The sequence below is a fragment of the Procambarus clarkii genome, chromosome 6 (assembly GCF_040958095.1).
Source record: "Procambarus clarkii isolate CNS0578487 chromosome 6, FALCON_Pclarkii_2.0, whole genome shotgun sequence".
Classification (NCBI taxonomy): Eukaryota; Metazoa; Arthropoda; class Malacostraca; order Decapoda; family Cambaridae; genus Procambarus; species Procambarus clarkii.
Genome location: NC_091155.1, coordinates 32,970,737 through 33,042,101, shown reverse-complemented (window position 1 = coordinate 33,042,101; position 71,365 = coordinate 32,970,737). Strand labels below are relative to the sequence as shown.

The 71,365-nt window shown below is 44.2% G+C and overlaps 1 protein-coding gene across 4 annotated transcripts; it reads right to left on the bottom strand.

The window, feature by feature from the left end:
- Window positions 1–10,659: 10,659 nt before the first annotated feature.
- Window positions 10,660–53,388, bottom strand: Taf13 (TATA-box binding protein associated factor 13). 4 transcript variants are annotated; one of them, XM_045735949.2, is made up of 4 exons: window positions 53,089–53,380; window positions 48,278–48,526; window positions 30,573–30,782; window positions 10,660–11,033 (listed from the first exon to the last, which is right to left on the bottom strand). In XM_045735949.2, the coding sequence occupies exons 2-4, from the start codon at window positions 48,305–48,307 to the stop codon at window positions 10,860–10,862; spliced, it is 414 nt and encodes a 137-aa protein (XP_045591905.1). In that variant the 5' UTR covers window positions 48,308–48,526; window positions 53,089–53,380; the 3' UTR covers window positions 10,660–10,859. The 4 variants fall into 4 exon arrangements, with proteins under 4 accessions (XP_045591905.1, XP_045591908.1, XP_045591903.2 ...); XM_045735952.2 differs by having other exon boundaries at window positions 30,573–30,758; window positions 53,089–53,377; XM_045735947.2 differs by lacking the exon at window positions 48,278–48,526 and having other exon boundaries at window positions 53,089–53,388.
- Window positions 53,389–71,365: the final 17,977 nt, after the last annotated feature.

The window sequence follows — 71,365 nt, the reverse complement described above, 5'->3', positions numbered from 1 at the left end:
TTGTGTGAAGAACGAAGTTTTTTCTTTTTTGACTTGCGAAGCGGAGCGTGTCAGGAGCAGGAGAGAACGCATGACCTGTTGTTGTTGTTAAAGATTTAGCTACTCAGGACGAAGTGTCTATGTAGCACGGGCTATGGTGAGCCCGTAATTGAGTTTGGTTATACATGATAACCATTTTCCTGTGATATTTGGGTCCAAGTTTAAAATGGAGGAGAGGACTTCTCCTTTTTCCCTGCTTATTTATCGCTTCTGTTTTAGTGCACTGGTTTTAATCTTGTTTTATTAACATTATCTTGGTGGCGGATGTAGATGCAGAATGCTCACTAATGAGTCCCATTCCTCAACAGCTTTCCTAATCATTGTAGTCGCAGTGGAATGTGCATCTAATGCAGCTGCTGTCGTTGGATTAATGTTGAGTTTGATGCGCAGGGGTTCAGTAGCTTCACATTCCAGTAAGTAGTGCAATAGTAGCGCCTCTGCTTCAGTTTCACAGATGTGACACTCTTTAACTATTGGGTTCATTACCTCCCAGCAGCACTTGTAACCAAGTCTGAGTCTGTGGATCTTCCTTCCGCTACTTTGGCTCTGTGGCGACTTTTGATAGTTGAGAATATTTTCTTCTTGATTTACTCCTTTATCTGTGAGAAACTTGGAGGTATTTGAACCTGTACAACAGGTAGAGCAGTGGCACGCATGACCTCTCCTCTGCCCTTTATATAGGCCCCCATTGCCACTCGCTTGGCCGCCTTATCCTGCCTTGGCGAAACCCCTGTTTGGGGTCTCGAAGAACGCTCGGTTGAATGCCAGTGTTGGTACTGTTCTCCTCCCGCACCATGTTGCGACCGGTGTTAGGGATCTCAAGGACTGCCACGAGGATATCAAGCATATCCTCGAGGCCCAGGGTCATTCTGTCCTCCAGGTGGATACATTTACTCGTCCTTCTCGTGGTCGTCGCCGTCTGCCCCTTCGGGTTGTGAAGGTTACCTTTGATGGTAGGACCCTTCCGCCCTCTGTCATTCTTGCTGGTGCCAGGTGCTCCGTCCAGGAGTATATTCCATCTCCTCGGCTCTGCAGTTAGTGCTGGAAGTTTGGGTATGGTACCCTCAAATGCTCTAGTCCTGTTTCTCTCTGTCCCCTGTGTGGAAGTGAGGGTCACTCTAAGTTGGAGTGCACTTCTCCCCAGGCCCGCTGCCTCAATTGCGGTGAGGCCCACCCTACCTTCTCCCGTGCGTGTATTCGTTACAAACTTGAGGCGGCTGTCCTCAACTTGAAGCACCGGGACCGTTATCTTTTCCTGAGGCTCGGCGCCAAGTTCATCGTCCCCCCTCTTTCGCTGGTGTCTCCTATGCTCGCGTGGTGCGCTCTTCCTCTCCTTGTCCTTCCCGCCTTCCTCAGTCTCACAAGCGTTTCCGAGCTTTAAACCCGGACACGCCCACCACCACCTCCCCTGTTTCCCTCCGTTCTGTCCCGAAGGATCTCCCTCCTGGGTCTCTGTCTAGGGCTCCCCTTCTTTCTACTCAGTCTGTCGCGTCTCCTGTGTCTTCTATTTCCTCTCCCTCTAGTCCTCCTTCCCGTCCTTCTCCGCCGTCTCTTGGCTCTCCACGCCTCCTGACTGTGCGGGTCGATGTCCATCGCTCTCCTGATGGTTGTGTTGTTCGCTCTCGCTCTTCTTCTCCTATCGAGACACTGGAGTCTGTTGCCCAGTACATTGCTGCTGGGACGCCTGTATCTTTGAGTCAGAAGCGGAAACCTGGCTCCTCTTCTTCCTCCTCCCCTGTCGGTAAGAAAGCTTCGCTTTCTTCTTCACCCCCTATCTCTGATTCTATCGTTCCTTCCCCTCCCGCTTCGGTGGTGGAGCCCCCTGTTCCTACTGTGGGGGTTTCTTTAGCCCCCGGTTCCATCTCGGTTACTGCCCTTGCTGAGGTGCACTCCCCTCTTTCTGCCCCCCCCTCCTCCCCTTCCTTAATTCTCCTCCAGACCCTGCTTGTCCACCTCTGGTCCGTCCTCCCGCTTCTTTCCCTCCTTCTTTACTCAGTTTACCCATGCCCCCTAACCCTGACTTCGCTGACCCTGATCCTGACTCTGTGCTTTTTTAGCGTGCTGTGTTCCTTCTTCACCTTTGTTTCTTCTTTGCTCTCTGTTGCTCTCCTCTCTCTCTTTGCTGATGTCTTTTCTTCAATGGAACATCCGTGGATTTTACGCCAATTTCCTTGACCTCCAACTTCTCATTTCACAGTTTTCGCCCCTTTGTGTCTGTCTCCAGGAGCCGATGCTTGGTGCTCGTCCTGGTCGCTTCCGTGGCTATTCTTTTCTCTCCCCTCCCCCACCAACAGCTGGGGTCCATAATTCTTCTGCTCTCTTGATTCGCTCCGATGTTCCCTTTGTCCCCTTACTTTTTTCCTCGCCTCTCCACTGTTCTGTAGCCTGTGTCTTTGTGCGTAGATGGTACACGGTTTGTTCCATTTATCCCCCCCCCCACTGTCCCACTTTCTCTTCCCGATCTTAAACACCTCCTAGACTTCTTGCCGGAGCCTGTGCTCCTGCTGGGTGATTTCAATTGTCGTCATGCCCTTTGGGGTGATGTGCTGACGAACACCCGGGGTCGCCTCCTTGAACCTTTCATCCTCTCTTCTTCCCTGTCCCTTCTTAATTCTGGTGAGCCCACTCATTTGGACTCTCGGACTCGCTCCCTTTCTTGTCTCGATCTTTCTCTGTGCTCGTCATCCCTTTCCTTAGATTTCGGGTGGCGGGTCCTTGATGACCTCCATGGCAGTGACCATTTTCCTATCCTTGTCACTTTTTTCGCTTTTCGCCCTCCTCTCTCCTTCCCTAGGTGGCAGTTTGCCGAGGCTGACTGGCGCCTCTTTACTCTCCGTGCTACTATTTCCGACCTCTCAGTTATGCCTTTCCCTCGCGCCCTTCTTTTTCATGACACTGTCTTTGACGCTGCCCTCCACTCTATTCCTCGCTCTTCCTCTCGGGGAACGTGGAAGTGCGTTCCCTGGTGGAGTATGGACTGCGCTCGGGCTGTCCGCTGTAAGCGTGCAGCCTGGAAGAGACATCGCCGCCAGCAGACGGTTGAGTCTTTTCTTTTGTTTCGGAAGGCGAGTGCGGTGGCCCATAGGACCATCCGTGCGGCTAAACGTGCTTGCTGGGCGTCTTATGTCTCCACCGTTACGTCCGAAACTCCTCTCCCACTGGTCTGGAAGCATATCTGCAAGATTGCAAGTAAGTTCGTTCCCGATGTCTCACTGGTCCTTCGCCTCCATGGTCCTCTTGTGGCGGACCCGTTACAGGTTGCGACCGAACTGGGTTCCCATTTCTCCTCTGTTAGTTCTGGTTCTCATCTCCACCAATCCTTCCTTCTTTGTAAGCCTCTCCTTGAATCTCGTCCTTTAAATTTCTGTACTTATCTTCACCTTCCCTATAATGATCCCTTCTCTCTCTCTGAGCTTCAATCTGCCCTGGCCCTTTGTGGTTCTACGGCAGCGGGCTCCGATGGCATTCATTATGAAATGCTTTGCCATCTCCCTCCGTGCACGTCTCAGTATTTACTGAGTCTGTGCAATCGGGTCTGGGAGTCGTCGTCAGTACCTGAAGACTGGCTCGATGCTGTTGTCCTCCCTGTTCGGAAACCAGGGTCTCTCGGGTCATCCCCCAAGGACTTCCGCCCTATTGCCCTCACGAGTTGTGTCTGCAAGCTCTTTGAACGTATGGTTAACGTTCGTTTAATGTGGTTCTTAGAACACTATCACCACCTCTCCCCTTCTCAATTTGGTTTTCGCAAGTGCCGCAGCACAACGGATGTCCAGGTGGACTTGGAGGTCTATATTCGTACTGCTTTTGCTGCGAAGACTTCCGTTGTTGCCGTCCTTTTTGACCTGGAAAAGGCTTACAACACTACCTGGCGGTATCATATTCTGTCTCAACTTCATTCTTTTGGCCTTCGTGGGAACCTCCCTCTCTTCCTCCAGAGCTTCCTCTCTCGCCGTTCCTTTCGTGTGCGGCTTGGTACCACTCTCTCTGCCCCTTTTCAGCAGTATGAGGGTGTACTCCAGGGTAGTGTTCTGAGCACTACTCTTTTTCTAGTTGCCCTCAATGGTCTTCTTTCCTCTCTTCCTTCTGGCGTCTTCTCTGCTCTCTATGTTGATGATCTTACCCTTTGCTGTCGGGGTGATGATTCAGCTCTCCTTCAACGGCGGCTTCAACTTGTGATTGATGCAGTGTCGTCTTGGGCCACCGATCATGGCTTCAAGTTCTCTGCGTCTAAAATTTGTGCTATGAGTCTTTAGTCTCCGTGGTGTAGTGGTAAGACACTCGCCTGGCGTTCCGCGAGCGCTGTCATGGGTTCGTATCCTGGCCGGGGAGGATTTACTGGGCGCAATTCCTTAACTGTAGCCTCTGTTTAACGCAACAGTAAAATGTGTACTTGGATGAAAAAACGATTCTTTGCGGCAGGGGATCGTATTCCAGGGACCTGCCCGAAACGCTACGCGTACTAGTGGCTGTACAAGAATTTAACAACTCTTGTATATATCTCAAAAAAAAAAATGACTTTTACTCGGAAGCATGTCGTTCTTCGTCCCTCTTTGTCGCTTTATGGTCATCCCATTGTGTACAGGGATTCCGCAAAGCTTTTGGGGTTAGTCTTTGACACTCGTTTGTCTTGGTCAGCCCATATCTCTTACCTCCGAGTTGAATGCTCTAAGGCCCTTAACCTCCTTAAGGTTTTGTCCCATACTTCTTGGGGAGCGGATAGGCGCATGCTCCTCTAATTGCACTCCTCTCTTGACGTTCTGTCTAAACTCGATTATGGTTGCCCTGCATACTCTTCTGCTTCTCCTCCTACTCTTCTGCTTCTCCTCCTACTCTTCGCCGTCATGATGCTTGGCACCATACTGGGTTGCGTCTCAGCTCTGGTGCCTTTCGTTCGACTCCCGCCCTCAGTTTGTATGTTGACACTGGCTTTCTCTCTCTTCAGGACCGCTGTGATCGCTGGAATGACCTTCCCAACCATGTTAAAGACTGTACCTCTCTCAACCAGTTTAAGTTAAAAGCGAAGCTATACCTAATAAATTCCCTGTAACTTACCTTACCCTTCTATTGTCAACCAATGTCTGTTTTTTTCTTTAAAGAGCGCTGTTTGTCGACATAATTGTATTTGTGCTGCTTTTTCATCTATGTTTTCATTTCTTGTTTTCATTCTACTCATTATGCTCAATTAGTATTAAGCTTGTCATTTAAGTTTATCATGCCCGAAACGCTTTGCGTAATAGTGGCTTTAGGCATTGTATGTACTAGCTCTACCTATAAGTCAAACAATCCTTGTAAATATTTATTGTATGTATGTACCTTACCTAAATAAAATTGTATTGTATTGTATTGTATTGTACTGTCTTCGCTATCTTGCGCGGTCCTTCCAACATCCTTCCTCTCGCCTGTGTCGTGCATTGACTTTTCCTCCTCCTGTAGTTCCTGTTCCTCTTCATCGTCTCCCACTTTCTGTCCAGTTATCTCACTTACAGGATTCTCTTTCTGTTCATATTTCTAATGTTTCTCCTCGTATTGTTCCTTCCTTACCTCCGTGGAGAGGCCCCCTTCCCAAGTTTTGTACGTCCTTGACTTGTATTACTAAAGCCTTTACCCCTCCTACAATTCTGAAAAGCCTCTTCCTTGAGCACTTTTCTTTGCACTCCCACTCTATTTCCATCTTCATCAATGGGTCTAAGTCTGCGGACGGTGTGGGCTACTCTGTTGTTTTTCCTTATCGTACTTATATGTGTCGCCTCCCTTCAGAGGCTAGCGTCTTTACGGCAGAACTTTATGCTATTCTCTATGCTCTTCGTCTCTTGCTTTCTCATTCTCATTCCTCCTTTGTGGTTGTAGTTGACTCTCGTAGTGCCCTCATGGCTCTAGGATCTTTTCATCCTGTCCATCCGGTGGTCATCGAGATGGACATGATGCTGCCCTGTGGCACTCCAACGGTAATTGATAGAGTGGAAGAAGTTGTATCATTGATGGTTACACATTGGTGTGTCACTAAGATAGGATCGGATGTAGTCAAGGGCAAGGCTTCGGATTCCATAATGCTGGAGTTTAAGTAAGAGGTAGTTGAGATTAACAGTATCAAAGGCTTTTCTTAGGTCAATGAAGAGTCCAATCGGAAACTCATTTTTGTCAAGGGCTGAGTAGATTATGTCAAGGAGACTAATGATTGCATCATTGGTGCTCTTTTGGGACTGGAAGCCAAACTGGCAGGGGCTGAGTATGTCGAATTTTACGAGGTAGGAATAGAGCTGTTTGTAAATAATTTTGTCAAATATTTTTGATAGAATGGGTAGATTTGATATTGGTCTATAATTGTTTATGTCCGCCGGATTGCCTCCTTTATGGACTGGTGTTACGCTTGCTTTTTTGAGGATATCAGAGAAGGTGTGACACTCTATGGATTTGTTGAACAGTAGAGCTATGGGTGGGGCAAGGGCATGGGAGGCGCTCTTGTATACAATGGACGGAATTTCACTGGTGTTCCTTGCCTTGGTTTTTAGAGAGTGTATGATGGACACAACATCTGCCGGGCTGATTGGTGAAAGGAGAAGAGAGTTTGGATACCTGCCTGAGAGATGTGTTAATATGTGTCTGAATCTGTGGGATTTTACTGGCAAGATTAGCACCAACCGATGAAAAGAAACTAATAAATTCATTTGCCATTTCTAAATCAGTTGATGGTGTATTCCCATCCTTGTAATGTTTTATTTAGTTGTGAGTGTTGTTTAGTTCCTAGGAGACTAGAGATTGTTTTCCAAGTGCTTTTCATTTTGCCTTTTGCTTCATTGAATCTATTCACATTATATGCAAATTTTGCCTTTCTTATGATACTGGTAAGCATTGATGAGTACCTTTTAGCTGCTTCCTCTGAAACTAGGACAATCCTAAGTTTTTTTTCATATTCATGTTTCTTGACATACCTCGGTTATGAAGTGGGCCAAGGAAAAGTGTTACCTCGGCAAGATAAAATGAGTGCCATTCCGGAGTATCCAGTGCTCCGGTCTAAAAAGGACGTTCAAAGGTTTATCAGTATGTGCGTGTACTACCGACGCTTTTGTCAGAACTTTTCTAGTGTCGCCACTCCTCTCACAGACTTGTTGCGGAAGGCCGTTAAATTTAAGTGGTCAACAGACTGTGCAGAGGTTTAAAAATTTGAAATTGATCTTAGCTTCCGCCCCAGTGCTCGCTAGTCCAAGGTTCGACCGACCGTTTAAAATTCATGTTGACGTGTCTGACTCGGGTGCTGGTGCAGTGTTGTTGCAAACTGGGGATGATCAAGTGGACTACCCAGTATACTATTACTCTGTGAAATTTGACAAGGCACAATGCAATTATTCAGTGGTAGAAAGAGGCGTTGGCGCTAGTATTACCATGTAAAAAAGTTGAAGTATATCTAACAACTAATATAGTGGAAGTGTACATGGACCATAACCCACTGGTGTTTATACACCAGATGAAGGCAAAATATAAACTCGTCCTCAGGTGGGCATTGTACCTACAGAACTTCAATCTTTCCATTATCCACCTACCGGGCCGGCTCAACGTCATAGCTGATGCGCTGTCCTGGTTACCTGAGTAACACTCATCTGAGACACAGTTAGCCATATACCAACTGTCATGCTTTAGTTATCTTTTTTTTAGGTTTTCCTGTAACATTAAATATTGTGTCAAATTTATTTACTTGCCCGTTTTTTTTTTTGTGTTTTTTCTTTCAGAGAATTCCTTTGTGTGTGCTTTTTCTTTCAGAATATTTTTTTGTGTGCTTTTTCTTTCAGAGAATTCCTTTGTGCTTTTTCTTTCAGAAAAATTTATGTTTTTGATTGATTTTCTTTTATGGCATAGATTTTCCTTTTTATTCTCTGTATGCTCTTACAAAAAAAATATGACTACTATTCTAGTAGCCACATTTTTTTTTTCTCTGAAGGGGGGAGGAGTGTTACGACCCTGGGTTCCTTAGTTGGAAACCAGAGATCAAATTGAGCTCTAAATAAGTACTTTACATTATTTGATAGGATTGCTGATGCATTTTTGTTCCTATCTTCCTTGCCAGACTAAGACGAATCTTGTTTCTCACAGAGCATTCAGACTCTGAGTTTGTTGTTGGTTATTAAACACTGAACTAGTTATCAACTATTCTTAGAACTATTAAAGTAACCAGTTTTGTACGTCGGTGAAGATATGTAATGTTTATAAGCTGCACGATCAGCTGGTTATCTTCCCGGCAACAACAACTGGAGAATGCTCTGACTGGAGGCTCCTTCGGCCTCGTCTGGACTGCTGTGATTGAGTCAACACCTCTCCTGTGTGGCTCTGTCTCTTCCTCCTCTTCCCTTACCTTATCCTGTGTCTAGTTTACAAAGCTAAGTACCGTGTTACATGTACGTTTTCTGGCGTGTGTAGTAATGTGTATAGGCTACACTAGTATTTATATTGCTCAGTTACTCTAAGGGGTCTCAGTGGAATCACGTGTGCTCAAGTGGTACCAAGGTACCTAGAGTCCTTGCTAGTGTCCCTTACCTAGTAGACTTTACCCTAGCTTGTCCCAAGTGTAAGCCTTGTATCCTGTCTATGTGGACCAAGGTAGTTAACGTAAGATAGTGTGGTAAAGTAGTTATTGTTATTGTTGTTGTTGTTAATGTATATGAGGGTTGTTAAGAGGGTTTAATAAATAAGTTAGTTTTTAAAGGAGTATCCATTCTTCCTGTGTAGGGAATCAGTGATCAACCTCTAGGCTGATGTATTTACTTCAAGCCACTACTTTAAGGACCTGCCCGAAACGTTGCGCGTACTAGTGGCTTTACAAGAGTGTTAATACTGTACTATGCTATGTATTCTCACAAACCCAATGTACCTTCTTGTATATAAATAAATAAATAAATAAATCTCATGTTGGAATAGTACTCAACGAGGTGGCGGATGACTTGGCCAAACGTGCCACATCAAAACCACAAGTTGACATTGAATGTGAATTCACAGTGAGACAAATAAGAAGCAAAATCAGAAATATTCAGGCACAGGCAGAAGTGGAGAGGAGAGGTATAATGTATGAGAGAAGTCAAATCATGCAACACTACATGTATGCGAGTCAAAACACCCATTTCACTTATGGTAAAAGGAGAAACGCTTGGAGTGACTCTGTACATGCGGCTCAGGCTTGGGTACAAATATTACTAGGAATATGCGATAGGTGTTCATGATAATGACACCAAGTGTAAACTATGTGGTATGTTGTCTCACACTCTTGCCCATTTATGTTCTTGATTGTCCGTTGATTAATGTATATAGAAACACCGAGATAAGGACTGTTCCTGAACAAATAGCCTGGATGTGTCACAACGGAAAGGTTGATGATATTCTTGAGAGAAACAAGAATTTTGCACCAAGACTAATCTTTTGTTGAATTATCTGCATGTCTCTTGCAAATTATCTATACAGTATACCTAGGTTATAAAAGTATTTGTGTGTAAGTCTGATACCATACTACTTGTGTAAAGGAGGAAATGTATGTATCTCTCAGAATGTTCAGTAATACATACACATCACAAGCAATAAATGTATGTATTAACACGATGTACTGAACGGGGCGAGAATAGCGTGAGCTACCTCATCCCTTTAAGTTTATTGAGGTAAAATACACATATTTCAATTTCAATAGTTTTGCAGTTATTGCACTATGTACACAGGTTATATACAAGTATCTGCACATTTTGTTCACCATAACAAATCATTAAGTTGGTATAGAGTCAAAACACCAACGAATGGTCTGCCACACCCCAGCCAGCAAACGCCGCCACCTTCACTCCCTCAACACCTCACTCGCCAACATATTCCTCCTCCCACCATACTGTTTCTGCTTTTATTCACTATATACAGTTATGTATAAGTATCTGCATGTTTTGTTCACCATAACTGTAAAACTAAGCTGGTATGGTGAGTTCAGACAATAACAGAGGTCGCAACACAGTCAGCTGATGATGCCTCCCTCCCTCACTAAGATTCTTCCCCCCACCATATTGTTTATGCTGTTATTACACTATATTCTCACATTACATGTAAGTACAGTAGATACATTTGTATTCACCATAGCGAAGCACTTAGCTGATATGATAAGAAAATAACAGGTGGCCACACAGTCAGGAGACGAAGCTACCTCCTCCCTCCCTCAGCATTACTGCTTTCTCCATACTATGCACAGTGCTAATTATCACAACAATCCTGCTATTATCAGAATCCTGGTAATTTTTATCACAGTCAGGGATCTTCTGTAATGCTATCATTGCTAAATAATACCAGTTACATATACAATATATTTTTAAATTTTTTTAGGTGATGCTGTGGTCACAAGCAGAACAGCAGTGCTGTTAGCTCATGCTGCCAGCCTTGGTTGCTCACTCAGTACCGAGGTTCTCACACCTGGGAATGTTGCCCACGATTTTTTTTTTTTTTAATGGTTCAAGAGCCCTGAGGAAGCTGATGTTAACCCCGTGTAGCCGCAACACTTTTAAATCTTTCACGGTACTCCAACACATCAATAGCTGTGATGCAAAATTCCGCAACAGTTACTCACCACAGCTGTGTGTTTGCAGTTCAAGGGTTAAAGACAAATTATGATAAAAAGTTACACTTTAATATTGCAATTCTGAACTTCGATTTAAATTTCCCAGAAACTGCCAGGAAACAAAAATTTTGGTGTAAATATATAGCGGGTATTTGAAATTATACAGTACTTAGGTAAAATGATAGAGAATACTCCGGCTTATTTGCCATTTAAATTTTACAGTTACACACAACACTGTAAGTATCTTTTAAATTTAAACTCCGGCATATTTAACTTCATCAAAAGCCTTTCTAGCTTTCTTAAGTTCTTCATTCATGTTAAGAAGATCATGAACTCTTGCATATTTTCTCTTATCCTTTCTCACCAAGTACATTACATCTTCAACTTGAACTCGTCCTGATCGGCCAACTTCCATTGCACGCTGAGTCTGTGGATGGAAAATAAGATAACAGTTTTTCAGACAATGAATAAATTTCTTTACACACTTATTTGTGTCAAAATAAATTATCAAAGAAGGCACCAAGCCAGGAAGGCTATGTAGCACCATCAAATGTGCAGAATAATCTGAGGGTGCTAAATATTACGGAGGTTGCCAATAAGAGAACAGAAACGCACAAGGCGAACGATATCAAAAGTATCCGATTCACCAAGAATTCTATCGAGGGACAAGTGATCGCGGGGGACGGTCGGAAAGCTAGACACACGCTTGACCTGGAAGTCAGGACATTCAACAAGGATATGCCTAACTGTAAGAGGGACAATGCAGTTAGGACAATAAGGAGCAGGGCAGCGCTCCATTAAGTGTCCGTGAGTTAAGTGCTTATGGCCAATACGCAACCTTACCAGAGCCTTTTCTCACCGCCAGTTACGGTGGTAGGAGGAAGGCCACAGGGACACACTACTCTTAAGAATATGCAGTTTGTTACTAGTAACAAAGACCAACAACCTTTGTCAATGGGTAGGGATGGAGGAATGAATAACTGGGTAAAAGTCGCAATAAGGAATACCTTTACGGGAGATGGGATAAGTGCAGATAGCTTCCTTAGTGGCAGCGTCCGTACGCTCATTTAAAAGAGACGCCAATATCACTGGGAACCCAGCAAAACTTAACTGTCTTAAATCTACTGGAGATAAGAAACAGCCAATGTTGAATCTTTATTACCACCGGATGGACTGGATGAAAGGACTTCAGAGCCATGAGGGCACTGCGAGAGTCAGCAACAATCATAAAGGATTGACAACAAGAAAGTAGGAGATGAAGAGCATATTGAATATCATAAAGTTCTGCTGTGAAGATGCTAGTCTCCGGAGACAGGCGACACTAATAGGTGAGGTCAGGAAAACAACAGAATAGCCTACATAGTCTGCAGACTTAGACCCATCGGTGAAGATGGAAACGGAGCGGGAATGTGAAGAAGTGTTCTAGTAATGCTAACCGAAAGAGAATGATGCAGACAAGACAACTGGACAGAAAGAGGGAGGTGGTGAAGGGGAACAGGAACTACAGGAGGGGGGGAAAAGTCAAAGTACGACACAGAGGAGAGTGAGGGGCGTTGCAAGGACCGTGCAAGGTAGCGAAGACAGTAGTGATCTTGGCGGTCCTGGAGAGACAGGAAACCAGTGTCAACGTACAAGCTCAGGTTAGGGGTTGAACGAAAGGCACCAGAGCCGAGGCCCAACCCAGTCCCCAGTATGGTGCAAAGGATCAAGACGGCGAAAAGAAGGTGAAGCAGAAGAGTAAGCAGGGCAACCATAATCGAGTTTAGACAGTACGAGAGAGGAATGCAAAGCAAGTAATTATCAAAAGAAGTCACCAAACCGGGAAGTCTATGTAGCACCATCAAAGTGTGAAATAATCAGAGGGCGCTAAATATCACCAAGAATGCCAATACGAGAACAGAAACGCACAAGGCGAATGATATCGAAAGTATCAGATTCACCAAGAATTCTATCAAGGGACAAGTGACAGCGAGGGACAGTCGGAAAGCAAGACACGCACGTCCTGGAAGTCAGGACATTCAACAAGGATATGTACAACTGTAAGGCCGGCCACACACTTGCAGTTTTAACTGACAGTTATGACTGTTCAGTTATAACTGTCACAGTTCAAACTGACGTCAGTTAAAAATGAAATGCACACACACACACACACACACCTATTGGAGCTGGATGTGAGGAAAGCTGTTGGGCCGGTTGGAATCTCGCCATGGGTATTGAAAGAGTGTGCAGGAGCACTTTGCCTACCACTCTCCATAGTGTATAGTAGGTCACTGGAAATGGGGGACCTACCAGAAATATGGAAGACTGCTAATGTAGTACCAATATACAAAAAGGGTGACAGACAAGAGGCACTGAACTACAGGCCAGTGTCCTTAACTTGTAAACCATGCAAGGTGATGGAGAAGATTGTGAGAAAAAACCTAGTAACACATCTGGAGAGAAGAGACTTCGTGACAACCCATCAACATGGGTTCAGGTAGGGTAAATCTTGCCTTACAGGATTGATAGAATTCTACGATCAGGTGACAAAGATTAAACAAGAAAGAAAAGGGTGGGCGGACTGCATTTTTTTGGACTGTCGGAAAGCCTTTGACACAGTACCCCATAAAAGGTTGATGCATAAGCTGGAAAAACAGGCAGGCGTAACTGGTAGGGAGCTCCAGTGGATATGGGAGTACCTAAACAATAGGAAGCAGAGAGTTACAGTGAGGGGTGAGACCTCAGACTGGCATGAAGTCACCAGTGGAGTCCCACAGGGCTCTGTACTTGGACCTATCCTGTTTCTGATATACGTAAATGATCTCCCAGAGGGTATAGACTCATTCCTCTCAATGTTTGCTGACGACGCCAAAATTATGAGAAGGATTAAGACAGAGGAGGACAGCTTGAGGCTTCAAGAAGACCTGGACAAGCTGCAGGAATGGTCGAACAAATGGCTGTTGGAGTTTAATCCAAGCAAATGTAATGTAATGAAGATAGGGGTAGGAAGCAGGAGACCAGATACAAGGTATCACTTGGGAGATGAAATACTTCAAGAGTCCGAGAGAGAGAAAGACCTGGGGGCTGATATCACGCCAGACCTGTCCCCTGAAGCTCATATCAAGAGGATAACAGCAGCAGCATATGCCAGGTTGGCTAACATAAGAACGGCCTTTAGAAACTTGTGTAAGGAATCTTTCAGAACGTTATATACCACATATGTCAGACCAATCCTGGAGTATGCGGCACCAGCATGGAGTCCATATCTAGTCAAGCATAAGACTAAAATGGAAAAGGTTCAAAGGTTTGCCACCAGACTAGTACCCGAGCTGAGAGGTATGAGCTACGAGGAGAGACTACAGGAATTAAACCTCACTTCGTTGGAAGACAGAAGAGTTAGGGGGGGGACATGATCACCACATTCAAGATCCTCAAGGGAATCGACAGGGTTGATAAAGACAGGCTGTTTAACACATGGGGCACACGCACTAGGGGACACAGGTGGAAACTGAGTGCCCAAATGAGCCACAGAGATATTAGAAAGAACTTTTTTAGTGTCAGAGTGGTTGACAAATGGAATGCATTAGGAAGTGATGTGGTGGAGGCTGACTCCATACACAGTTTCAAGTGTAGATATGATAGAGCCCAATAGGCTCAGGAACCTGTACACCTGTTGATTGACAGTTGAGAGGCGGGACCAAAGAGCCAGAGCTCAACCACCGCAAGCACAACTAGGTGAGTACAACTAGGCGAGTACACACACACACACACACACAGTTCAATCCCTCAGTTTTACCATGGATTCCGAGGAGTACGATCTTGTCGCTCTTGGTGTATTCTTTGTAATGCTACAAGCAAATAGAAAAAAGAAAACTAAGAAGCGTAAGCAGTGGTGCAAAAAGTGGTTACTAAGGCGAAATCAATGTTCTGATATTAAATTGTTAAAGGAATTAAGTGAAGAACCAATTGATTTTCTCAATTCTCAATTCAACTCAACTTCTTTACTAATTTGCTATAGGCAACATCTTTCTCTGTGCGGTCATGATACTCTTCACTTTTAACTTGCCACAGGCAAGGTTCAGATCGATAGAGTTCAATGAATTCAACAATCGCTTGGTTTTGTTTATGTGCCATCTCAAACTGCACTCACCGCTACCACCTGTAGAAATGAGAAGTTGAGAACTGTACAGTTACGAATCCCCACACACGCTCAGTTCAGTTACTCCTTTCAGTTAAAAATATGGAACATTGCATTTGTCGCAGTTTAACTGTACAGTTCTGTTGAACCGACGAAATGAGCAACTGAGATACCCACACACGTGCAGTTTTAACTGACAGTTTTAACTGAACAGTTATAACTGTCAGTTAAAACTGCACGTGTGTGGCCGGCCTAAGAGGGACAATGCAATTTGGATAATCAGCAGCAGGGCGGCGCTCCATTAAGTGACCGTGAGTTAAGCGAGTATGGCCAATCCGCAACCTTGCTAGAGCAGTTTCCCACCGCCGGTTATGGTGGCAGGAGGAAGGCCACGGGGGGACACTACGTTTGAGAGTACGCAGCTTGTTGCCAACTACAGAAGACCACCAACCCTGCCAACGGGCAAGGATGGAGGAATGAATAACAGGATAAAAGTCGGAATAAGGAATACCTTTACAGGAGATGGGACAAGAACGTATAACTTCCCTAGCGGCAGCATCCGCACGCTTATTTAAAGGAACACCAATATGGCTGGGAACCCAGCAAAACTCTACCGATTTAAATTTACTAGAAATAAGAAACAGTCAATATTGAATCTCAATGACCACCGGATGGATAGGATTAAAGGACCCCTAGAGCCATGCTGGCACTACAAGAATCAACTACAACTACAAAAGAGAAAGACAATGAGAAAGCAAGAGACGGAGAACATAGAGAATAGCATAAAGTTCTGCTGTGAAGATGCTAGCCTCCGAAGGGAGGGGACACACATAAGTGCGGTCTGGAAAAACAACAGTAGCCCACACTGTTCACAGACTTAAACCGATCGGTGAAGATGGAAACAGAGTGGGGGTGAGAAGGAGAGTGCTCAAGGAAATAGCGTTTCAGAACAGTAGGAGGGGTAAAAGCTTTAGTGATGTGGGTCAAGGAAGTACAAAACTTTGGAAGGGGGATTCTCCACGGGGGCAAGGAAGGAACAATACGAGGAGAAACATTAGAAATACGAACGGAAAGAGAATCCTGTAAGCGAGATAGACGGACAGAAAGAGGAAGGCAATGAAGAGGAACAGGAACCACAGGTGGGGTAAAAGTTAAAGTACGACAGAGGCGAGAGGAAGGATGTTGTAAGGACCATGCAAGATAGTGAAGACAGTAGCGATCACGGCGGTCCTGGAGAGAGAGGAAGCCAGTGTCAACATACAAACTGAGGGCGGGAGTCGAACGAAAGGCACCAGAGCCGAGACGCAACCCAGTATGGTGCAAAGCATCAAGACAGCAAAGAGTAGAAGGAGAAGCAGAAGAGTATGCAGGGCAACCATAATAGAGTTTAGACAGGATGAGAGAGGAGTGCAAATAGAGGAGCATGCGCCTATCCGCTCCCTAAGAAGAATGGGACAAAACCTTAAGTAGGTTAAGGGCCTTAGAGCATTCAACTCGGAGGTAAGAGATATGGGGCGACCAAGACAAACAAGTGTCAAAGATTAACCCCAAAAGCTTAACGGAATCCCTGTACACAAAAGGATGACCATAAAGGGACGAAGAACGCCATGCTCCCGAGTAAAAGTCATAGCACAAGTCTTAGACGCAGAGAACTTTAAGCCATGATTGGTGGCCCAAGATGACACGGCATCAATTGCAAGTTGAAGCCGCCGTTGAAGGAGAGGCGAATCATCACCCTGACAGCAAAGGGTAATATCGTCAACATAGAGTGTGGAGAAGACGCCAGAAGGAAGAGAGGAAAGAAGACCGTCGAGGGCAACTAGAAAAAGAGTAGTACTCAGAACACTACCCTGGGGTACACCCTCATACTGCCTAAAAGGGGCAGAGAGAGTGGTACCAAGCCTCACATGAAAGGAACGACAAGATAGGAAACTTTGGAGGAAGAGAGGGAGATTCCCACGAAGGCCAAAAGAATGAAGTTGAGACAGAATATACCGCCAGGTAGTGTCGTAAGCCTTTTCCAGGTCAAAAAGGATGGCAACAACGGAGGTCTTCGCAGCAAAAGCAGTACAAATATAGACCTCCAAGTTCACCAGGACATCTGTTGTACTGCGAAACTTGCAAAAACCAGATTGAGAAGGGGAGAGGTGGTGATAGTGTTCTAAGAACCACATCAAAGGAACAATAATCATACGTTCAAAAAGCTTGTAGGTAACTCGTGAGGGCAATAGGGCGGAAGTCCTTGGGGGACGACCCGAGACCCCCTCGTTTCCGAACAGGGAGAATAACAGCATCGAGCCAGTCCTCAGGGACTGACGACAACTCCCAGACCCGATTGTACAGACTCGGTAAATACTGAGACGTGCATGGAGGGAGATGGCGAAACATTTCATAATGAATGCCATCGGAGCCTGCCGCCATAGAACCGCAGAGGGCCAGGGCAGACAAGCTCAGAGAGAAAGAAGGGATCTTTATAGGGAAGGCGAAGATGGATACAGAAATTTAAAGGACGAGATTCAAGAATAGGCTTACAAAGAACGAAGGATTGGGAAAGATGAGAACCAGAGCTAACAGATGAAAAGTGGGAACCCAGTTCGGTCGCGACATGCAACGGGTCCGCCATAAAGGCGAAGAACTCCCTCCCTCCGGTCGGCATTTTTTTTGCGTGTTTTTGACATCCAGCCTCAAAACTGAGGTGTAGGTAGCCGGCATAAAGGGTCTGGGGCTCCCCCTTTCCCCCTCCTGGGAAGGGGGTAGTTGCGCCGACAGTGGTGCGGCGACTTGTGATGTCACACTAGTTTGCTTGTTTTCTGTCGAGTTCTATCCACTAGTTCCGCTTTTGGTAGCAATTTTAACCAGAATAGGAGTTTGTTTTGAGGCGCTTACCTTTCTGGGTGCCTGATCCGGTCAATGCCAGACATAGAATGCTTCCAACCACTCGGGGGTTTCTATAGGCCAATGCTCCCCTTGCCTCTCTGAGGGGGCCCAGTTCTGGCCGTGGTCCCCGGTAGGCCTAAGAACTCCATACACATGACTGATGCCAAAGTCTGACATTAGCATATCAGCTTGGGAAGCTCTGGGGGAGCCGATGGGGCTCCCTCCAGAAAAGTATGTTTATGCTAATGAAGCATTAACTGCGACACTGTGCATAGCGCCTTGAGGTGCTAGATTGGTGGTGCGCAGAGCGCCTCAGGTGTATAACTCGTAGGTATAGCGTACGATTCAAAACTGGTATGAGGTGATGCGGATATGAAATGGTTGCCGGAGGTCAACAGTGATCGTCTGCTATTTTGAAACAATCCCAGCATGTCCCAGGGCTGTGGGGACCCTCAGTTTCAAGAAAGCAACCATGACTGTTGCATCATCTACAAGCTCCTGGGTCCACAGTCAGCTGCTGTGCTGTAAAATGACTCAAGAGGAGGAAATACGGGACAGTGTATGATGATGGACCGATCGTTGCCGATTTAGACTACAGTCCAGAAAAAGACCTAACACATTGGTCTGACATGAGTGATGGGGACACTGAAGTGGACGATGTCGCGAGTGCGTACAGTACACGTGCCTTGCCCAGCCTTCCATGCTGCCCCGAGTTAACACCGCTAGAGTTAGCATCATCATCTGTCACCTGATGTGAGTTTATTTGGTGATACTACATGTGACGAGTCATTTTCAGGGTTCAGTGACATAGTTCATCAACACTGCTTGTATCTGAACCCGAGTACAAGCAGCTATGGTGTTACTAGGCGGCATTTTGTTGCCCCCAGCACCTCGCCGAGGCAATAGCTAGCGTGTCATGCGGCCTGAGGACAAAGGCGACATTGCGCCCTCTTCATCACATGTGCGTGGTATGCCTATACTACTCAGAGCAGTCTCATCTCCTGGCATACCCATATGCAGCTCTAGCACAAGACGACAGCTGTGGTGTTGGCGCCCATGCTGGTGTTGGCCGTGGTGTTGGCCGTGGTGTTGGCCGTGGTGTTGGCCGTGGTGTTGGCCGTGGTGTTGGCCGTGGTGTTGGCCGTGGTGTTGGCCGTGGTGTTGGCGCCAAAACCAAAAACACTGGTTTACTTGTATGGCAGGATTGTGATAATTTTGTCCCACAAATTCCAACATTTGAATATACTAATGTTGGTGTGACACCTTCATTTCTCTATAATGGTGGTGATATGGCTGAACTTGATTATTTTATGGCATATTTCGATCAGCAAGTCATGGACCATCTTTTTGCAGAGACAAACAGATATGCTTAGGACCTCATTGACTGGAATTTTACCTGCCTATTGATTGACACATTGGAAAGCCACGACTAATGAGAAATGTTTGCGTTTGTTAGCATTGCGTATGATGATGAGGCATTCAGATAAACACGTGATCCAGGATTATTGGAGCAAAGACACCCTTCTTTCAACCCCCTTGTTTAACAGGTGCATGTCATGTGATAGGTTCCTGCTGCTTTCTCGGGTGCCTGCACTTTGAGAACAATGCTAGTGAAGACAGACACGACAGACTGTGGAAAGTGCAGAAGGTATTTAGATCCGGAGAGGAAAGTTCAGTGACTATTTTGTACCAACACAGAATGTCATGATAGATGATTTGCTAGTCCTCTTCAAGGGACGACTGGCATTCAAGCAGTACATTCTATCACAGCGGCACAGGTTTGGACAAATTCTTGGTGCTATGTGACTGTGAAACTGGTATTGTCATGGACATATTGTATTCAGGTACAGACGTTGACATACCAGGTCAAGATCCACGGGTTCTCAGGCAGTGTTGTAAAAACACTCCGGGAAAAATTGCTGAACAAGGGGCATATCCTGTTCATGCACAACTATATCAGCCCCTTGTTGACCAGATTCCTCCTTGACCATAACACTGGTGTATGTGGCACTGTCAAGGCCCACAAGAGGGGAAATACCAGTTTTTTTGGCATTGGTATTGCAGTGGGTGAATGCCAGTTGCGAAAGTGTGATCAAATGTTATCGGTGCGCTGAAGAGACAGATGCGAGGTGAATATGTTGACAACTGTTCACACCGGTGCCATGTTGGAGAGTAGCAGAGTGAACTTTGCAACAAGGTTGCCAATGTATAATCCTGATTATATCATTGACTACAATGTAAATTATGCACTTAGGAGATAAATGTGACATGATGGTTGGTGCCGTTGAGTGCATGCAAAAATCTGTTTAGTGGACGAAGAAGTTTTATTTCCATCTCATTGACGTTGCAGTGCTAAACAGTTTCAACACGTATTTTGTGAAATCTGGCAAAAGACCACCTATCCGTACATTCAGTGTTGCTCTAGTGTCACAACTACTCGTGACGTATGGGGTGAAGGGCCGAGTTGTGATGCGTGGGGTGCAAGCAACAATGCCTTACACACTACCTGACAAACTCAGGAGTAAAGAACAGCTGATTATCACACGCACTTGCTCAGTTCTAGGTGTGTTGATAGGGAATGTATATATAGTCTGTGATAGTATAGTGTGTAAATAAGTTATAAATGTACATAATTGAACATGAAATATAGAAAATATGAACAATATTTGTGGACACATTTGTGATACATGTAACACAGTTTCTTCGAACAGTACGGATGTTCTACTGCCTGAATATTGTAAAGTGTTCAATATACATAGGATACCTTACCTTGAGTGTTACCTTTAGGTGCTTCCGGGGCTTAGTGTCCCCACGGCCTGGTCGTCGACCAGGCCTCCTGGTTGCTGGACTGATCAACCAGGCTGTTAGACGCGGCTGCTCGCAGCCTGACGTATGACAGCCTGGTTGATCAGTCCAGCAACCAGGAGGCCTGGTCAACGACCGGGCCGCGGGGACACTAAGCCCCGGAAGCACCTCAAGGTAACCTCAAGGTAAGGTATCCTATGTATGTTGAACACTTTACAATATTCAGGCAGTAGAAGGATTAGGCAGATAAAAAAAAAAAAATGCACTTGTAATTATGCAGAAAAAAAAATATTTGTGGCAACTCAAGCTTGTTGAATCAGGCATGTGACTGCATCTGGGAATCTATGCCACGGACGACCACCAAGCCATGATGTAACACACCATTTTCTGGACACCACTGTAGCCAAAGTAAGTACATTTGTGGAATATTTTCAACATATATTGGATCAGGGAGGGGTATTTAACACTTTTGGAAGGACAAATAATTTTTTGGAAAGAATTTATAATCAGTGCACCATCGGTCTGTCATTTTAAGGCAGAGTAGTGAAATGGTTGTGTTAATATCCATTTTATTTTCTTATAAATATTTAAATGATTAAATAGCCAACCAAATACTGTTCAAATATTATTGTGTGTTATTTAACACTTTCGCACCCCGGGCATGCGCGCTACCAACTTAGAGGTTACGCCCCTGGCGTACGGGCGATCGTGGGCGCAAGCTCGCGGCAACACCGAAATGTGTACATCCGTTTCAGTTTTCTCACCTTAATTCTCGTGCTACGTCATTCATTTTGGTATCATTGTGTTCACAATAGAATTCCCTACAGATGTATATGCATATAATGTCCAGAAGCCCGGCATGACTCCCCGCAGCAAAGCCTAAATTTACCCGTGAACGAGTACCAACTTACACTCCACAGCCTAAGGTGTATACTCGTTCAGTTTGATACTGTAACATCAATTTTCGTGTTACATCTTTCATTTTGGTATCAATTTGTTCGCAATATAAAGGCGTGTATTTTAAAATGATTCTCATAATAACAGAGCAATAACTGGAATTTTAACAAATATTTTAATTTTGGACACTCATCACCAAAATTATTTATATCTTTCCAGTGTTCTGACAAATTTTTGTATTACATCTTTCATTTTGGTATCAAATTGTTCACGATCTAAAGGCAGACATTTTAACCCTTACACTGCTCGGGTCATATGGACATTTACACCCCTGTGCGCAAGAAAAAAAAAAATTCAAAAATTTTTTTTCGTCTTCTAAACATGTTAATTTGTGTCCCCTGAGCACGGAAAAAATAACAAAAAAATCGTAGGTGACATATTTTGGGCGCAATTGACCGAGGAAGTCTGGCAAAAAGTGGGCGTTGACAGAGTGGTCGTCAGACCCGGTCAGCGTCACCCGCGTTGACAGATGGGAGTTGCCACAAAGATATTATTACCTAATTGTTTCAATGTCTCCGATTGATTTTTTCTTAGTTTTTTGCAGTACTATTATTCAATAGTGTGTATTGTAATATATTTATATAATAAAGGTGGTTAATAATTGCTATACTCAAAAGTATGATGTGCATATTAGTGATTCAATTATTATGTTAATAAAACAATAAACAAATAGTTTTGCTGCTATTACACTCTATACACAGGTTATATATAAGTATTGGCATGTTTTGGTCACCATAACGAACCACTAAGTTGGTATTGAGAGTCGAAAAGCAACGAGGAGTTACCGCCACACACCAGCCAGCCACTCGCTGCCACTCCCTCAACACACGCACTAAACTTTCTCCCCCAACAATACCATTTGTGGTGTTATTACACTATATACAGACGTTATATATAAGTATGTATATATTTTGTTCACCACAACTGTACAGCTAAGCTGATATAGTTAGTTCAGGCACCAAGAGTCGTCGCTATACACAGATGGCGGCTGGCGGCTCCCTCACTCATTCAACGTCACACGCACTAAACTTTCTCCCCCAACAATACCAGTTGTGGTGTTATTACACTATATACAGACGTTATATATAAGTATGTATATATTTTGTTCACCACAACTGTACAGCTAAGCTGATATAGTTAGTTCAGGCACTAAGAGTCGTCGCTATACACAGATGGCGGCTGGCGGCTCCCTCACTCTTTCAAGGTCACACGCACTAAACTTTCTCCCCCAACAATACCTTTTGCAGTGTTATTACCCTATATACACATATTATATATAAATATCTACATGTTTTATGCACCGTAACTGTACACCTAAGCTTGTAGTGCGCCCAAAGAGCATAGTGGCCACCCTCTAAACAGCTAGACAAATCGTGCAGACGACGTCACCTCCGTCACCCATATGGCTCCTCCCAGCATAATCCTTTGGCTGTTATTACACTAATACACACATTATATATAAGTATCTACATTTGTGTTCACCATAGAGAACCACTGACCTGGTATAGTGAATGCAAACAATAACAGGTGGCCACACAGTCAGTAAATGATGCTGTCTCTCTCCGTCTCTCAGCATCACTCCTCTCACAGCGCTAATTATTACAACAATCCTGCTATTATCACAACCCTGGTTATTTATATCACAGTCATTGGTCATCTGTAATATTGTCATCGCTAGATAATAACAATTATATATTTATTTTGACATTTTTCGGCGATGCTGTGGTCACAAGCTGAACATCAATGCTGTTCGCTCATGCTGCGTGCGCCGGCCTTGGTTGCTCCAACAGTACTGTGCCTCTCACACCTAAGAATATTGCCCACGATTTTTTTTTAAAATGGCATCTGTTTACAAGAGCCCTGAGGAAGCTACTGTGAACCCCGTGTAGCCGCGGGCCATTTGAATCAGGCCTGGCACCCTATGGCGTATATATACGCCATGCGCACCATGGGACATGTTACTCAGGGCGTATATATACGCCATGCGCAGTTTAAGGGTTAAGACTAGTCCCATAACAATAGCACAATAAATAGAATTTTAACAAATATTTTAAAATTGAGCAAAAATGTATTTATAATCTTTCAAGTGTTCTGACATCAAGTTTCTTGTTACATCTTTCATTTTGATATCAAATTGTGCACACTCTAAAGGCGCTCCTTTTGAAACTATCCTGAAGTCGATCGGATAATAAATGAATTTTATACATATATCTTTTTATCGGATGAAAGCTCAGTCTGATGCTCGGACTCGAGAGAAAAAAATCGGATGCAAGTTACGTTCGAAGAGAGCTATAGTATTAATATTTGTAACTAGCTCTCCACAGCGAAGAAAAAAGGTGTTGAATGTAATGAAATGCCATTTTCTGGGTGAGCTATCCAGGCTGATATGCTAATGTCAGACTTTGGCATCAGTCATGTGTATGGAGTTCTTTGGGCCTACCGGGGACCATGGCCAGAACCTGGCCCCCTCAGAGGCAAGGGGAGCAATGGCCTATAGAGGCCCCCTGTGTGATTGGAAGCATTCTATGTCTGCCATCGACCGGGTCAGGCACCCAAAAAGGTAAGCATCCCAAAACAAACCCCTATTCTGGTGAAAATATTGCTACCAAAAGCCGAACAAGTTGCTCTAACTCCTTAAAATAAAATGAGCAAACTAGTGTGACATCACTCGTTGCCGCGCTGCAGCTTGGGTAGCTCCCCCCCCTCCCCGGAAGGGGGAAGGGGGAGCCCCTGACCTACCGCGCCGGCAATCCACACTCCAGTTCTGAGGCTGGATGCCAAAACATGTGAAAAACCACCGACCGGAGGGAGGGGGGTTGCCCAGGAACCTCCGGGTCTCACCCAGAAAATGGCGTTTCATTACATTCAATGCTGGTTTTCTGGGGGGAGCCCCTATGGCTCCCCGGAGCTAACTACCCACAGAGGAAAAAAAGAGGGACTTACCCGTGACGCAGTTGCTGCTCACTCCTCAACCCGAAGTTGAGATAACTGTCTGCATTTGCCGACCCAAAATGACACAGGCCCGACTGGGCCCAGTTACAAGGTAACGAGCAGCCAGGACCCTGTTCGACCGCCAAAATCCCCACGCCCGAATGTCAGCCCAAGACATATTGCCAAAGTCAGCGGCAAGAGCTGCGAACTTACGAACGTCATGGGCACGGGGATAGACCGCAGGCTGGCTAGCCTTAATAACCCTGTAGACGACCTGGGAGACCCGCACCCGCGAACAGGGAAGAAGGGAAACCGGATCAACCCAAAGCGCGTCCACGGACACAGAAGCCATGGCGCGCAAATAACGGAGGAGAGCTGCAACCGGACACAAAACATGATGCACCTCTGTTCTAACCAACCAACCATTAACAACCCAGGGAACCCGCCCCCCCGGAAAGCAGCAGTCACATTCTTTGCCAGAAAAGACGAAGAAGGCTGAAAAACGAACAAACCGATCACTCCGACCGAAAGAGCAGAAACCCCTGCGCCGGAGGAGAGCATGAAGCTCACCAACCCGACCCCCAGAGGCCAATGCCAACAGAAAAAAAAGAGCCTTAGCAAAACAATCCTGAACCGAAGCGGCCACAACAAACCGAGGAGAAGAAAGGTAAGAGAGCACCGTGTACAATGACCAGGACGGCTCAGGCGGTGCATGAGCAGGCCAGAGGTAAAACTATGCCCGAGACAGCTTGCGAAACGGGGCAGATGTAACAATACCGAAAGCAAGCTGAAGCGGCTCGCCAGCGCCGCACGATACAAAGCGACAGTGTTAGGCATAAGGAGACGTTCCTGGAACAACCAAGAGAGAAAGAACAACACCCTAACTGAAAGCGAAGTACAACGACAAAGACGTAAGAAGAACTAGAAGGACAGCCAGGAAACTTCATACTGCTGCCGAGACAAAAGCCCACAGGTGGGACACTAACAAGGAAGCCACCTGATCACCATAATGATGATGATAAACTCTAGTAAAAAATACCATACGCGAAGACACGAGGAGAAGATCGAACCAGCCACGTGACGCACTGGTCCGGTCTGCTGGAAGAGGCGGAGCCATGGGGAAAACCCCTGGGTTCGGACACCGAGCAAGCAGCGCCTGAAATCACGGCTGGGCCAGCCACCATGGGGCCAAAAGGACAACTCTCCCCTGATAAGTCTCCAAGCGAGTCAGGATGCGGAGCAACAGCGGAACTGGGGAAAATAGGTAAGTAACCCCCACCTCGATCAGTCCTGCCGGAAGGCATCGACCCCAACGGCCTCGCAGTCGGGGAAGGGCGCCACATACTGGGAAAGGTGCCGTGACTAAGCCGACGCGAAGAGGTGCACCTCAGGGCTTCCGAACGTCTGGCAAAGTCAACGGAAGGAGTCAGCGTCGACCGTCCATTCCGTGGAGAGGGGAACGAAACGAGACAGGCCGTCGGCCAAGACGTTGTACACTCCCCGCACATGAACTGCCAGGAGAGCCAAACCCCGAGAACTCAACAGACGAGTCACCCAAAGTGACCAGCGCCAAAGAACCAAGGACTGCATCGAACCTTCCACCCGGTTCAGACAATGAACCATGAGGGAGCAGTCCGAATGGAGCCGGATCGTCAACCTGCGGGCGACCCAAAGCCCCCGAAGAGCAAACCACACCGCCGCGAATTCCCGCACCGTAGTCCTGAGGTTCCGGGTTCGATCCCCGGTGAAGGTGGAGACAAATGGGCAAAATGTTTCTTTCACCCTGTTACCTAGCAGTAAATAGGTACCTGGGAGTTAGTCAGCTGCTACGGGCTGCTTTCTGGGGGGTGGAGACCTGGTCGAAGACCAGACTGGGGGGACACTTAAGCCCCGAAATTATCTCACGATAACCTGAAGATAACTGTGCTGTAGGCTTGACGGAAAGACGGACCCCACCATCCCTGGCCGGCCTGGTGAGCACTTGTCACATAGCCCCAGCCAAGGGACGATGCGTCCGTGAACCAACCCGCTCTTGCACAAGACAGTACATATATGACTTATTGCTTATAGTCAATACTTTGCTTATTAATAAGTACATATGTGGTATATGCTAAGTTCTAGTTTGTTTTAAAAGTACAAACTCTTCCTACCGATTCGCTATCCACCAGTTTTAATATTAGGAATTTCCTTTCAGTTTTATTAAACAGTGATTTTAAACAAAATTTGACAGTATCCAGAGTTACTTTACAATTTATTGATATATTTTAGTTTTGTTTTATTATTTTTATAAAACTGTAATAACAATATAGGTATAAGTTAAGTATTAATTGTAATTAAGAAGCAATAAGATGCTTATCTTATCATACTAAGAAGGTTAGGTTAGGGCAGTGTTTTCTATTCAGCTTTTCAAGGTAAACTCAAATATTCACAATCAATTAGCATGTCACATATGCACTTATTCATAAGCAAGATATTGACTATAAGCCAGTGCGAGAACGGGTTGCGTGAACACATCAAGTGAGGGCTCGGGTAGGCACCAAGGCACTGAACCCCCCAAAACCCGAAGAGGAAGCCGTCGACACAGCAACCGACGCAAGTCCCCCGGGGTCCGAACCCAGCGATCGCTTGAGAGGCGGAAGAGACGTCCCCGAAGGAACCAGAACAGCCAACAAAGCCAAACCTGACCCGGTGGGTAGACCAGCATCACGAAGTTCAGGCTCCCACACAGACCCTTGTGCAACCGCCGGGTGATCCGGGAGCCCCCCAGAAACAGGTGCATGCGGGACTGCAGCCGCAGGAGAGACTCCGTTGGAAGAGAAAAGGAAGTGGTCCGAAAGTCCCACACAAGACCCAGCCATGCCCGAACCTGGGAGGGAAGCAGATGGGACTTCCTCCAGTTCACCAAGAACCCGAACTCGGCGAGCTGAGAAAGAACCAAATCCTTGGTAAGCAGACAAGAGAACAGGCTCGGAGTCCAAACCAGACAGGCGTCGAGGTAGGCCAACACCCGAACACCTAACAGACGCAGACGGGCCACCACGACCCGGGTAAGGCACGTGAGCACGCGAGATGCCAGGTTCAACCCGAACGGGAGACAACGAAAGCGGTAACCTTGACACCCCACAACAAAACCAAGCCACTCCCTGAACCCCGAATGAATCGGGAGATGCCAATAAGCGTTCCGGAGGTTCAGGGACACTATCCAAGAGCCCAGCTCCAACAGGAGCCAAACCTGGGACAGAATAGTCATCCGAAAGGAGCGGCAATGAACCCAGGGGTTCTGACGGGACATGTCCAGAATAAACCGCAGGTCCGCGCAGTCCCGTTTCGGGACTGGAAACAGACGGGGAAACTCATCTGAGGAACATCATCGTTTCGACCACGCCCTAGCGAACCCACTCCAAGATGACCTGACAGAGTGCAGGGGAGGAGGCCTGCCCTGCCAGCCCCAAACCCCCCCCAAGGGGGGGGGGGGTGGCAACCCAACGCCACCAGAGGCTGCACACAACGACCCGAAACACCCACGAATCGTGGGACCAGGCATGAGTGAACAACACAGGCCTCCCCCCATCGCCCCATCAATGGGGTGAACCGTGAAAGGGCCGGCGCCCCTTACGAGACCCAGAACCACATGCACAGCGAACAGTAAGCCGACCAGACGAAGACAGGTCCGAAGGAGGAGCTGAACTTGAACCCGACACCAGTGGCCTACCACGACGAGAGGAACCCCAAGCCTTGGCACGACCCTTCTGGGAAGGCCCACCATGGGACCCCCGGAGAACCAGCAAGTCCGACATAGGACGGCAAGAAGCCGAAGCAGCCTGAATATACTGTGCAACGGCTGAAGCCTCGAACAAGAGAGGACAAAAAGGGCGAAGACATCTTAAGAGCCAAGGCCTAAGCGGATTCCACAGAAGAGGCAAGCACCGCCTGCCAACACACGAGCCGGGAAGCATAAAACAGCGCAACCGCATCACGCAAGTTCGGCACGAAAAGTTTCAGCAAGGCAGCCGACGAGCGAGCCGCTGAGGCTCGCTCGGCAGCTCGCCGAGGGAACCTGCATATGGAGCTGAATGACACCAACATTCTGGGGAAGGGTAGAAGCAAACAATCTCCCATTGAAGTGCTCTAGGTTGCCCCCCAGAAAAACCTGCAGCACTGTCGAAGCCTCCCAACACTCAAGCATGCGGGAACGGCAGAAGGAGTACCAGGCCTCCAAGGTAAAGACGGGACTGTCCGCCAGCCAGGACGACTTCAGAATCTCGTAACGGAGCCAGAAAGGGAACGAAGTCCCAACCCTGAAAACCGAGGGATCCATTGCAGAGGCATAATCCGGGTCACGCAAGAGGTTTGCCGCAAGGGCCGCCTGCATCGCAGCAGGTTGGATGCGATAAGCCGAAAACTTCCGGAAAGACGGAACCGAAGCACCCAGGGAAACACGGAACTGAACCAGGAGAGGGGCAGACAAATCCAACTCGTATGCAGATGGGGGGTAAAAGAAAATCCCACTCCTTGTAACAGTAAGTCCCGCTCAGAGGACAGAAAACCCAGGCGGGGTCCAGCGGGGACCAAGGCCCCCAAGTAAGCCCTTCCAAGCCCCAAGGTCCTACTCCGCAGGACCCGGGGCCGAGTTCTCCCCCCAAGCACTGACCCCGCCGGACAGAAGGGGGCCCACTGGTCAGACCCCAGAGGCTTCGGCCAGGGAAGTGGACTCTAATGCCTCCTTCACCACACCAGAAGGGGCATCCCCCGAGGCTGCCCAAGTCTCAAGACCAACTAACCCCTGCCCCGACTCTGAAACCCTCAGACATCTCAGGGCCGGAAGCAGGGGAGGGGGGACCAAAACGAACAACAGGAGGGGAAATACGAGGAGGTGCGGACTGAACCAGGGTCAAAGCGACCCCCACCCCAAATTCCGGGCCCCTATAAGCAAAACGGGGCAGCGGCAGGGCATCTGCATGAGCAACGAACCGAGCACAATGCAACAAACGAAACCTAGAATGCAATGCCTGCGCAGCCTGTACCCGAAGATGATCATCTGCAGATTGGGTAAATTGAGTCGCCAACAAGCAGCAAAACTCACAGGACTCGGGGTCGAAAGTATCACCGACCCAACAGGCAGCATGACTGAGGCAAAAACCGTGAGGGTCGCCCTGAGACAAGGGGACCGAACAACCCTCAAACTCGCATGAAGCGAGGGGGGAAGGGAACTCTGGGGTCGCATCCACCGGACTCACACGTCCCCTAGGGGATTCCCAGGGTCCGGAGCGTTTACTGTAAGAGGACTCGTGCTCAGGTAAACCCAGGCAGGGTACTGCTAACATGCGCCCAAACTACCAAACAAACTATCTACAGCTGAACCCCAGGGATGTGTATGCTCACGGGGACCTAGCAGGGGGCACCACCAAGTATCAGAATGAGGCCAAACACCAATGGCAAGTAGGGCAGAACCCCCTACCAAGGCAAAAACAAAATTTAAAACAAAACCCCGCAAGAGGACAATGTACCCCAAGGAACAGAGCCGGCCGCTGTGATTGGCGACGACAAGCTTCACAGTACCCCCGCGCCCCTTACCAGTGCAAAACTGCCTCCTACCCCAAGGTAAACTAGGGAGACAAAACACCAAAGTACCCAAAGTGCCTCCGAAAAACCGAACAGTTAAACAGAACCACAGATGCAGATCCCAAGGAACCTGTGGAAGGTAACCCCAAGCTCCAAGGGCAGTACTTACAGGGCACCTAAGTAATGGCAAGTAATGTTAGGTCCACAATATTGTGGGACCAGCAATCTTTTGTGAAGCTCTTGTTCAACAGCACTTACAGCCAGATATATTTCAAATCACTCAGCTCAAGTCTCTAGAAAGAAATCACTGATTTCAAAAGCCTATTTATCCCATTATAAATTTTTAACTTTTAAAACTTTTATTGTGTCAGGGGGACAGGAAGCCAGAGTGTATTCATACACGTTAGACTTTTTATCGAAAACTTGTACGAAGTACAAGCTCTGTATATGTCCTCAAAAACCTGGTATAACACCAAGTAATGCAGTCCTCTGAAGAGGGCTTACTAATTCCCATTAAAATTGTTATATTTACCCACTTCATTAGTAAGGACGAGTAGAAACAAGTTCGTTCATGCCCTTCTACTTTCTAAGTGTCTATGTCAATAGATGTACAATGGTCCACATCATTACTATAAATATCTAAAGAGAATGGGCTGTCTAATGTAAAAATCTAATTCAATATACCCTGTACTTTAATTACAATTTAATAATTCATACCATTTGAGTTATAAATTCAATGACAAGATCCTCTAGAAGATCAACACTCTCTGTGTATGGATTCTGATCATCTCCAAATCCATACATCATGCATCGAAGCTCCTTCGAAAAGAGTCGTTTCCGTCCACCTGTTCCAGAGGAAATGACAGCTTCTGACTGGGTCTCCCCAGTCTCCTCCTCTTCATACTGAAAGAAATCGTCGCCATCATTCTGCGAGAGAGAGGGAAAGAGGGGGGCGGGGGAGGAAAGAGGAACAAGAGAAGGATATTGGAAAGAACAGTATCAAAGAGCAGGAAAACAGGATGAAGCAAGTATTGAATGAAAAAAAAGAGAATGTAGAAATTCAAAATAATGAAATTGTAGATGTAAAAATATTGAAGTACGAATAATGTTATGAATAGAGTGCAATACGAAAATGTATGGAGTAAAATCATATGAAATAGAAAATTAAAACCCCACCAAAGAAGAAAATATGAAATATTCAGAATAATAGCGCAATTTTAAAAATCAATAGGATTAAAATATACAAGAATTTAACAAGTCACATTGGCATTTAAGCAAAACATTAAAGCCATTTCAAGAGAGCAGATGTAAAGGCAGCAAAATGATAAAAAATGATGCGCAACCGACCCATGATAAGCAAAACGTATAAATATGGTGTAACAAGAAACACCGCATTACGTATCAGAGTTACACCAAAAAGCAAAATTTAAAACAAAAATAATTATTATTTGGCAAAAGAAAGATTATATGAATTGACATAATATGCCAGATAAGTTAATTAACAAGAAAATACAAAGCCAATGATGTTAGCATGTGGTGATAAAGTTTGTAGAGTAAAGGATGTGTATAAAAAAAAAATCCCAAGATCAATTATATTTGTTCAGCATAAATCGAGGAGGAGTTAGTGTGACAGGTTAAAAGGCAGGAAAGTGAAGTATATTGGAGGTATAGATCACATGAGGTCAATGGGACAAGGATCATATCAAATCAGGTTGGTTCAGAATTTAGGATCATCATATATTATGATGAACCCAATGTAAAGCCATTAATAGAAATTACCAATATAATGATAGTATTTCATGGGTAATTGGATAATTAGATCATATTTTAGCATTCACATGATTGAATACAGAAGTCACATTTTCATGTACAAAAATGTGCAGCATGGCATAGTGCAAAAAGCAATGCAAAAAAATTAGTTTAAAGGAAAAGTGAATTCAAATATTTAAGGAGCAAAGCAGAAGCATTATCACACCAAACAACACCACATTATAAACATCAATGTTTTGCACAAAAAAGATACGGAGTAGTGGAGTTGGCAGCCATGTGCAGTCACAAGATACAAAGCATAAGCCCCCAGAAGAATACAGACCAAAGGATCAAAGATGTGGGAAAAGAATAGGAAGATGGGATAAGGAGAGAGAACAAAATAATTAGAATGAAATGTGACAAAAAGCTGCATGCAAAAATTTAAACAAAACATTTTAAAAATTACTGACTATTTAAAGGGTTTTCAATCCTCCACAATTAAAGAACACCGATAACCAAGCCACAAGAAACTATTAATAACGATTCATGACAAATATAAATACAAAACTTGGCTTTAAAATTATTGATCATTTCTATGTTTTGTATAACCATCCATCATAAGCAATAAACCACCCATCCATTATGATTTTTACTTACAAAAAGTTAAGGGTTAATTTATAAATATACTACCACAAAATGGACTTAATTCCTCATTTAAAATATTAGAGAATAGTTCTAAGCTGTATATTCCCACAATGTTAACAAGAAAACTAGAATATCTTTAGGCAACCTAAAGTTGGATTCCCCAAGAATTGTCAGCAAAAATCTCATGGGCATTGAAAGTGGCCTTTAAATAATTTCATGAACACAAGTGTACAGGGAGCAAATGCAGTACATGGATTGCAAATTACATTTTCTTCATTTCTACTTTTAATGAAAGAATCTCATTCAAAATGTTAAATTAAAAAAACAGCGGTGAATGTAATAAAAATTTTCTGGGCGAGACCCGGAGGCTCCCTGGAGCTATCCAAGCTGATATGGATATATTAGACTTTGGCATTAGTCAATGTGCATGGAGTTCCAGGCCTACTAGGGACCACAAGCCAGAACCTGGCTCCCTCAGAGGCACAAGGAGCAATGGCCTATAGAAACGCCCATGTGGTTGGAAGCATTCTATGTCTGCCATCCAGTGGGTCAGACACCCAGAAAGGTAAGCGGCCAAAACAAACCCCTATTCTGGTTAACATTGCTACTGAAAGTCAAACTAGTGGATGAAAATGAAAAAAACGAGCAAATGAGCATGATGTTACCACGCCACTGTCTGTGCAACCTCCCCTCCCCGGGATGGGGATGGGGGAGCCACAGACCCCGCACCGGTTACCCATACCCTAGTTCCGAGGCTGGAAATTAAAACACAAGAAAAAAATGCCGACCGGAGGAAGGGAGGGTTGCCGGGGAGCCTCTGGGTCTCGCCCAGAAAATGGGGTTTCATTACATTCAACGCTGGTTTTATGGAAGGAGCCCCTGCAGCTTCCCTGAGCTACTTACCCAAAGACCAAACCAAACAATAGGGACTTACCCGGGAGGCGGTCGGCTCTTGCTTCTCAACTCAAAGTCGAGACAACTGGCCGCAACCGCACAACACATAAAGCACTCCCACATAAAGCAGAAGACAATGGTCCTGGAACAACCACAAAAGGAAGGACATGACAACCCTATCTGAGACAGAAGTACACCTATGCAGAGACAAGAAATAATGGAAGGACCGCCAGGAAATTACATACTGCTGTCGAGACGAAGCACGCATGTGGGACACCCTCGACGAAGCCACCTGCGCACCATAAAAGTGATAATAGACCCGAGTCAAAAAAGCCCAGACGTGAAGACTCTAGGAGAAGAGTGAACCAGCCACGTACCTGGTGGGACTGATCAGCTGAAAGAGGTGGAGCCGTGGGAAGACCCCTTGGGTTCGAACACTGAGCCACAAACACCTGAAACCAAGGTTGGGCCGGCCACCAAGGGGCCAGAAGGACAACTCTCCACTGGTAAGTCTCCAAGCGAGCAAGGACCTGGAGCAACAGCTGTACCGGGGAAGAAGAGGTATAGGTAACTCCACCTCGCCCAGTCCTAAATGAAGGCATCGACCCTGACAGCCACATAGTTGGGAATGGGCGCCACATAACGGGAGATGCCGCAACTACGCCGATGCGAAGAGGTCCCCTTCCGGAGGTCCATATGCCGGCAGAGTCAAGTGAATGAGTCGGTGTTGACCGCCCATTCCATGGACAGGGGGAATGAACCGGGACAGGCCGTCCGCCAGAACGTTGGACACCCCCGAACGTGAACGGCAAGGAGAGCCAAACCTAGAGAATTCAGCAGACAACTCGCCCAAAGCAACCAGCCCCGAAGAGCCAAGGACTGCATCAAACCCCCTGCGGGTCAGACAATGAACCACCAGGAAGCAGTCCGAACAGAGCTAGATCGTCGATCCGCGAGCTAGCTGAACCCTCCGAAGTGATATCAACACAGCTGCGAACTCCCACACCCTGCTGCGAGGCCAATGGAAGGACAGCCCCCAACTGTCCCTGGCCAACCTAGTGAGCACTGGTCACAAAGCCCCAGCCAAGAAACAACGCATCCGTAAACACATCAAGAGAGGGCACAGGGAGGTGCCAAGGCACTGAACCCTGAAGGGGAAGCTGGTGATGCAGCAATCGACGCAAGGCCCTCCAGAGGACGAACCCAATGAATGCGAGAGAGGCGGAAGGGACGTTCCCGAAGGAACCAGAGTAGCTAATGAAGCTAAACCCGATCAGGCAGTTAGACCATCATGTCAAAGTTCAGGATCCCGCACAAACTCTAGCTACAGTCTTGTGACCCGGGAACCCCCAGAAACAGGCGAAGGCGGGACCGCAGCTGAAGCAGAGTGTCTGGAGGGAGAGACAAGAAAGCAGTCCAAGCATCCCACACAAGGCCCAGCAAAGAACGAACCTGAAAGGGAACCAGATTGAACTTCCTCCAGGACACCAGGAACCCGAACCCGGCGAGCTGGTAATAACCACATCCCTGGCTAGCAGACACGTGGCCGATCCAGGTAAGGAGTGTGAAAACGTGAGGTGCCAGATTAATGCCGAATGTAAGGCAACCCTGATGCCCACAACAAAACCAAGCCAGTCCCTGAAACCTAGACGAATCGGGACGCTTAATCATCTGAACCTCAGATGAATAAGCGTCCTTGAGGTCCAAGCACCCAGCTCCAACAGAAGACAGACCTGGGACAGAGGAGTCATCTGAAAGGAGGAGCAATAAACCCATGGGTTCAGATGAAAACAGTCCAGAATGAAACTGAGGTCTGCGCAATCCTGTTTTGGAACCAGAACAGGAGAGATCCAACCCGAGGAACGAGGTCTTTGCGACTACGCCCAAGCGAATCCACTCTGAGGTGACCTGAATGAGTGCAGGAGAAGAGGCCTGCCCCCCTGCCTACCCTGAACAAGGAAGGGCAACCCAATGCCACTGCAGGCCGCACAAAATGACCCGAAAGGCCCACAAATCATGGAACCAGTTGCGAGCAAACAGAGTGAGTCTCCCCTCTCTATCGCCCCCTCAATGGGACAAACCACGAAAGGGTCGACGCCCGACAAGGATCTGACCTCTGCACAGAGCAACCACCGCACCGACCAAACGAAGATGGTCCCGAAGACTGCGCTGGCCTTGAAACTGGCACTACTGGCCTACCACGATGGGAGGGAACCCCACGCCCTGGCATGATCCATCCGGGAAGACCCCCCACGGGTCCCCCCAAAAACCAACAAGTCCGACGTGGGATGACAACTAGACGAAGCTGCCTGCAGATACTGCACAACCACAGACTCTGCAAACACCAACGAGCAAAAAGGCGAAGAAAGTCTAAGAGCCACGGGTCCAAATGGATTCCACAGAAGCAAGCACTGCCTGCCAACACATGAGACAGGAAGCAAAAAACAGCGACACTGCATCCTGCAGGATCAGCGCAAACAGCTTCAAAAGTGCAGACAACGCACGTACCGCTGAGGCCAATGCACCAGGTCCAGGAGCAGCCCCAAGTGTCTCCACATCCTCCTCAAGCCAGTCTGAGGACAATTCGAGAAGGGAAAAAGAATCACAAGGCGAAGCAACAGGCCATGGGTGCGGAAGTCCTCAGTGACCAACGTAGCCGAAAGGAATGTGACCTGCACATGAAGCCGCACCAAATTGACATCCCGAGGAAGGGCAGGGGTGAACATGCACACAGTGAGGTGCTCAAACTCACCCCTAGGGAAACCTGAATTATCGTATGAGCCTCGCGCCACTGAAGTATGCAGGACCAACATAATGAATGCCACGCCTCCAACAAGAAAAAGGGGCAGTCTGCAAGCCAGGACAACTCCGGAACCTCATAACGAATTCAGTAGGGACAGGAAGCGCCATACACGAAAGAAGTAGGATCCATTACGAAAGATTAATCAGAAATTCCGGCTGGAGGACCAGGCTCGAATGCCTCCATCACCACACCGGAAGGGGACTCCCCCCCCCCCCCCCAAAAACTGCCAGTCTCTCAACATCATCTAAACCTTGCCCAGACTCTGAAGCCCTTAGATGCTTCGGAGCAAGAAGCAAGTGGGGAAGGGACCAGGACGCACAACAGAGGGGGGGGGGGAGGACAAAGAGGTGCGGACAGAACCAAAATCTAAGCAACTAACACCCCCCTTTTCCCCCAAGTTTAGGTCTCTATAACCAAAGCGGAGCAGTAACCAACCTAGCTTGTTGCAGCAATCGAAATCGAGTATTTAACGCTGAAGCTGCCTGCACCCGCACATCATGATCGGTCTGGGTGAACTGGAGTACGATCACACAGGGGTTTCTATAGGCCATTACTCCTCGTGCCTCTTTGAGGCCAGGTTCTGGCTCGTGATTCCCGGTAGGCCTAGAACTCCATGCACATTGATGCCAAAGTCTAATATATCCATATCAGCCTGGATAGCCAGGATAACTCCAGGAAGCTGCAGGGGGCTTCCCCCAGAAAACTGCCAAAAGTGAGAAGATCAATATATTGTACCAATTAAAAATTAAAGCTGTGATAAATATGAAGAGAAATTACATGAGTTTTGTTCTCATAAAAAAAAAAATAGGTAAAGCATACTTGACAATTACTACAGAAGCTCTACTGCTGGGACTAACAACTTGGTACCAGTTACGATCATGCACTACTTGTCATGCAACACCACCCTTCTTTACCACACCAACTGACTGACAGTTAAATAGCAGGAGCAAAGAGCCGAAGCTCCACCCCCACAAGCACAACTAGGCGAGTACACCACCAGTCCTTAATGCCTAGCCAATTACAATGATGGTTTCAATATTATTAAATCTTCATTATTCTTACACAATTTATTTGTTCTTGGATTAAATCATCAAGAGAGACTGCAGCAATAATCAAAATTCCACAATCTTTCTACAAGATATTCCACAACCATCAATATGTGAATAAATGACAGCAGTATAGAACTAAAGCACTCATCTAAAACTACTGCAGTGACTATGTAATATAGAACAGATATTATATCAGCAATCATGGTATTATAGGGTAAGGGTGCAGGAAAATGCCAATACATATTCACCTGCAAATGAAACTACATAATAGAGAAACTACTAGTCACATACTTCAATTATTTTTTTTTTTTTTTTTTTTTTTTTTTTTAGCTTAACATGATTTACACACGATAAGCAACATGGAACATGACAGGATTACACAAATACTGTATAAACACATGTTGACTGTGTTGCTCTCAGAAGGTATCATCTACAATAATCCATCTCAAGATCCTTATTTATAGCATAATATTAACAATGCATATTACACGAGTATACAGGCATTTATACTGTATTCACAGATATCTTGTCCACAAGCTATACAGTGCAGTACTGTAATCACAAGTTATCATTACACCCCTTTACATTGTGTGGATAGTGACTGCTACGTGGATTCAGTTAAACTCTCAGGTTCCTGTGAATCTCACACCTCACAAAACATTCATTTACTATTTGATCCAACGCCTTGTGGACATTATATAAATGCTTTTCTGCAAAAATTTACAATGAAAATCTGCCGGTTCAAATAGTATATGTGAAAACATGCACACTCACTCCCAAACATTACCTCTCACATGACTGCCATATGACTAAAAATGACCAACTGATTCGGGTAGCCAAGAAAATGTACAAAACCTAAATGAATAGTTTCGGTTAGAAATATTCAAGCGCTTAATGTAATGAAATGCACTGGTACCATGAAGCCATAACACAGGACTCCAAGACTCGGCCATCATCAACTGAAAGTCAGGAGCAGAATGTGGCTCTCTGCAGGGCAAGGGAAGGCTGGTGATTAAGAGATTGACCCAAAACTAGAAAAATTCACCAGAAAGTATAGGTGCAACTAAACATGAGACTGCTGTAAGGAAATTATGTATTCCCAGGAAGCTGTGGGGTACCCTAACCAAGATGCACCCAACTGCCACCAGATGGCAGCCCAGGTCACCAGAATTTTCAGCTATTCTGCAACTTCATTCTGGAGCCATCCAAACTTCACAAACAGAACAAGGGCATAAATGGGGAGATACCGAGGGGTCCCAGGAAAGGAAATTTCATTACATTCAACCAAAAAATTTGGGAGGGATCCCTCAGTAGGTTCACAATTTGGGCAATGACCTTCATAGAGCAGGTCTGCCATTCCAAACTCATCATGACAGAAGAACTGACCCATGGAAGAAGACGGCAGAAAAGTAAGCTATGGGGCAGATGAAGTCACCCCCATACCAAAGACCAAAGCTCAGTACAAGAGTGGCAAGGCTTCCTACAAGGTCTGCCTCCCTCCTCCCCCCAAAACAAGGAGTGGGGGGGGGGGGCAAACTAGTGTGTGTGCCAGTTTTACAAAATTTTGGTGGTTTGTTTTCATTGTTGGGAAGGAGGGGGGGAGGGTTCTTTTGGTGCTTTTGAGGCCGCAGTCTCGTTCTAACCACGCAGTAGTCTGTTTTGTTTTGCCCAACTTTCTGGGTGCATTCCCAGGTGGTGGCAATTATGATTAAGTTTACATTTGAAAGTGTTCATAGGCCATCGCTCCCTGCACCTCTGAGGGGGACCAGGTTCTGGCTCGTGGTCCCCCGGTTAGGCCAATAAAACTCCAAGATCGATGGTACCTAGTGATATGACACTGAATCCGTGTGACAGCTTCAGGGAGCTGACAGGGCTCCCAACAGAAACATGTGATTCAGTTATACATAAGTATCCATAAAGGAAAATTAAAAGAAAACGTTTGAAATTTTTGTTTCATTTTTCAACATGAATACGTATGCATCACTAATACATCTGCAGTCAATGGCAGTTAGTTGGGTTTATGCCAGGTGTGAGCCAGATTTGTTTCTTAAATTCTGGATGTACATCATTATATATATTTTTGGTTTCAGATTTTGTTTAGTAATAGTATTAGGATAATAAAATGTTTTAAAAATACTTGTTTCATGAATGCTTTATTATATTAGATGGAGATTCTCCAGGCTATCTGGCTGGCAATCTACTGAGCCACCTCCCAGAAGGGGCACTTGGGGAGGGGAGGCAGGAAGTGAGGGTGTTAGGGAGAGGAGCAGCGAGGGGTAAGAGAGGGGACGATAGAGGATGGCAGCCTACTTGCCATGCGAGGACCCCGTGATGCCAAAAACCCAATACCAACCTACGGTCGATAATGCCAGGACTGGTATACGAGGCCCCAGATACCGGTCTCCCAAACCGGTCATTATAAGCAACAGATTGGTAAATAAGAGGCTGTTAAATCGAGTGGATAAATGAATTGTTGAATATGTTTTGATGTAGAATTATTATTCATTTGCACATGGAGAAATTCAAGTTTGATTTAAAGTTCTTGTCAAGTGAGAGGCAAGCCTCCAAGTTTTCAACCTGTCCTCGGACCATGTCCATTCCATCCAACGGTCGACCCCAAGGACACATTCATCAATTTTAATAACATGTTCATTTAAAATTGGAATTTTATGAAATGTAAATATATACTGTATTATTTTATATTAGCAAATAGTACATATTTAGGCACTGGTTAGGTTAGGTTTTTAGGTTCTGTTGGCGATTATTTATAGTACATGGTGAAGCATGTACAACGTTGTCATTTGAAAAAAAAAAAAATCGTCAGTTAAGCACTTGTTCTGGAAGTGTTCGAATGTCATCAGTTGCGAGTCGTGTGTAAACCGTTTTTCATTCATAAACAAAGGGGTTTGGCGGGTGCATGGAATGGACTTTGGGTCTTTGTTTAGAGGACGAACTGAAGTTTTAGTATTTGAGAGCAGGCTCATTCATTGTTTCTGTGACTCAAAAATAATGCTTAAGAAGTACAGTAAAGATTGTTTAGATTAAAGAGCTGAGGCAGCCTAGCAAGTCAGTCAGTTAACCAGGCAGTTAAATTTCAAATGTATAATGGAGGATATTGACTTTTGCTTGCTTTTATTGCATTTCATTCAATTTAATTTTTTATGAATGCTGTGTGTGTCCCATCTCTACAATTGATTTATCATCCCATCTCTACAATTGTAAGTATCTACATTTGTGTTCACCATAGAGAACCACTGACCTGGTATGGTGAATGCAAACAATAACAGCTAGCCACACAGTCAGTAAACGATGCTGTCTCCCTCCATCTCTCAGCATCACTCCTCCCACAGTGCTAATTATTACAACAATCCTGCTATTATCACAACCCTGGTTATTTATATCACAGTCATGGGTCATCTGTAATATTGTCATCCCTAAATAATAACAATTATATATTTATTTTGACATTTTTCGGCGATGCTGTGGTCACAAGCTGAACAGCAATGCTGTTCGCTCATGCTGCGTGCACCGGCCTTGGTTGCTCCAACAGTACTGTGCCTCTCACACCTGAGAATATTGCCCACGATTTCTTTTTTTAAATGGCATCTGTTTACAAGAGCCCTGAGGAAGCTACTGTGAACCCTGTGTAGCCGCGGGCCATTTGAATCAGGCTGGCACCCTATGGCGAATATATACACCATGCGCACCATGGGACATGTTACTCAGGGCATATATATACACCATGTGCAGTTTAAGGGTGTAAACTGCACAAATCATATGTATATGATATCAGTGACAAAACTGAAACCGCGCACATCATATATATATGATTTCGTATCTAGCACTATAATTTAAACGCCCCGCCTGGGATAGGGGCAGCTATAGTACAGCCACGACCGATAGTTGCCAGATGCCACCTAGAAAAAAAATCCAGGCCAACATTCTTGGGTGTTAGAGCGTCAGTATTGAGCAAGCCACCAAGGCTGGCACACGCAAGCATGAGCTCACAGCACCGCTGTTCAGCTTGTGACCACAGCATTGCCTACAAATGCCATAATATATATGATACTGCTATTATATAGCAGAGATAGTATTACTGAAGCCCCCTGACTGATAAAACTGACCAGGATTCTGATAATAGCAGGATTGTGGTGATATTTAGCGCTGTGCTCCATGGAGTGAGGAGAAAGGCTGTGGAGGGAGGGTTGTGCGTCGTCTTCTGACTGTGTGTGGCCACCATTTATTGACTGCACTCACCATATCAGCTTAGTGGTTCGCTATGGTGAACACAAATGTAGATACTTATATATAACGTGTGTATAGAGTGTGATAACAGCGAGAGGAGTAGGTTGGAGCCGCCATTTTGGTGAGGGAGGAGTGCCGTCTGCACGACTTGTCATGTTTACTGGTGGCCACCTTGGTCTTTGGGCACCATACCAGCTTATTTGTACAGGTATGGTGAATAAAACAGGGTAGATACTTGTATATAATGTGTGTATATAGCATAATAACACCACAAACAATATTGTTGGAGGAGAAATATTAGTGCGCCTGCCTTGAGGGCGGCCGCCGATCAGCTGACTGTGTGAGTAGCTACAGTCTTTGTGCCTTTACTCACCATACAAGCTTAGATGTACAGTTATGGTGAACAAAACATGTAAATACGTATATAAACATCTGTGTATAGTGAATAATGCAAAAACAGTATTGTGGAAGGAGAATGAGGGCGAGTGAGGTGGTGTTGAGGGAGGGAGTGGCCGTGAGTGGCTCGCTAGTGTGTGGAGGTCACTCCTCGTTGCTTTTAGACTCAAGACCAACTTAGTAGTTTGTTATGGTGAACAAAACATGCAGATACTTATATATATATATAACCTGTGTATATAGTGTAACAACAGCAATTAGTTTATTTATTTGTTTATTGTTTTATGAACATAATTGAATCACTAATATGCACACCATAATTTTGAGTACAGCGATGGTTCATACATTTTATTATATCAATATACCACAATTCACTGTACGTAATAATATTACTGCAAAAAACTAAGAAAAATCAATCGGAGATATTGAAATAATTAGGCTAATAATATATTTGTGGCAACTGCCATCTGACAGCTCGGGTGGAGTAGACCTCGTCTGGCGAAGGCTCTGCTAACGCCCCTTTTTTTGCCACACTTCCTTACCCTATTGCGGCTAAAATATACCACCTACGATTTTTTTTGTTATTTTTTCGTGATCAGGGAACAAAAATGAACACTTCTATAAGACAAAAGAATTTTTTGGATTTTTTTTGTTGCGCCTGTGGGTGTGAATTCCATTTGGGCCCCTAGCGGTTTGAGAGTTAAGGAATTTGACTGGAAAGACTTACTGTTAGGACATGAAGTAAATGAGATGTATGTCAAGTTTAGTGAAATGTATGATAAAAGCACAAAAAAATTTCTACCAGAGCAGAGATGTAGAATTAGAAAACAGGATTGGTTCGACAGAAATTGCTAGAGGGCCAGAGACCAAAAGAAAAATGGAATCAATATAGGAAGAGGCCAAACCCCAAACATACTAGCAATATAAAGATGCGAGAAACAACTACACGGCAGTGAGAAGAGAGGCAAAAAGAAATTTTGAAAAAGGGATTGCGAACAAATGTAAAACAGAACCAGGTCTATTCTATAAATTCATAAACAACAAATTGCAGGTAAAGAATAATATTCAGAGGTTGCAAATGGGAAATAGATTCACGGAAAATGAAAAGGAAATGTGTGAAACATTAAACAAAAAGTTCCAAAGTATGTTTGTATAAAATGAAATCTTCAGGGAACCAGACAATAAGAATTCCAGAGAACAACATAGAGCACATAGAGGTGTCTAGAGACGAAGTGGGAAAATGCTCAAGGAGCTAAGTAAGAACAAAGCAGTTGGTCCAGATGGAGTTTTAACATGGGTTCTGAGAGAATGTGCACCTGAGCTCAGCATTCCACTTCAACTGAATTTTCAGGCATCCCTGTGTACAGGATTCGTAGCAGATGTGTGGAAACAGGCTAACATAGTTCCACTCTACAAAAGTGGCAGTAGGAGACCCCCCCTCAATTGAAGACCTGTATCAATGACTAGTGTAAAAGTGAAAGTATTGGAAAAACTAATCAAAACTAAATGGGTAGAACACCTGGAGAGAAATGATGATATATCAGACAGACAGTATGGTTTTCGATCTCGAAGATACTGTGTATCGAATTTACTCAGTTTCTATGATCGAGCCACAGAGATTTTACAGGAAAGAAATGGTTGGGTTGACTGCATCTATCTGGACCTAAAAAAGGCTTTCGACAGAGTACCACATAAGAGGTTGTTATGGAAACTGGAAAATATTGGAGGGATGACAGGTAAGCTTCTAACAAGGATGAAAAATTTTCTGACTGATAGAAAAATGAGGGCAGTGATCAGAGGCAATGTATCGGACTGGAGAAATGTCACAAGTGGAGTACCACAGGGTTCAGTTCTTGCACCAGTGATGTTTATTGTCTACATAAATGATCTACCAGTTGGTATACAGAATAATATGAACATGTTTACTGATGATGCTAAGATAATAGGAAGGATAAGAAACTTAGATGATTGTCATGCCCTTCAAGATGACCTGGACAAAGTAAGTATCTGGAGCACCACTTGGCAAATGGAATTTAATGTTAATAAATGCCATGTTATGGAATGTGGAATAGGAGAACATAGACCCCACACAACCTATATATTATGTGAGAAATCTTTAAAGAATTCTAATAAAGAAAGAGATCTAGGGGTTTCTTGAGATTATCTTGAGATGATTTCGGGGCTTTAGTGTCCCCGCGGCCCGGTCCTCGACCAGGCCTCCACCCCCAGGAAGCAGCCCGTGACAGCTGACTAACACCCAGGTACCTATTTTACTGCTAGGTAACAGGGGCATTCAGGGTGAAAGAAACTTTGCCCATTTGTTTCTGCCTCGTGCGGGAATCGAACCCGCGCCACAGAATTACGAGTCCTGCGCGCTATCCACCAGGCTACAGGCTAGGGGGTGGTTCTAGATAGAAAACTATCACCTGAGGACCACAAAGAATATTGTGCGAGGAGCCTATGCCACGCTTTCTAACTTCAGAATTGCTTTTAAATACATGGATGGCGATATACTAAAGAAATTGTCCACAACTTTTGTTAGGCCAAAGCTAGAATATGCAGCAGTTGTGTGGTGCCCATATCTTAAGAAGCACATCAACAAACTGGAAAAGGTGCAAAGACATGCTACTAAGTGGCTCCCAGAACTGAAGGGCAAGAGCTACGAGGGGAGGTTAGAGGCATTAAATATGCCAAAACTAGAAGACAGAAGAAAAAGAGGTGATATGATCACTACATACAAAATAGTAACAGGAATTATCGATGGGGAAGATTTCCTGAGACCTGGAACTTTAAGAACAAGAGGTCACAGATATAAACTAGCTAAACACAGATGCAGAAGAAATATAAGAAAATTCACTTTCGCAAACAGAGTGGTAGACGGTTGGAACAAGTTAGGTGAGAAGGTGGTGGAGGCCAAGACCATCAGTAGTTTCAAAGCGTTATATGACAAAGAGTGCTGGGAAGACGGGACACCATGAGCGTAGCTCTCATCCTGTAACTACACTTAGGTAATTACACACACACACACACACACACACACACACACACACACACACATTTGGCAGTTGGGTGCATCTGTTTTGTTGCATTTTTTATATATATATATATTATATACCATTTTGAGCTAATCGCCAATACCTATGTTCCTTTACCCCACACAAATCATATGACCTCTTCCAGATGTGCAACATTTGTCTTAAACCAGCAAATAGTAGAACTAGGAAGGAAAACACCTTAAATCTTATTTTTACAATCTATGATTAATTGATAAGGAACATAATGATTACAAATACATGTTATTCAGTTTACAACCTAATTAAAGTTCAGCCATGAAAGGGCAATAGACCTGTCTAACCAGTCTAGCCTCCAAGAGGAGGAGAATTCAGCAAATTCAATTACAATAAATTAACTGGGAACAAATAAACCAAGACCTCAGAGAAATATGCTGGGAAAGACAGCTAGATAATGCAAACTTAAACCAGTCCCTTGAGAGAACAGGCACAGTAGCACTAGAAATGTGCAAATTGCATACCATTAACACTTTCGCGCACCCCGCGCGCCACCCCTCGACAGGGCGATATGGGCCCCAGCGTGTCATGGAAGCGCGCGTCAATTCCGAAAAGTGTATACTCTCTTCAACTTTGTCACCTCAATTTTCGTTCTACGAGATTAAATTGGTATCATTGTGTTCGCAATAAATTCTCTACAGCACTAAATGCATATAAACTCCAAAAGCCCGGCTAATTACCCGCAGCAAGCAGAGAAAGTGCGAACGAGTTACCCGGGAGCGCGCAAACACGATAAAATGTTTTCACTATTTTCACTCTGGTCACCTCAATTTTCGTCCTAGGTCTTTCATTTTGGTCTCAATGGGTTCGTAATAGAATTCTCTAGAGGAATATTAACATATAAAATAAAAAACCTGGTCACGCTCCAACCGCCGACGAGTTGAAGACGGGCCACGCGTTAGCCGTGAGTGAGCACTCAGACGCCTTCCAGCTACACTCCCAATTCCCGCCCACATATGTTTAGTATTTTGCGCCTGAGGGCCACTAGGCGCAACAAAGAAAATGGGAAGACATCGGCGCGCATTTTAAAACCAGTCCCCAAAAAATCGGATAAAAACCTGATTTTTGGCGATTTTTAAGTGGATGACGCAATGCTGCGTCATCCCCGGCATTACCGCCAGTAAACGGATGACGCAATGCTGCGTCATCCCCGAGCGAAAGTGTTAAGGAGAAAGAGACCAAGCACCTCTACACCCTCATGCAACCACTATGAATGGAGCTCCATGATGTCTAGAAGTCTCATGACCAAAGCCAGATGCGAGCTAAAAAATCCTTCACTGCAAGGAACACTGACATCAGACACACTTGGGCATGAAGTTGCACCAAGCAAACATTCTGGGAAAGTGGGAGAATACAGGCAGTTATTCGGCAGCACAAAAGAAGGACCACCCAAAACACCTGAAACATGGTTGCCACCTCACACCACTGGAGCATGGGAATGACAAACTGTGCCAAGCCCCGAGGGAAAACGGGGCATTATCTGCTAGCCAGGATGACACCGGGACCTCGTAACACAACAAAAGGCATGCTAGACCTAAATTCAAAAGAGGCAGGGTTCATCAAAGAAGCATACTCCAAGTCACACAGGCAGTATTTAAACAGATTCTCACAAGCTACAGATGGACGAACCCGAGAAGGAAACGCATGAAAAAAAGGTTCTGTCAGGCCTAATGGCATGAGGAAATGCATCATAGGGAAAGCCACATTCAAATAAAAATCATACAAGGAGGGGGGATATGAAAACACCCCACCCCTTTGAAGCAACAGGGGATTTGCCAGTACTCACCTAGTTGTGCTTGCGGGGGTTGAGCTTTGTCTCTTTGGTCCCGCCAAAGTTCATCTAAAGCTCATCTAAAGGTACAAAGACCCATTTGGGTTCCAAAGGAATCTAAAAGCCCTCCTATCTTACTCCCCCCTCATGCCCTGGGAACCGACCATGAAGGCCCAGGGCAAAGATGGCAGCCTTACCTTCTGTCTGGAATAGAAAAGCAGAGTCCAAGGGAGAGGGGCGGGTGATAAGATGGGTTTGGCTGGAAAGAAAACTCAAAACTCGGCAAGATCAGCAGGCTCAACTACTTTCTAGCTCGAATTGGAAGGCGCTGCCTCTGTAGGCGACCAAACCACGTCCTAAGTTAAACTTTGCCTCGACCTAGAAACCCTCGGATGCTTCAGGGCCAGAAAGGAAAAAGGAGGATGGAGCCAAGGAGGAGTTCACCAACAGCTCTAATTTTGGGTCCCTAAACACATGGTGGGCCATTTCCGGAACATCCAACGGGGGGCACAACTAGAGCACTGCAATCTAGCAAAACGAACCCACAAAGCAGTAGCAGCACGATACGTACTAACTTCAAATGAAGTTAGACGAGAGCCATACAGGGAGCACAAACCCCACATGGGTCGTAGGAAATTTTGACCCAATACTTGGCATGCCAGAGGCAGAATAAATGATTAATGAGTGTAGTTCTGTGGTATGGACGACAAACAACAACCAAACTGGCACAAAATGAGGATGGGTTCAGAGGAAATATTCATAGGCCAAATGTTGCCATAGGGAATGTCCAGAGCCTGAAGAGTAAACCAAGTATGACACCCAGGCACTGGAAATGCTATGCCAGACCCAAAAGTTAGCCAACACAGCCTGGGCTACACAGCTGTGAAGGCTGCGCATCATATATACAAGTTGCTGAGCTACCCTGCACTGCACTAACAAATGCTCCTGGCCCAGATTCAGACAGAGGGGGCAACAAGACCCCTGATTCACCCAAGGCAAGGTCAACCTAAACAGGAATAACCTCTAAGGGAGTGAACTCCGAACACACCAGAGAACACTTGGGGAAGGTAACCCTGACCACGTGCAGCTCTAAGCACTAACAGCCAGAACCTTGTTACACCAGTGTACAAAACAACACACACAGGACAAAGTTCCAGAGAAGCACTTAGCTGAAAAATACCAGGGCCACAGCTTACTGATGACTCTAGAGGCCCTACTGCAGATGTCTGGAAGGCATTGCATCAGTGGAGGAATGAGGGCTTGAGCCAGTGGACAGCATGAGCCTCAGCCTCCTTCACAAAATGATTGCGAGGGTTGGGGGCAAACAAGTGCATACTTGTTTTGGGAAATTTGTTATCGTTTGTTTGCCCTGTTGGGAATGTTTATTCAACAGGTTGTGAGGCTTTAGTCTCTTTGAACCCGGTCGTGGTCTGTATTGGTTCGCCAACTTTCTGAGTGCCTTACTTAGTGAGGTGGTGGAGTGTCACCTGGTTCCTGTGTCAGTGAGGAGGCCAGGGTCAGGCTCTATTTCCAGGTAGGCTGAACTAAACTCCACAGCAAATGTAATCCAGTAGCTAGGGGCCATTTCAGCAAGATGACTTCAGGGAGCCTCAGGGGGCTCCTCCGCCCCCAGGGAGAGCCAAGACTAACAAATGCCAACAAAGACCGAGTTCTTCCATACCCAGCCTACACCATACCAACTAGAATTATTTATTATACATAATAACTTTCAATAGGTTTTTTAGGGTCTGAAACATTTGGGATAATAGGCACAATAATATACATGTTTAAAATAAACCTACCTGATCAAAGCTATCATCAGCAGTAGCCATTATGACTGAGCTACCCAAAATGTACCTATATACTACAGTATATGTACTTGATAATATCAAACTTTAATTTCAGTAACAAAGTCCTTGTTCAGTTTTACAAAATAAGTTAACACTTATTTTTCCTGTAAACCACAAGAAAAACTACACTTGCTCAATGTCTGAGCAATCAGTTCACTTTAAGTGGGTTTCTTCAAGCTGCAAATCTTCTCTGGCAGATACCTTTAAAAAACAAAACAAAAAATAAAAATTACAAGAGATTAGTTATTAGCCATGTTTCAAATGCAATTGTAACAAAGCAGTGTTTTCATAAATTATTTTTATCTTATCACAGGACACAGAAAATGGTAAACAATTACAGGAGGGTGCTATAATAAGTACAGTACAAGGATTAGAGTGAATACAGATAGCTATACAGAGGGGTATATCATAAATTGGGCTCTTCTTGTACAAGAGTAAGATGAAAGATATACAATAATTGACACAGTAATGTAGATTTAGCCGTCACAAATCTTCATCATTTGAAGTCCTTTAAACAGTGTCCTATGGTTCCTAATAGGAAGCCTAAAGATGTAAGTGACACCCTCTTAAAGTGTCTTGCCTAGTTCATCAGTTGTATCATACATTCCAAGGCCAACATAAGACAGAATTCACATTAAAAACTACCGACCCCAAGAGTGGGAGACAGTACCTCTATCCACCACGCTACTGAATAGCCAAATCAGGAAGGATTCCAGAAAAATCTAAATGCTGCTGTTAGGATTGAAGGCATTGTGTAGGATTAAGTTCATACAAGAGTAGATGCTCTTTTGTTCTATATGTACAGTATACAATGGATACATGGAACCTTTACCAGTCATTGGTGGTGGATGTTGTTTTTGTTAAAAATAAAGCATGCTACAGAGACACGTGTTTCCCTTTCAGCCCAAACATAACAGTAACAACGAGGAGTAACAGCAGAGGCAGGGAATCTGGCCAGTGAGGAGGATGAATGGCATTAGATAGCAAAAAGTATTTTGTATGAACAGGCAGGAAGAACTATAGACAACGAAGTTGTATTTAACCTCCATTGCCATGGCTGCTGCCTCACTCCAAGTCAAGATGGGACCGTCCAATGTGGCCAGTTTTCACTAGACCTGTGGTTGAGCCTGCTAAAGGCAAATTGAGTATCATGGGATTAAAGACGATGCAAGCAAAAAATCAGTACTCGGCTTCACTGGGTACAGTAGTATATACTGTCCTGGGTAATGTGTGCACCCCAGAGTTTCCACACACAAAGACCTGATTACTCTGCTTAAATGTCATTATATAGTGAGACTTAATATCACAGGATGTTGATGGATTTCCAGAAGAGGACGAAAAGCAGCAGGAATCCTTACTGACGTTATATGTGGATGATGGCATTGGCTAACAACTGCCACTTTGGAGCAGTTTGACTGCTGGGTCGGGGACCAATTGTTCATGGCAGTAGAAAATTAAATATTTTTCCCTGACCTGGTGGCAGAAAACTTCGATTTGCAATCAATGGACACTGGACAGTGTTATAGAGGATTTTTTTTTTTTACTTGGAAAGGGCTTTTGGGAGTAAGACATCTAATGCTCTAGAAATTAAGGTCATACAGGGCCAGAAGAGTTGTAAACATTGTAGTAATAAACATAGTTTTTTAACTGCAAGTTTAGGGATTTCATCTGCAACAATTGTGAAAAGAATGGGCACATGAGGAAAATTTGCAGAGAGTACTTTAAGGCATATGCTATAGTAATGATATTCCATCTTCCAGTACTAATGTTCAGGGCTATCTTACAGGTAACTACCCACTGTCTCTGTACCTAACGCCCGCTAATTCCACTGATGTAAGTGAGGTAATCTTTTCCCTTAAGACCAAGTCTAGTGCCCTTGCAGAGATACCAACTCTAATCTACAAAAAAGCCTTAGGATCTTTAGCCCCTGCCATTGCATTGCTCTATAACAAGTCACTTGAACTCGAAACGTTTCCAGATATTCTAAAAAATGAGAGTAACCCCAGTCCATAAATGTGGTGATCTCACTGATGTCAACAACTTCAGACCTATATCAATTTTGCCAAACTTTTAAAAAATATTTGAAAAATTTATCTACAAGTAGCTTTACTCTTATCTAGCCAAACAATATACTAAGCTCTTGTCAATATGGCTTCAGACCCAAAAAAGCACTAACGATGCACTTATTAGTATGATTAGCTTGATACATGCAGCTCTTGATAAAAATGAGTTCCCTGTTGGGATATTTGTGGACCTATGCAAGGCTCTTGACACTATCAACCACCAAAACCACCTTCTTAAATTACATCATTATGGAGTCGAAGGTCACTCCCTGCAATACCTTCAGTCCTACCTTACTGACAGGCTCCAGTAAGTTTCTGTGAACGAGTCCATTTCTCCGACACTACCTATAAACATCTGTGTTCCACAGGACAGCATACTTGGCCCTTTCCTCTTTCTCATCTACATTAATGACCTTCCAAATGCCTCAACACCTCAAACCAATCTTATTTGCTGATGACATAACTTTCATTTTCTCCAGTCCTGACCCTCTTGCTCTAAATGTCACTGTGAATACTGAACTAAATAAAGTCCATCTTTGGCTAACTGCTAACAAACTCACCCTTAACATTGACAAAACTTTCTATATTTTGTTTGGTAATAAATCCTCAAATGAAATTAATTTAAGAATAAACAGTATACAAATCAGCAGTAAAGTTGATGGTAAATTCCTTGGTGTCCTCATCGATAACAAGCTGAAATTCCAGGGACACTTTCTAAATATAGCAAAAAAAAACAGCGTTGAATGTATGAAATGCCATTTTCTGGGCGAGTCCCGGAGGCTCCCCGGAGCTATCCCAGGCTGATATGCTAATGTCAGACTTTGGCATCAGTCATGTGTATGGAGTTCTTAGGCCTACCGGGGACCACGGCCAGAACCGGGCCCCCCTCAGAGAGGCAAGGGGAGCAATGGCCTATAGAAGCCCCCGTGTGGTTGGAAGCATTCTATGTCTGCCATCGACCGGAACAGGCACCCAGAAAGGTAAGCGCCTCAAAAAAAAAAACCTATTCTGGTTAAAATTGCTACCTAAAGCCGAACTAGTGGAAAGAACTCCCCAACCGAAAACAAGCAAACTAGTGTCCTTCAACGCTTCCTAGAAGGTTGTAACAGAACTCGTGGGCACCACACCAGAAATAAATACCTATTTGATATTCCAAGAGTAAGACTTAATCAAACTAGGAATGCTTTACAAATCAAGGGACCCAGAATGTGGAATGACCTTCCCAAATATGTCAAAGATTGTATCTCTCTCAACCAGTTTAAGATGAAAACTAAGTACTACCTAATTAACTCCATGTAACCTACCTTACTTCTAAATGTCAACCCATGTCTTACTATAAAAAAAAAAAAAAAAAAAAAAAAAATGCTGTTTGTTGATCTATTTGTATATTGGCTATTTTCTATCATGTTCCCCCCCCCCCCTTTTTTTATCTTTTATTATTTTTTTTCTTTCAACGCAATTTAAACTTTAAGCTCAATTACTATTAAATTTTAGTCTAAGTGTTTTTTCCTCACCTCACCTTGCCCGAAACGCTATGCATACTAGTTATGTACTGTATGTACTACCTCTATCTTTAAATCAAACAGAATGTTTGTACTGTAACTACAACTTTGTATGTACTTTTTCTAAATAAATTATTATTATACTTTGGAGTGGTTATGACCTGGGAATGCCAAAAAAACAGGAGAGGAAATGGTAAAGTGGTCAATGTAGTAGAGGAAGGCAAGACGGCTAAAGAAGCTGCAGGTGAGGAAAGCAGACTATATTCAGTGAAAGAGAAAGTATGCTGTGTGAAGTCAGAAGAGGTCAATTTGTAATTAATGGCTACTTCCATTGGAATTGGACAGTGGTGCTGCAGTGTTAAACTTGTCTAGTTAACTTTTTGTGGGGTTGCATTCTGGGGGAGGGGGACCTCAGTATAAGCCTAACACATACTGAATGTATAACCTGGCTTCCTGTCCCCAACAATGAATTATTATTATTTTATGTCTTTGGTGCAGCCTTTTGAGGTATGGTTAAAACCTTTACATCTAAAGCACTGAGTGGGACGTGGTATGTACACCTCTAATTTATGGAGTAAGCCGTTAATCCAAAACTAATTAGGGGGAAAGTAGTCTAAAAAAGTAAGTAAAGCAGTGCCTGTATCACTCAGTAGCAGTCAGTATCCTTGCCCGTAATGCTGTGCGTATTAGTGGCTTTAGGCATAATATGTACTAGCTCTATCTAGAAACCAAACATTATGTTTGTATCTCATTTTGAATGCATTTACTTTTACCTGAATAAATATCATCTTATGTTGTTGTGGGGGTGCAATCTGGGAGGGGAGGGGGGTCAGTAATTCAACCCACATTGGGGGGTGGGGAGTTGACCTCCATATAAGCCTATAACATGTTTAGATTAGATTTTTCAAATGCAATGCGTTTCAGGCATTTGCCTGAAACGTTATGCGTATTAGTGGCTTTAGGTATTGTGTGTACTAGCTCTATCTATAAATCCAACATTATGTTTGTAAATCAACTATGTATGTACTTTTCCTGAATAAGAATTTATTTATGTATAAACACACTCTGGCTACCTGTCCCCCGACACAATGAATTATTGTTGTTGTTGTTTTACATTTAGCTACTCAGAACGAAATGTCCATGTAGCACAGGCTATGGTGAACCCGTAACACAATGAATTATTATTATTATACAGTACCTCAACAATCTTCTTCTTCTTCTTCTTCTTGATAGTAGGTGCCTTTTGCATGAAGGGTTTGTCCTCCCAACGACTGCACAGCTCAAAAATCTGTTGTTTTTGAGGGGCGACTACGATCAAGGAATCGGGCGTCCGTCCACCAGCGATTGGTGATGTTGTTGTTGTAGTGGGTTGGGGGCAGGTAGAGCACACGCGCAGGTGAAGACCTCAGTGAGCCAGCACAGTACACGACGGTTCCTGCTGCTGCTCGCTCGCTCAGGAGTTACGAGTATCACGAAGCAATTACTAAACTACTTACGAACGTGTACATGAACAAATCCACAGGGTTCGAACGTGTGCATCTTTCCTCAATCTTTGACAGCTTTGGCTATATTTATTAAACAGTTTACAAACATGAAAACTACTTAATCAACTGTTGTTATTGTTATAATAAATAAATAAATAAATAAATAAATAAATGTTTATTTAGGTAAGGTACATACATACAAGAGATTTTTACAAAGATTGGTGGACTTATAGATAGAGCTAGTACATACAATGCCTAAAGCCACTATTACGTAAAGCGTTTCGGGCATGAAAAACTTAAAGCTTAATACTAATTGAGTATAAAGAATAAAATGTGTTGAGAATAAATAAAAATAGAGATAAAAAAGGGGGGAACATGACTGAAAACGCAGCACAAATACAATTAGGTCGACAAACAGCGTTGTTTAAAAAAAAAAAAAAAACATGGGTTGACAATAGGGGTAAGGTAGGTTACAGGGAATTTATTAGGTAGTGCTTCGTTTTTAACTTAAACTGGTTGAGAGAGGTACAGTCTTTAACATGGTTGGGAAGGTCATTCTACATTCTGGGTCCCTTGATTTGTAGAGCATTTCTAGTTTGATTAAGTCGTACTCTTGGAATATCAAAACTGTATTTATTTCTGGTGTGGTGCTCATGGGTTCTGTTACAACCTTCAATGAAGCTTTTGAGGTCAGGATTGGCATTACAGTTCAGCGTTTTATATATGTATAATACACATGAGAGAATGTGCAGTGACTTAATATCTAACATATTCAGAGATTTGAGTAAGGGTACCGAGTGATGTCTGGGGCCAGAGTTGGATATTGTCCTAATAGCAGCTTTGAGTTGAGTAATTAGAGGACGTAAATGATTTTGGGTAGTAGAACCCCAAGCACAAATACCATAGTTGAGATATGGATAGATGAGGGAGTAATAGAGAGTCACCAGGGCAGGGCGGGGTACATAATATCTGATCTTAGAAAGAATGCCAACAGTTTTTGAAACTTTTTTTTTGATAGATTTAGAATGTGTCCCTGGAAATTCAGCTTGTGGTCAATGAGAACGCCAAGGAATTTTTAGTTAGTTAGTTTAGTTCATTTATTATGCACCCCATACCCATCTCAAGTTCAAGTTCAAGTATGTTTATTGAGATAAGCAATAAATTCATCTCAAAGGGATAGAGTAGCTTAGGCTATTTCTACCCCCCTCTACTTCAAGTCCCTCAAGGGGCGCACAAATTCAGTGAGTACAAATAGACAAATAACACTACAAGAATCCCATTTAACATTGCAGGTTTATATAGTAAGTACAGCATATAATTGTTACACTCTCGGGGGCAAAATTCTTGTAGCTTCTAAGTATACTGTCTATCATACCATTATCACACATCCAAACAATTTGATGTGGTAGACTATTTATTTCCTTATTTCTATAGTTTTCAATAAGTTGACACTCTAATACATAATGTTCTAAGGTGTGGGCGTGCGGCATACTACATAATTTACACTCCTTATCTTTTTCACTGACATCAACACCGTATTGCCAGATATATTTGTATCCTAATCTTAATCTCATGTAAATTGAATCCTTCCAAGTAGACTTTCCTCTACCATAAGTGAAGGACGAATTTGTATTTATTATTGAATAATTCTTAAGTGTGTTACTACTGTCCACCATTGCCATTCTCTTTACCATTTCTTCACCCTCCTGGATCATCTTGATTCTTGTTTTTATTTGTTTCAAGGTTAACTGACATACAACATCAACAAGAGTTTTTTCAGTGGCTCTCTTCGCTATGTCATCAACTACCTCATTCAACAGTATTCCCACATGTGAAGGGATCCACATGAATCTTACTTTATACCCAGTTTTTTCTAGGCTCTTAACATTCTCTCTACACTCTATCACAATATTCTGATATACTGGGCGTCTGCTATTTAAAGACTCTAACGCTCCTCTGCTGTCAATAAAGAAGCAAGCATTTTTTACCACATTTGACTACTTCCTGTAATCCTGCTAATACTCCTTGGAGTTCAGCCTGCGTTGAAGAGACATTGTCAGTTAAGCGGCGTCCAATAACAGTATCTACAGTGCCGATGTCAGTGTACTCCCTGATCAAGACTCCACATCCTGCCTTCCCATCCCTAGCTACTGACCCATCACAATATACATGTAGAGTGTTTTCTGTAGGCAGTTTTCTAATTATACAATCATATGTTGCCCTCAGCTTTCCTATTTCATACATACTTTTTTTCTTATGCAAGGGAGTAATTACTACATCTACATTACAATCCTCCCATGGTGGTGTAAATTTTCTCTTGGGCACAGCAATACACTCTGTAATAACATCATACTTTATAACATTAGAACATAATTTATTCATATATACTCTCTTCTTCAGCATACACTGTTCACTACTTCCCACCTTTTGAACCGAGAGGATTAATTCTGTAACTGTTCTATTGTTACGTAAAGTATGGTGACAAATAAACACAGACACTAAGATACTATATATATATTTGGTCGAATATACAGAAGTACACAGGTGATACTTTGGTGTGAGTTGAGCGCACTGAGCGTCGGTACAGTATCTCGCAAGTGTCTGCTCTAGACCACACTTGAAAGTAGACTCTGGTTAATGTTTGCTATCCTGCTGCTTATATGCCCGGGCAACTCCTCACCGTATTGCCCGGGCAACACCTCACCTCATTCATCTCCAAAGGTTGACAGGAATATTAACAATGCATTTGGAGCGAGTATATTATTGGATAATCTACTCGCTACAGAACTCCCCCTCCCAGGGGATGAAAGGAAAAATACTTGATCAAGGAACTTAGCTGGTCAGTGAATTGTACGCCCTGCTCGCGTTACATAACCATCAAAGTTAACTTTCTCCTTTTCGCTGATGTCATCTAACTGGGGTCGTAGGGTGGGAGGTCGCACAGGATCGTCCGTCGTCGTAGGATCAGGTTGTGATAATAATACAAGCTAATACTTTCAATACCTCTATATCTCTGAGGGATTCCAGTTATCTCGGCAGGTATGGTACTTTTGACATAACATGAGACCCCCCTAGTTCCTCCATCAGCATATAAGTGAAAACCTCTATAGCCATTTAGCCTCAGAATGCTACCATCCCTATCCCCAGTTTCCTGGAGTGCTACTATGTCAATATCCTCTCTAAGAGTATAATAGTGTACATCCACCGCTCTAGTTTTTAATCCATTAATGTTCCAAGATAATATTCTCAATTTACTTTCATCCATGATTAATAATAAAACTACCTTTGCTAGTGAAATAGAAAGAAATCCGAAATATTTTTTCTCCTATGCAAAATCAAGATCAAAAACCACATCTAGTATCGGGCCCCTGCGAAAGGGAGATGGAACTTTCACCGATGACAACAAAGAAATGAGCAAGCTACTGAGGACGCAGTACGACTCTGTTTTCAGCGAGCCATTAAACACACTAAAGATTGATAACCCAAATGAATTTTTCATGGATACGATACCAACATCAAATCATATATCAGACGTCACCCTATCCCCACTGGATTTTGAAGAAGCCATAAACAGTATGCCTATGCACTCTGCACCAGGCCCGGATTCTTGGAACTCCATATTCATAAAGAACTGTAAAAAACCACTATCGCAGGCCCTCCACATTCTGTGGAGACAAAGCCTAGATACTGGCGTTATTCCTGATATACTAAAAACAGCAGAGATAGCACCACTTCATAAAGGAGGAAATAAGGCAGAGGCAAAAAATTACAGACCGATAGCGCTAACATCGCACATCATAAAATTTTTTGAGAGAGTGCTAAGAAGTAAAATCACAAAATACATGGAATCACAGCAACTCCATAACCCCGGACAACATGGTTTCAGAACAGGGCGCTCTGATACTCTGATACGTCCCACTGATACTTTAATGAATTTAACTGAATGGGGTGGGCAACATTGTTTCACCAAGGCATGTAACCCACATGACTTCTTATCTGCGTCTGGAAGAGACTTAAACAACAACTTAGGGTAGTGAATGTTGTACTTTTGTTTCTTGCTAATGGAAGCAATTACTGAAGGATGATCTACCATTTTAATGGGATAAACTACCTGGCCCAACTTCAATCTGCACTTCCTTGCTCCCTCTTGAGCAGACAAAGAAAAGTTAACTCGTCCCAGAAAATCCATTCCCAATAAAATCTGACCAGGGAATGCAAGATTCTCGACAATCGTGCAATTGTGTGGGTACGCTTCTCCCTTACCAACTTCAAAATTAAGAGTGGCCTGGCCCAAGATATTAATATGTTGACCATTCACTGCTGTTAAATGCTTCCCACAACGCTTAAGGCGTGTCTCTTTAAGTGTGCTGAAGGCTGACTTTTTAATGAGCGTTGCTTGACTTCCGGTGTCCACAAAAACTGTCAATCTCACACCTTCAACCGTCATCTCAAACGTAGGTCTGCCAGCCTACGTGCTGACCTGTTCTGGGTCACCCTTGACCCGTGTGCTCGTGCCCACATACCTGTAATGGCCTCGGCCATGACACTTCCAACAAATTTCATCCCCAATTTTACGCGTCCCAGAAGCCCGCTGGCTACATTCCCCAGCAACTTCTGTAGAGGCGACACTAGGAATGGGGGTAGGGGGGGAAGAGGGGTGGAGGGGAGGTGAGGAGCAAGGTGTAGGATTAATGGAGGGGGTAGGGTGGGTGGGTTGGGGGATAGAGGAGAGGGTGAGGGAAGGCCGGGGGAGGAATGAGAAGGGGGAGGGGGTAGTAAACAGGAGGGTTGTAAGGTTGAGGATTGTAGGGAGGGGGGTTGTAAGGTTGCGGGTAATATGGAGAAGGGTTGTAAGGTTGGGAGTTGTAGGGAGGGGGTTGTAAGGTTGGGGGTTGTAGGGAGGGGGTTGTAAGGTTGGGGGTTGTAGGGAGGGGGTTGTAAGGTTGGGGGTTGTAGGGAGGGGGTTGTAAGGTTGGGGGTTGTAGGGAGGGGGTTGTAAGGTTGGGGGTTGTAAGCAGGGAGGGGTGCTTGGGTAGGGAGGGGATTTGGTTGTGCGCCATGTCTCTCCATGAAGGACAAACATTTCTACCAACTTAACTTCAGAACCCGTCGTCGGATAAGGGTAAAATTTTAACACACCATTTGGTTCCATAAATAACCTCTAGTGGAAACGCAAAACGTTTCCTAACCTCAATCCTTGGTAAAATGTTCCGTGTGTCCAAACCGGAAGTACCATCTATTGCCATCCTTTCTAATTCGATCTCTCGAGCCCCAGTGAGGACCATCGCCTGTTGACAAGGCGATGACAGATGTTGACGTCAGAATCTCGCTGACTACGCTCCATCAATGAATGGAACTTTTGTGTCTGATTAACCTCGTCTCCAATAGATAGAATTACGCAACCAGAATGTTCTACCAATTATCATTGTGAAACAAGACATATAAAGCAATAATAAACAAGACAACTCCTGTTATCAAGCTGGACTAAGGATGCGACAGACCCCTGATAACCCCAATCTGGTCAGACGATCTTGGCAGATAACGTCAAGGGTCGCTATCTTTTGATTAAAGATAGGCTAAGGATATTGCCTAACTGGTTATGGATCATCCTCGAATGCAGATGCTCCGAGCATGCGTGCTCGCTCACCTGATACACACACGCTTCTCGCCAGCAGACACTAGACACATGGGTCAACAGATCCCAAAAATGATGACAAAGAGGTAGGGGAACTTTATTTGATCGTAGGGCCCGTGGCACAGTAGCAGCACAGTCAGGTCACATTCGAAATGTCTTGGGCTCAATCTATGGAATCCATCACGGGAAAGTTCAATTGGCGGCCTAAGGGAACTTACTCTCTGTGGGTCCCTCAAGATCCCCACTAAAACAGAAACACACTTAACTGTCCCCGACACTGGGAAGCTACGTGTCTGTGCACCCTTACAGTTTCACCTTTAAATACTATCCAATGTTAAAGACATGTAGAGAGGAAGAGTTGATGAAGGAGGATGTGGGAGATGTGAGGCATCACATCTTGGTGAAGATTCACAGTCGCCAGAAATTAATAATTATATTTTTAAAGCATTATTTCGGCCAGTGGAGTATATAAGCATATATAAGAACATAAAAATATTGGAAACTGCCTTAAGCCTATTGGCCCATACATGGCAAGTAATCTATATCTGTAAAAGCGAATGTCTATCTTTTTATTTGTCTGTCAGTCTGTCTGTCTGTGAAAGGTTTGTGGTTAGCCTCATCCAATGTTATACTGAGACTGGAGGAGTGTTATAGCCGGGTCGGGATTGGACCCATTTAAAGAGGCTGGGCTCTTATGGTGACCCCCATGAAATTGAAGGTGAAATGTTGGTCGCTGTACTCTTAGAGTTTTATCATTTGATGTTAATAATCAGATTTTTTTTTTTTTTTTTTTTTTTTGAGATATATACAAGAGTTGTTACAATCTTGTACAGCCACTAGTACGCGTAGCGTTTCGGGCAAGTCCTTAATCCTATGGTCCCTGGAATACGATCCCCGCCGCGAAGAATCGTTTTTTCATCCAAGTACACATTTTACTGTTGCGTTAAACAGAGGCTACAGTTAAGGAATTGCGCCCAGTAAATCCTCCCCGGCCAGGATACGAACCCATGACATAGCGCTCGCGGAACGCCAGGCGAGTGTCTTACCACTACACCACGGAGACTGTGAATTCAAATATCTACTTGTAAAACGCATGTTCTGGGGCTCCCAACACTTCAATAGTGCAACCTTTTGGAGTGTACCCCGGCACCAGACACTGCCGGGTACCCCAGATTGTTGTAAATATATAGCACTAAGCCAGTATGGTTGTAAAGCACAGTTTGTGTTACTGGATATTCTAAAATCACGAGATATCACCCAAGATACTCGTACAGAACACAGGCATAAGATCATCAATATGAAAAGAGTCAGATTCATCAATGATTTTATCAAGGGGTCAGGAAGCGTATTTGAACAATGGAGAAGAAAAATTTCCTCTTATATCTAACCTTGGAAATTCTACAGGGAGGTGAGTGATTGACAGTGGAATAATGCAATTTTTACAGTAATGTTCCGTTAAGTTATGAGACTATCAACCTATGAGTTTCTTTTCCCAATTGTGCAATGGTAAGACACTAGCCCCGTGCTTCGCGATTGATTTGGCCTGGGTTCGCATCCTGGCCGGGGAGGATTGACTAGAGACAACTCCATAACTGTACGCCTCTGTTCACCCAGCAGTGAATGGGTACCTGGTTGCTAATCAATTTATCGGGTCGTGTTCCAGATTAAGGACTTACCGGAAACGCTATGCTGCTAGTGGCTTAACAAGAATGTAAAAACTCTTGTATATATAAATAAAAATATGTAGTGTGTGGCCGACACGTCACCTAACAGGAGACATGTTCCACATGTCAGTGATCACAGGACGAGCACGAAGTAAGGGCTCGCTTAATGGTATATTATTTGTTACACCTTTTAACTTACAATCTATCTCTCCAACGATTGCAAATTGTGTTATGAATAACGATATAGAATAGATATCGACTTTTGGGAGATGGAACAATAGGTTCTTGAGCAGCGGCGTCTGTAAGGAAAACAATATACATGGGCGCTCAGTGAGACTCGCTCCTCTAGCACCTGATAACGATGATATACAAGTTTACTTTCTAATACCTCGGAATGAGAAGGATTATGAAATAATCTCACAGCATACACAATCGCATAAGGCACTCCAGTAAAAATATTGTCATGGTGGGAATGTCAATGCAAATGTCCAAGGATAAAGACATTTCAAAGGGTTTGGTCATTTGTTGGTACAGAATGAAAGGTAACTGGAGGCTTTACATGAACGACCAAAACAATTCTGATGGTGACGACCTTGTAATGCCGGAACACCGTATGTGCTCTATTTTGTAGAAGAACGAAAGGCTCTTCAATAGGAGTACAAGAGTATAAGAGAATGTGAGTGCGGTGACAAAAGGCCGAGTTTGAAGCCAACGAAAATATGGATCAACTTTAATCCATTTTAGACAGCTTTAAAGATGAGTATAATTTTGAGATTTGTCGGTGTCTGTGCATCCTAGGTGTCTGTGCACCCTAGGATTCTGTGCACCCTAGGTGTCTGTGCACCCTAGGTGTCTCTGCACCCTAGATGTCTGTGCTCCCGTGGTGTCTGTGCTCCCGTGGTGTCTGTGCACCCTAGGTGTCTGTGCTCCCGTGGTGTCTGTGCACCCTAGGTGTCTGTGCACCCTAGGAGTCTGTACATCCTAGGTGTCTGTGCACCCTAGGTGTCTGTGCACTCTAGGATTCTGTGCACCCTAGGTGTCTGTGCTCCCGTGGTGTCTGTGCATCCTAGGTGTCTGTGCACCCTAGGATTCTGTGCACCCTAGGTGTCTGTGCACCCTAGGATTCTGTGCCCCCTAGGTGTCTGTGCACCCTAGGATTCTGTGCACCCTAGGTGTCTGTGCACCCTAGGATTCTGTGTGTCGGAAAATCCGACACCATTTAATATCATACAGACAGATAATAAGTGCTGCTGTATTACCAACAAGTTACCCATAGAAAACGTAACTTGTAGTGGAATTACCGTCTAAAGAAAACGGGATATCATCACCACATACTATTACATTCTCCACCTATTATGGTGGGAATTATTCTTAAATACATTAGTCTTTGGACTTTACCATCATAAAAACATCTTATATAAATTAACTTAATTATCAATATTAAAGTAGAGTAAATGTGACCCTTCTATCACTTTCTGACATCTGGACAAAGTAGGCCAGGCGTGAGGGAGGAAGGGGCAGCCATTATTGTTATACGAGACCAGAGGCTCACACGGGAGCAAATTCGGCTCCTGTTAATTTTACTTGGACGTAGTGTTATGGATACCAAAGGTGTACCATCTGTCAACACGCTGTCAACAAATCAAGTTAAGTCTATCCGAAACCCGTTTATCATTCATTTATGGCCATTAATGTCAGGATATAGGGTGACCCGGTTAGATTACGTGGAAGCCTCAAACTAAAGGTAATTAAGCCAGGTCTTCAATGTTCCATGTACTGTTTTCTCTGATATACTTGTCATATATAGGTATCTGGCTTCACAGCTAGCGCACTTTTGACAGGTCAAGACGAGGATGCAAGATTTGTGCACCAGTTACTGGGTGATATGGAAGCTACCTCAAAGAGGATAATTTGGTGTCTACACCCTAGTTATACCTGGTGGACTAACCTGCTGTACTATAAGATAAGGAACCTCATCAATGTATGTAGCTATTACTGTAGTTTGATTGGCTGCATATATATATAAACTATTAAACCCCCCCTAATGTGTAGAGGATCGATTTGTGAGATTATGAGATTATTGCAGAAATACAGTCCACTCATTATTATACAAATTGCTATCGAAGTATATAAATTAACGTAAATATAAATTCATATAAATTAAATAAATATAAATCTCACAGGTCGGTTCCCACACTGTGCACCCTAGGTGTCTGTGCACCCTAGGATTCTGTGCACCCTAGGTGTCTGTGCACCCTAGGAGTCTGTACATCCTAGGTGTCTGTGCACCCTAGGTGTCTGTGCACCCTAGGAGTCTGTACATCCTAGGTGTCTGTGCACCCTAGGTGTCTGTGCACCCTAGGATTCTGTGCACCCTAGGATTCTGTGCACCCTAGGTGTCTGTGCACCCTAGGATTCTGTGCACCCTAGGTGTCTGTGCACCCTAGGTGTCTGTGCACCCTAGGATTCTGTGCACCCTAGGTGTCTGTGCACTCTTGGATTCTGTGCACAATAGGAGTCTGTGCACCTTAGGTGTCTGTGCACCCTAGAATTCTGTGCACCCTAGGATTCTGTGCACCCTAGGTGTCTGTGCACCCTAGGATTCTGTGCACCCTAGGTGTCTGTGCACCCTTGGATTCTGTGCACCCTAGGATTCTGTGCACCCTAGGAGTCTGTGCACCCTAGGTGTCTGTACACTCTAGGTGTCTGTGCACCCTAGGTGTCTGTACACTCTAGGTGTCTGTGCACCCTAGGTGTCTATACACCCTAGGTGTCTGTGCACCCTAGGTGTCTGTGCACCCTAGGTGTCTGTACACTCTAGGTGTCTGTGCACCCTAGGTGTCTGTACACTCTAGGTGTCTGCACCCTAGGTGTCTGTACACTCTAGGTATCTGTGCACCCTAGGTGTCTATACACCCTAGGTGTCTGTGCACCCTAGGTGTCTGTGCACCCTAGGTGTCTGTACACTCTAGGTGTCTGTGCACCCTAGGTGTCTGTACACTCTAGGTGTCTGTGCACCCTAGGTGTCTATACACCCTAGGTGTCTGTGCACCCTAGGTGTCTGTGCACCCTAGGATTCTGTGCACCCTAGGTGTCTGTGCACCCTAGGATTCTGTGCAACCTAGGTGTCTGTGCACTCTTGGATTCTGTGCACCCTAGGAGTCTGTGCACCCTAGGAGTCTGTGCACCTTAGGTGTCTGTGCACCCTAGAATTCTGTGCACCCTAGGTGTCTGTGCACCCTAGGATTCTGTACACCCTAGGTGTCTGTGCACCCTAGGATTCTGTGCACCCTAGGTGTCTGTGCACCCTTGGATTCTGTGCACCCTAGGAGTCTGTGCACCCTAGGTGTCTGTACACTCTAGGTGTCTGTGCACCCTAGGTGTCTGTACACTAGGTGTCTGTGCACCCTAGGTGTCTGTGCACCCTAGGTGTCTGTGCACCCTAGGTGTCTGTACACTCTAGGTGTCTGTGCACCCTAGGTGTCTGTACACTCTAGGTGTCTGTGCACCCTAGGTGTCTGTACACTCTAGGTGTCTGTGCACCCTAGGTGTCTATACACCCTAGGTGTCTGTGCACCCTAGGTGTCTGTGCACCCTAGGTGTCTGTACACTCTAGGTGTCTGTGCACCCTAGGTGTCTATACACCCTAGGTGTCTGTACACTCTAGGTGTCTGTGCACCCTAGGTGTCTGTGCACCCTAGGTGTCTATACACCCTAGGTGTCTGTGCACTCTAGGTGTCTGTGCACCCTAGGTGTCCATACACCCTAGGTGTCTACACTCTAGGTGTCTGTGCACCCTAGGTGTCTGTACACTCTAGGTGTCTGTGCACCCTAGGTGTCTGTACACTCTAGGTGTCTGTGCACCCTAGGTGTCTGTGCACCCTAGGTGTCTGTACACTCTAGGTGTCTGTGCACCCTAGGTGTCTATACACCCTAGGTGTCTGTGCACCCCACGTTTAATAAGAACGTAGGGTTCTCGTTTAATAAGAACGCTGTTCATATTAATTACTATTTGACGAGAATATACATATAATATACAACTCCCTATAATTGCAACCCTAGTCTCAGTAATTCATTAAATACAATATTCACCGTTTCCGAATTTTCCGTTTCTACTGAAATATGAGCACGCATGCGCGGACGAGACGGGTTGAGGGAGAGGAGGGGGGGGGGAAGCGTGATTTGGTGACTGACTTGCTGGTTGCCCAGACTTGGCGACAGAGTGAGGAGACGTTTTCGCAAGCTACACAAGAGGCCTTTGCTATTAATTGGCCCAGGAGTGCATAATTAATCCTACCGTGAGCCTAAGGATTGCTTCGGCGATTGTTAAGTGGTTTCTTTCATTGTTTTGAGCTCATAACATGTAAACTTTACCCTTAGTTCGTCGTTATACTGCACTCCCTCCTCCAAACACAAGTACGTCCCCAGTGAACCTAATTTACCCTTTGTTGTCCCATAATGACATAATCAACTGTGTGTAAACAACTTTTACACCATATTGGGTTTCCAGCGTGCGTTGAAGCAGCCTGAGGTGAGACAAATTCCCACGCCCCGCTAGCGAATCACGTATTCCAGCAGGTTCTAGACGACGCCGTTTTACAACCACGCTACCTTTCACTGTCACAGCTAAGCGGCTGAATCTTTGTTTGTTGGGATTGAGTACTACAGATGTTGGAGGTAGCATGTTTGGAGCAGATGCTCTTTTGTTTATGATATTGTTAATAATATTTCATGTACCTGATAATTGTTTTGTTGTTGTTGTTATTGGTTGAGAACAAAACCATGTGGACGAAGATTGTTTCTCTTCAGCCTTCAACCATAGCAGTGGCGACGAGGATTAAACATCTCTGGCAGAGAGCCTGGGTACGAAACGTGGTGTGAGGATCAAGTGAGAGCAGGGTACGTCGTGTGGACGAGTGGACGCTTCGCATACAGCAGTTGAGTGTGCTACCACCGTGGCCATGGCTACCATGTCAATCGAGCCGTTAAACACTGCCAAGATCTCGTTGGACCTGTGGCTCAGCCTGCTGGAAGCAAACTTTCAGTACCGGGATATTAAGGAAGACGCCAACAAGAAAGCGGTACTCTTAGTTTCACTGGGTTCGGAAGCATATAGTGTTCTCGGAAATTTGTGTGCACCTGAGCTACCCCCACACAAAGACCTATGTAGACCTGATTGCCCTGCTTAAACGTCATTATGTAGTGAAACCTTCATGTCACAGGAGTTTGATGGATTTCCAGAAGAGGACGAAAAAGTAGCAGGAATCCGTACAGGATTTATACGAGGAATTGAAGGCTTTGGCTAACCACTGCAACTTCGGAGCAGAGTTGGTCGGCAGGGTTAGGGACCAGTTGTTCATGGCAGTGGAAAAGGAGAATTATTTCCCTAACCTGGTGGCAGAAAACTTGGATCTACAATCGATGGCATCATAGACAGTGCTCGAGAGGATATTGAACCTGGAAAGGGCTTTTAGAAGTAAGACTTTTACTCAGGAAATTATGGTCGTACAGGGCCAGACCAGGTGTAAACACTGTGGATACAATCACATAAGTAGCAAGTGCAAGTTTAGTGCCTATATATGCAACTTTTGTAACAAGGTGGGACACTTGCAGAGAGTGTGTAGGGAATATCTGAACAGGAACAACAAGGCCTGGGAGAGGAGACGACCAGGGAATGTAGGAAGAAGAGGTAGTGGTACTGTGGTCAAGGCAGTAGAGGAAGGTAACCAGTCTGAAGAAGCTGCAGGTGAGGAAAGCTGACTATATTCGGTGAAAGAAAAGGTATGTTCAGTGAAGTCACAAGTGGTGAATTTTGTAATTAATGGGAAGTTAGTTCCCTTGGAACTGGACACTGGTGCTGCAGTGTCAACATTGTCTAGAAATTGGGCAGATACCTTGCAATTGAATGTAAAACCAGGTAAAAAATCATTAAGTGCTTATGATAATGTACCGATTAAGGTCTATGGCAAGGTGTCGGCAAAAGTAGGTTATAATGAAAAAGAAATTGTCCAGGATTTTTATGTAGTGGATTCACATAATCCTAGCCTATGTGGTAAGGATCTCATGGAAAAAGTGGGAATTTTCTTGGCGGGCCTAGATGAATTGTCGATAGTTAAAACAATTAAAAGTTGCCAAACGAATGTTAGATAAATATTCAGTGGAGGCAGATAAGCCCATTAATAGCATGGCGGCAAAAAATCATCTGAAAAAGAGGGGCTTCACCTAAATTTTTCAAGGCAAGAACAGTGCCGTTTCATTACAAGCAATTGGTAGAATCAGCCCTCAAAAGGCATCTTAGAGCCAATTACACATAGTGAGTGGGTAGCCCCCAATTGTACCAGTGTTGAAGGCAGATCGGAAATCCTTGAGAATCTGTGCAGACTTCAAGGAACTGAACAACCGCATACACTGTGAGAAGTACCCTTTACCTAAGATGGATGAGTTGTTGTCAGTGGTCTGCAAGGGAGCAATTTTTTCTAAGATTGACCTGAAAGATGCTTACTTGCAAATTCCTGTAGAGGAGGAGAGACAGAAATTGTTAGTGATTAATACCCACAAGGGGTTATTTAAGTATAAAAGACTTCCTTTTGGACTCTCCTCATCTCCAGCAATTTTTCAGAGATTCATGTCCCAGTTGTTAATAAACATTGAAGGTGTGGCTAGTTTTTTAGATAACATTATTGTATGTGGGGAGAATGAGGAAATGCATGATGCTAAATTAGAACAAGTTTTGAATCTTTTGCAAAAACTCATTGTGAAGATTAATAAGGGTAAAACAACGTTGAAGACCAAGGCCATTGAATACCTGAGGTACCATATTTCAGGTAAGGGCTTTACTCCTTCTCACAAAAATGAGGCAATAGTAGATGCCCCAGCCCCAACATCAGTTGGGGAAGTACAGTCTTTTGTTGGGATGGTTACATATTTTTGTAAGTTCGTGATGAACTTTTCAACAAAATTAGCACCCTTGTATGAATTGTTGAAAAAAGGGGCTAGATTTAAGTGGACAGCAGAGAGGAAAATGCCTTCAGGAATATTAAGCAGAAATTGATCAATTCTCCAGTGCTCACTAATTTTACTGGTAGACTCCCGTTAAAACTGGAGGTAGATGCTTCCCCAGTAGGAGTGGGTTGTGTGTTATTACAGGAAGTAGATGATCAGGATAAAGAAGTATATTTTGCTAGCAAGTAATTATCTCCTGCGAAACAGAATTATTCTCAGTTAGATAAAGAAGCCTTAACTTTGGTATATGCTGTAAAAAACTGAGGTATTTTCTGCTGGGGAGGAAATTTCTTGCTAGAACAGACCATAAACCCCTGCTAGGATTGTTTGGCAGAGGTAAGCAGATTCCAGTTAATGCCAATGCTAGAATTCAAAGATGGGCATTCCTTTCTCTCGCAGTTTGAGTATGATTTAGAGTTTAAGCCAGGCAAGGATAATGTAGTAGCTGATGCATTAAGTAGATTGCCTGTGGCAGAAGAATTAAATTCCAGTATTCCAGTGGAGTATGTTAACCTGGTGGAATCTATGTCTTTTGAGGATATTTCATTCCAGACTATTAGGAAGGCAACTGGTAGAGATCCCAAATTAAATCTGTTGATGAAATATGTCAAATATGGTTGGAATGATGATTTATTATTGTCAGAATATGCTGCAGTGAAGGCTGACCTTAGTATTCACCAGGAAGTACTCTTGTATAGGAATAGAGTGGTGGTGCCTGGGGAACTGAGATTTAAGATTTTGGAACAGCTGCATGTAGGCCATAATGGCATAAATGCTATGAAAGCAGAAGCTAGAAGTTGGGTTTGGTGGCCAAAAATAGACCAGGATATTGTTGAGGTAACCAAAAATTGTAATATTTGCTTTAAGAATTATCAGAAACCACAGACCCCAGTACTTTCTTGGCCATGCACTGGAAAACCCTGGTCTAGACTTCATATAGATTATGAAGGACCTATGGATAACAAATATTACCTAGTGGTGGTGGATTCATACACACAATTTCTGGATGTTCATGTGTGTAATTCCACCACATCATCTGTAACTTGTGAATTACTAAGAAAAACATTTTGTAATTTTGAATTACCAGACGTGGTTGTCTCAAACAATGCTCCTTATTTTGTTTTTGTGGAAATGGAGGATTTTTTTTCGAAAAAATGGTATTAAACATGTAACACCTGCCCCCTATAATCCTTCTTCCAGTGGTCTAGCAGAGAGGGCAGTGAGATCCTTGAAAGAAGAGTTAAAGCAGTTTACGGAAGGTACTATTAATACTAGGCTTTGTAGATTTTTATATAATCAAAGGAAAAGGGATCATTCTACTACTGGTAAATCTCCTTCTGAATTACTGTTTAATAGGTACTTTAAAATACACTTGGAAGCAGTAAAGACAGATTCCGATAGAGAAATCGGTAACTAGCTTGGCCAGTCAGTTGGCTCAGGGAGAGGAATTGTTGTTTAACGAGGGGGATGCCGTATATGCAAGGAATTTTGGAATGGGGAAGCCTTGGGTTGAAGGAAAAATTAGGGAAGTCTTGGGCCACAGGAATTTCACTGTGCAAGTGCAGAGTTTTGGGAACATTAATTGGAAAAAGCATGCAGATCAGCTCATGCCAAGGTTCACAGGGGAATTTTGAAGACCCTTCAGGTGGGGGTTATCTTGAGGTTATCTTGAGATGATTTCGGGGCTTTAGTGTCCCCGCGGCCCGGTCCTCGACCAGGCCTCCACCCCCAGGAAGCAGCCCGTGACAGCTGACTAACACCCAAGTACCTATTTACTGCTAGGTAACAGGGGCATTCAGGGTGAAAGAAACTTTGCCCATTTGTTTCTGCCTCGTGCGGGAATCGAACCCGCGCCACAGAATTACGAGTCCTGCGAACTATCCACCAGGCTACGAGGCCCCCAAGGTGGGGCAACTAGTGATACACATCCAAATAATGAAGGGGTAGCAGCACCTGCAGGAGACAGGGAGGCAGAGCAAGGGACAGCAGAGGGTAATGGGGATACAGTTAACCCTATGGACTCTACAAGGAGTAATTCAAAAGAATGTTTCCCAGAAGTAACAGGTCAGGACTCCCAGTTGAGAAAATCAGGAAGAGTCATATGACCGCCTGATAGACTTAACCTGTAAGGGTAGAGTTTATATATAATGGGAGGAATGTTGGAGGTAGCATGTTTGGAGCAGATGCTCTTTTGTTTATGATCTTGTTAATAATATTTCATGTACCTGATAAGTATTTTGTTGTTGTTATTATTGGTTGAGAATAAAACCATGTGGACGAAGATTGTTTCTCTTCAGCCTTCAACCATAACATTGTTAATTTACTAATCAACTCCTCATAAATTGTTGAGATTTAATAAGATCTCGAATTTATATTTAATCTACGTGAGCTAGGAATTTAATCATATTTCTTATAGCCTCATGAACCCTTAGACAGGAATAATTTTCTTGTCTAATAATAATAACTATATGATCTTGTCATTAACCAACATATTGAATATTTATCTAATTGATATATATTTCTTAGAAAATCTTACTAACCCCTTTCGAGGAAGAACCAGCCTCGATTAAGTGTACTAGGAGTACTTTGACTTCTAGTATTAACCCCCCATTTATGTTTGGGAATGTTCAACTCTTGAATAATAATTATTCATACAGTCCATTAATTCTTATAAATAATTCTTGATGATTTCACCATCCATAGGCACTGGTATCTCAGTCCATTTATTGCATTAGTTATCTGTTTCCTCTTTTAGTAAAAAAAGAGGTGGTCCTTCGAGTATTTCGATTTAATTAATTAAATGTCATTATATTAAGAGTTAGCTTTCTGCCGCATAAAATTTGGTCGACTTCGAACCGGATACATTATTAATTCTATAAATGTTTAGTGACCAGTTTACTAAATCAAATTTGCTGGTCTTATAACCTATGATTAACTAATCATTACTAATTACCGTGTGTAGTAATTTTAGGCTATACATATTTCATTATTTAAGGCTAGCAGTAGTGTACCTCATATGTTAGCCTAATCCACACTAATTTATAACTAACATTTGCTGTCCATACTTCATGTATAAGGTGGCACTAGTGGGACAAAGTCAGTTACCCACAACACTCGGACCTATACCTCACACTAAGGTAAGAATTTTCAGGGCACCAGGAGCAACAGCTCACAACTTTTACATTAACACCTGCGTTAGATTGACCTCACCATTTATTTATTTAATTTATTTATTTATTTATTTATTTATTTATTTACTTATATATATATATATATATATATATATATATATATATATATATATATATATATATATATATAACTGAAAACTCACACCCCAGAAGTGACTCGAACCCATACTCCCAGAAGCAACGCAACTGGTATGTACAAGACGCCTTAATCCACTTGACCATCACGACCGGACATAATGAGGTGATAGCCGAGGCTATTTGAACCACCCCACCGCCGGCACTCGGATAGTAATCTTGGGCATAGCATTTTACCAAATCACCTCATTCTTTGGGGCACACGTGAGGAACACAAATGCGAACAAGCCTGAATGGTCCCCAGGACAATATGCAACTGAAAACTCACACCCCAGAAGTGACTCGAACCCATACTCCCAGAAGCAACGCAACTGGTATGTACAAGACGCCTTAATCCACTTGACCATCACGATGTATGGGTTCG

Excerpts from the sequence above, each read along its gene's own strand:
- Taf13 (XM_045735947.2), bottom strand. The coding sequence starts at position 53,139 with ATGCAAAAGGCACCTACTATCAAGAAGAAGAAGAAGAAGAAGATTGTT. Across the intron at positions 30,783-53,088 it reads AGAAGAAGAAGATTGTTGAG|AATGATGGCGACGATTTCTT; the intron begins GTACTGTATAAT and ends TCTCTCTCGCAG. Across the intron at positions 11,034-30,572 it reads TTGAATTTATAACTCAAATG|ACTCAGCGTGCAATGGAAGT; the intron begins GTATGAATTATT and ends TTCCATCCACAG.